Genomic DNA, 72,089 nt, shown 5'->3' with positions numbered 1-72,089 from the left:
GTTACAGGGGGTTGACTAATCAGATGCAGATGTAGTGATGGGTGTGTTATTGGGTTGACACAGGCCTGTTGCTGAAAGTGTTACTTAGATGGATATTCCTCACCTACTTTAGCATAGTGCTGGTGCAAGTTTCAATGGCGGGACCTATGGTGGCATATAAAGATGCACAAAGCATGATTGCAGCTTCTGTACACACTGACAGTGACTGTCTCAGTCCTTGCACATTCAGACACATGGCTGTACACCAGGGAAGGGCTTTGTAGTGGCATTAGCATAAAGTCACAGACACAACTGCAACAAAAGATGCAAGGAAGGCCGCGACTGCATTCAACTCAAAATCACAGAATCAAGCCCTATGAGGATGGAATAACCCGCCTCCCTTCACAGACCCGCCCCCATTAGGGCTGCTACCAGAAATTTCCTGGGCTGGTTTTCCATCCCAATCCGCCCCTGCCGCAGCCCCTAGGTAAAATATGCCACTTATTATGTTTGACTAGTCCAGTCATTCCCAAACTTGGTTCTCAAGACACGCTAATGGTCTTTGTTTAAGGTTATCCACAAATGAGCACAGGTGAATTAATTAGTACCTCAGTCATTTTATTTTAACAATCTGTGGATATTCTTAGAACCTGGGCTGTTAGGGTGCCTTGGGGACTATGTTTGGGAACCACTAGGCTAGTCTATACTGCTGCACATTAATGGGAATATGAAACACCCAGTGATTATGATTACGCAACATTTTTCTCCAACACTGACTGAAACTCTCCAAATCCTGATCCCTAATGAGAGTGATTACCTTGATTGTAATACTGTGCTTGATAGGCTTTTCCTCACAGCACTGCTGTGACAAAATCAAGTGGATTATAAGATTACATTCTTCCCAGAGGTAATCATTGTTTGATTATAATGCAAAATCTTCTAATTATCTCAAAGCTTTCCAAGTCTGAATTCATCCCATCATATAATAACCAAGCTCTATAAAAACATGGAATTGATATAAGCATTGAATTGTGTCTGAGTGTATGCAAATATTTGACCTTTCATCATCCTCCTGTCATTACCATATGCAGTGTTTGTTATAATAGTACAGAGCTCATCTCTAGTCTGATGCTTACTGTGCTAAAGATGCCTGTATAAATACTTTGTGCTGCTATTACATTGCTACCTGTTTCTTCTCCCCTTTTCTTCAGGATGCAAATTCAGAAATAATGTTCAAGACTATAATATGTATTGTGATACAGTAATTTATGTTTTGCAAGTGTTCATTGGAATTCTGACGTCTAATGTAAACAATGTACCATTTGTGTAACATTTATCAAATGATACCATTTGCTTTATTGAAAAAAATAGCTATAATGATCCTGTCACTAAACTGAATGTATACAGTATAAATAATTGCACTGTATTAGTAATGCATAGCAGCTGCAAGAGATAAAAGCCCTTGCTAACGCCTCAAATTAGAAATGACAAAAAAGTAGAACATTTCACTGAGCTAGGCGATTAATGTAATACCTGTCTGCTGTTTCAAGGAAAAGTACCAAATATATATGTTTTTATTACATACATATATTGTATTATAAATGCATCAATAACAACTACTATTAAAAAACATCAAAGCTTCCTTTCAACAAGAACTTGAGAAAGCTGTTTCTGAATTCAAATCCGAGATGGCTGATCTTGAGTCAAAGATAGATGAACTGTGTTGCTCTTAAGCAAGCTTTGTTTGAGAATTGTTCAGGCTCTGCACTGACTTTCTCACCAGTCTATTCCAACATCTTCTTCTGGACCTTCTGCTGAGGACTTGCTGATGGAGAGGGCTCACAGACAAAAACATCAGCGGTCCAGAGACATTATTGTACAGTACATTTTCATTATTACCAAGTAAAGGAAAATATTCTGGTAACCACAAAGTCGACTGGTGATACATTTAGAAATATGCACCTGCAGATCTTCCAGGAATTGTGCCAGTCACTATTCAAATACAAAAGGGCTCACTAGAATCCTCCATACAGAGCCGTAACTAGAATTTTTGGTGCCCTGTGCCAGAAAGAGCATTGGCACCCCCCCTCCCTATTTTTCAAAGAGGGACATAAGAATTGCACCCATAAAAGGGCCATGCCTCATGGGGAAGAGCTAGGGGAGGCCAGGAGATGCTGGGGATAAAAGAAGAGGAAGCTACAAGTGAGAATGACAATAAACAGAAAATGTACAGGCCCGAACAACGCCCCCTGCCCTGCGGTGCCCTGTGATAGGTCGAACCACCCTAGTTACGGCCCTGCCACCATCTGCATGAAATTAAATACTTGCACGGATTCTGTTTTCAATGCCAATTCTTTGCTAAGAATTCCCATATTTTGTTAAATCCTTGGATCTGGATAAAATAGTTTTCTCCAATTTGGGTATCCTGTCCACCTACTGAATCCACTAGATCTGGTCTGAAATATCATTATGGTCCACATATGGGCTTGCAGGAGAGAGTATTGTGTTTCTGCAAGAGATCTATTTCACCGTCTCTCATTGACCCATTCTTTGCAGAGACCTTTAAATGTAAAAATTTGCCATTATTTCAGGACTCCCAAGTTCTCCAAGACAGCCTTAAGCACTTAATAAAACTGGAGTTTTATGCATTAAACTGCTGAAGACTTTATGAACTACTCATCTCTATTAAATTCCCATATAATCTTTTTTACTTGCTTCCCAGTCTCTAGTACATGCAATAGCTGCAGCAGGTATTGTCTCTTTTTTCTGAACTGACCACTCTGGTGTTTACACCTTATTGGACTTAATTGCTTCCAGGCTTCTCTGTAGCCACTGTAGTCTTAATAACTCTCATTTGCTAAATTAAGGATGCAATTAAATAATTTTTTTAATTGAATGATTTTGATAAAGTGCCACCAGAGTTATCTGGGTGACATACAAAGCAATTATAAGGGGTTGATTAGTTAGTAAAATTTTAGCCAGCTTCAACTTAGCATTCATAAAATTGGTACATAAACTCAATAAAAAATGAGCCTTTGGTCTGATCTCTGAGAGTAAAAAGATCAAAATCCACATTTTTGCAGAATCTAAGAGACACAATGAATTGCTTTGGAACTTGCCTAGGTCTCCACCGCACTTGTTGGACTCATTGTTTGATGGAGATGACCGTTACTGTGTGTCATCTGCTTACCAAGTTGTCAGCGTCCCACTCTTTCCATCTAAATGCCAATATTACTATAGAAGAAGTGATCAAATCTTAATCTTTAAAATCCTCCTCAGTCCCTGGACCTGATGGTCCAACTTCTCAATATTATAAAAGTTTTTCAGGGTATTGGATCCAGTTGTAATGGATTTTTTTTTTAAAAGCTTTGGAAGGAGCACAATTTTATGGCGCGATGATTCTGGAGAATATTATTTTAATACCTAAACCTGGCAGAGACCCCACTTTGTGTTCCAACTATATACCAATATCACTACTTAATGTTGATCTCAAAATTTACAAAAAGAAGACTTTCCCCCCCTACTCTCTGATCCGGCCCTGTCCACTCAACCCATTCTTCAAGATATTAATCTTTATAGCCAACATTCAAGATATATATAAACTTAATCCCCATAAAACTGAACTTCTTCATTTTTAGTACTATTAACTCTTCAAAACTATCTTTGGCTCAATACTTCCCTTTTCGAGGATTAGTGAATGTCCGGATAATGTAGTAAGCATCTAGCGAATAGTTAGTAAAGCTACTGAAATAATTATTTAATCACCAGGAATAGAAGCAGTAGCATTTAGGAACCTTTATCTAATGGATGTGAGATCTACTATTGTAAGTACTTTAAAGTTCCAAGTTACATAAAAGTCTGCTGAACTTGTAAGGCTTTAATTCCAGTGTTGTTCACTGCTCTACATGTTTATTGCTTTCTCTCTAGCCAGGCATATGTTGGCACAATCCGCTGTGTTATCCCCTTTGGTCTGGTAAACAAAGTCCTATTACATGTTGGAAGGAGTGTGCTCCTGCGCTGCCTCCTTCCAGAACCCTGACAAGATATGCTGACTCGGCTGTCACTGGGACCTGCCAGAGTCATTTAGAAAGGCCTGACCTCGGACGTGCTTCTGCACATGCGCAATGACTCCACGTGTATTATTTACTCCCTGGAGTTCCATGGAAATGGTCAGAACCAGGATACTCACGCCATACAGAGTTACAAAACCAAGCAGTATGTACACCACTAGTGTATAGGTCACCAGTACCGCAATCACATCCAGCGCACTACAATGCCCAGCAACACCTTATGCTCCAGACTGCCATTACTTATATATTCTGCATGCTGCTGTTACACCTGTGATATCCCTGTGTCATATGCTACTTGTTGTTCTACTTGTTTCAATAAATCTAAGTACTAGTTAAGCTGTACCACGTGTAGACTAGCCACCGTCAGCACCAACACCTGCATTACATACTTATCACAACATGTACCTTGGCCAAAATGCCTTATACACTGATCTCCCCATACACTCCAGCAACCCCCAACTAACCACTTATGTCCCCAGCCTGCTGGGTCTCAGACAGCCCTTCCCCCTGCAGTACATAAGCAGAAGCCTGGGTCTGTGGCATAGTGCAGGGCCAGCCAACACCATGCTGCAACAGAGGCGATTTAGTGTTTTACCTTGAGGATCTACTGGCAGATCATGAGAGCATCTCCTCATACTGCATAACACACACAACTGGCACAATCCCCAGCAACCTAGCTCCGCCACCTAAGCAGTGTGGCCAAATTAATGTCCTCCACAGCCTACCCACACTGGTATCAAAACACAGCATACCCCTCACACACACAGAACTTGGTCACAAACCAGGTCACCCAACCATGCAGCACACAAAGGCCGCCAGCAGCCATGCCCCTCCCCACACCTCCAGCACAGCGCAGCCCCACTTCCAGGCCAACACCCCGGCAGCCTAGCTTGCCTCCTCCACAACACCTGCTCGCCACCACCACCCCTGACCTACCTCCAATTAATGTCACTGATACTTTACCTGTTCATTTTACAAATTCACAGCCTTTAGTTGTCGGGACGGCAATAATAGAGTCTGCAACCACAGGTGAAAGGGCATCGACGAGTCAAAATGTGGGGAATTCACCACACAGTAGGGGACAGAACGGAGTATCAGAAAAGGCCAATACGGAACCTTCAACGTCCAGAGCAGATGAGCATGTTTTTCAATCTTCACAAAGTAGCAGGTCAGATAGCTATTCTAGTAACTCATTTAGCTAAAATGATAGGCCCAGTAAAATTATGAAATAGCTAGTGCAAATATGTAGTGGCAGATGAAGACAACATACAGAGGCTAGTATATTACCAGTGGGGAAGGGAGCGGAGATGCAAGCCAGTGTGCTCCAACACATCCATATTAGGAGGGGTTAGGTCAAAAGTGAAATAGAGAATTCGTAAAGGCTTTTAGGACATGTATTTGCCATGACAGAGGATGCTAAGCATTCACTGGACATGGCTAAGGCTGCAGAACCTGCAGCCGAGGAGGTGTGGTGGAGCTACGCTAATTGGGGTGCAGGTATGTATGTATTAGCAGCTTGCTACCTGGAGCCCAGGCCAACCGAATTTATGAACGCCCTCTGATACATGCACATGATTAATAGCACGTATATAACAGCTAAAGAGTTAGTATGGAGGCAGTATGATGAGAGTTTTCGCAGAAAGCAGGAGGGTATGAAAGTTTTAAACTTTAGAGTAAAAGATGTAGAAATAATGATTAGAAGTTACCAACCAGGTAGGACAAGCACCAGAAATACAATCAGCCCCTGCTGGTTTTTAACTCAGCATATAGGGTAAAATGTTGCGCATTCAACAATGCACAGTATGCTAGGGGATCAGGGTGTCATTACTGGCACAACTGCATGCGCGGTAACGCAACCCACCCAATCAAAGATTGTAATTCAAACACAGGACAAGGAGGCACCAAGGGAAGTGCTAGACAAGGCAATATTCCCAGTCAATAACAAAGCTCTAGCTCACTGACTAGGCCGCTATCCCCACAGACATGAGGTGGCCTTTTTGTTGGAAGGTTGGAAGGTTTCATAAATGGTTTTAGCTTATCCTTGAGTCATCCTCTATCAGTTGTGGCCAAAAGGAATTTGAAAGCATTAGCTCCCAGTACACTAAGGGCCCGATTCAGAGCCGCTCGCAAGTGCTGTGCGCTCGCAAGCGGCCCGATGGTTGCCCACTGCGCACGCGCCGTTTCCAGCGTGCGCAAGCCCCGCTGAGCAACTGAAGCTCAGTCGCTACGGGGCTCGCAACAAGACTGGGCGGCTGTCAATGTTGATTTACAGCTGGCCCCGTTTTGTTGGCGGGTGGGGGGGGTGGCCGGACAATCTCAGGTGTTCCCTTAGGAACGCCTGGCGTTTGTAGGAGAGTTGACTGACATCACTAGTGATGTCAGTAGTGGACTTCCTGCTCTATTAGAGCAGGAAGTGCACTTGGGCTTGCGGCAACTGGACCCTACCTCAGGGTCTCGCCGCAAGCCCGATGGTCGCGATAATCATGACGGTCTCCAGCTCGCTCGCATGAGCTGTGGGTGGTCACCCACAGATTTGCGAGCAGCCGGAGACAAAAAAACCTGCCCACATTCAGAGCGACTGCCCGCCAGCAGCGAGCGGCTCTGAATCAGGGCCAAAGAGTGTATGACGCAGTCTATAATGATTGGCAGGCCATTCCTAGCAGGCGAGTGCAGAGTAGGTAAGAGTTTGCATGATGCGATGTTGGAGTTTGTATGGCAGTGGCATGAGAGAGGGTGTACTAAAGCAGCCATGTCCGCAGCATTATCCGCAATATAATACTTCACTAGACTAGAAGGCCGCACGATCCCCACAAAATCTTTCTTGTTAGCAAAAGGTTTTGGCAAGGGAACAAGCGACACCTGGAGATTTACGCAAGCCCATTGATCTGGCCCTATTAAAATCCCTAGTCACGGTATCGTCACAGATTACATCCAATGCATATGAAGCAGCGCTCTTCCACTTAGTTTTCTCAGTGGTGTTTTTGGCGCCTTCAGCATTGGGGAGCTAGTGGCATGCAATAAGAATTAAAAAATGTCAGGCCTCCTTGTTTGTAATATTGTGGTAAAAGGAGAAACAGTAGGTTGCTTTGTAAGATCCATAGGTCAAAGACCAACCAGCTGGATAGGGGACATCAAATATCGATTGCTTGCAGAGCAATACAGTTATTTGCCCAGTGACACTAGCAGGCGAAATTGTGCAGAGACGCTCACAAGACCACAAATACCAATGGCTAACACATAGTGATGGGTTCCCACTGACAAAATTCCAGTTTTATACAGTAGTATTTTAAAAAATGTATAAGGGCGTTCAAACTGACAGAAGCAGACTACATCACACATTCATCTAGAAAAGGATTAGCATCCTGTGTGGCAGTGGCCGGGTCATCCATAAGCATCATTAAAAGGCTGGGTCGTTGGAAGTCTGCGGCTTATAAAGTTTATCTGCGCCAGGAGAAGTTGAATTGTTAAATGTGTTTCTATGCTCCCCAAGGCCTTATTCTGCCTGCCGCTTTGGGGAATGAAGTGCTTTCCAATTTTGCTTTCAAAAAAGAGGTTTTGTGGTTTTCACCTTAATGGGGGTTGCCTAAAAGGATGCATCCCAAGGAGCAGTAAACTATATCAATGTGGTATGATGCAGGTTTGGTTGCAAGGGCATGTCGGGTGTAGATAGTGGGTCACTCTTATATTTACTGGGCCAGCAGTCATCAAATAGCTGGAGAAGGGGCGCAGCAGGTAGCATGGTTGGGTTTCCGAGCGATGAGGTGGGATAATCTGCAGGGGAGGCTTCTTAGGGTGGAGTAGTTATGATGCACGCCAGACCAGTTGGTGATACACCTAGGGGGTAATGCTTTGGGAAAATGTAAATGTATCAAACTTATTAGGGAAATAAAGGCAGATTTACAGTGGGGATGTAGTTAATCTACAGGCAGCCAGGATGCCGGCCATCTGAATCCCTACGTTATAATCCCAACCCCGGACTAAAGATAGGTGTCGATAAACCGACGCCTATCTTTAGCCTGACGTCGAAATCCCGACAGCTGGCACCCCGAACTAAGGTAAGCGGGGCTTTGTAGCTGTTAGCTGCGGGGGGAGGGTTAGTTTTAGGCTCCCCCAGGGGGACTTAGGGTTAGGCACCCCCCTGGAGGGTTAGGGTTAGGCTAGGGGAAGTGGCATTAGGCTTAGGCATACCTGGGGGGAGGTTAGGGTTAGACACCCCGCAGGAGGTTTAGGTTTAGGGTGCGGTAAGGGGGGGTTAGGGATAGGCTCCCCCGGTGGGTCTTAGGGTTAGGCACTAGGGGGGGAGGTTAGGGTTAGGCACCATTAAGGGAGGGTTAGGGTTGGAGGGTGAGAGTGGTAGGGATAGGGTATTTAGCTGCCCTATCGGGATCTTCTCCCTTCGGGCTTCCGGTGTCAGGATATTCAGCCACCAGGACTTCATACCCATTCCAGGGACACGGTGACCTAGGGTGGTAATCCGGTGGTCGGAAATCAACCTCAGTGCTTAAGGCAGCGCAAGGTTAGAGAGGGTCAGAAGGAGGTGTGCCAAGGTATTCCAGAATGTCACATCAAAATCCATTCTTCTACAATTCAATAACACCCTTTTCATTAAAATACATATTTACTGTATACTGATCAGTTTAGTCTATTTTGTGGTTTTTATTATTCAAAATGAAGGGAACGTCAGGACTGTATTTATTACACTTATGTATTTCATTTATTAACAATTACTTATATAGCGCAGCATATTCTGTTGCGCTTTACAATTGGAAACAACATAAATAGAACAAACTGGGTAGTAACAGACAGACATAAAGGTAAGAGGGAGCTGCTCACCAGTTTACAATCTATAAGGATATAGGTGTTGATACACAAGAACAACTGCTATATATTGCAAATTAGCAGAGGTTCTTGGTGAGCTGTATGATCCAGTCACACAGGTATTTTGTATTAAGGTGCATACACACACAACGATTCTTTGAACGATTATTGTTAAACGATATCGTTTAACGATAATCGTTTGAAAAAATCATTCACTTTCTGAGTCAAACGATGAACGATTATTGTTCATGCGCGTTCACGTTTGTAGTTTGTAGTTTGTAGTTCAGTCAGACTTGTCAACTCAATGATTTTCATTAAGTTAATATGCAAAAATCGTTTGTAGTTCATAAAAATCGTTCATTACATTTAAATGAACATAGTAAATGGACAACTTTAGTAAACGATTTGAGTTCATTTTTTCAAGGTAGAAAATAGTTTACTGAAATCGTTCATTAACTCAATCGTTGTGTGTGTATGCAGCTTTAGGATTAGGAGGATGTGAAAGTGAAGACAGAGAAAATATGTAAGGTTATGTGTGGACTGTAAGTAGGACTGTAAATAATGTCTGAAGAGGTGAGTTTTCAGGGAATGCTTGAATGTTTGTGGAAAGTCTTAGGGGTAAATTTACTAAGAATCGAGTCTGATCGAGTTTTTTTTTTACAACTTGATTTGCATCGCTGAAACTCGGGTGATTTGATGCTTCTGAAACTCACAAATTTACTAAGAAGTAAGTTAGCTGTGAGTTGGCCGATGGTGAAGCAGATCAGGATATCTCCCCCGAGTAGCAAGTTTAGATAGAGATTACTCACCCAAGATTGCAGTGTCTTCTTTCTGCCATACTCTCCCGACCAAGCAGCCTGCACATATCAGTGAGATAAGTGAAGGCTGCTTGTGTGTTGTACCTGTAAAAAACGGTTAATATTTGTTTTAAAAAATGAAGTAGGGTCCCCCCCAAAAAAGCATAACCAGCCCCGGACTGCTTAATACCCCACCTCCCCTGAGATCCCTGGCTTGGGCTGACCAGCTTGGGGTGACAGGCTGGGGTGACCCAGAGATAGTGTCCCCTGGCTGTGGCATTACACCCTGGATGGATTTGAGTCCGGTGCTGGTTTTAAATATAGAGGGACCCCTACACAATTTTTCCCCCCAATTTTTAAAACCAGGACAGGCTCAGCTGCCCAGTGCTGGTTCCTAAAATACGAGGTAACCCTACTCATTTTTGGCCCGTATTTTTAGGAACCAGGACTGGCTGAGCAGTTGAGCAGTCCAGGGCTGGTTATGCTTTTTGGGGGGGACCCTCCGTAATTTTTTAAAAAAAGATTTCACTCTTTTTTGACTATTTACAAGCAGAAACATACATGGGTCACACTGATCTGTGTATGTTTCTGTTGAACTCGCAGCTCACAGGCAGGTAAATTGAGTTCACGAATTTGGATATGAGTTTTGTCCATTCTCTCATCTTGGTAAATTCCCGAATCCTATCTTCATTAATGAAAGGTTACTCGAGTTTGGCCAATGGTGAAGTGAAGAGAGTTTGCTAACTCTCCAGACTTTTCCTGTAGCAAAGGAGATTTCTCTCCCGAGTTGACATTAGTATATTTGCGCAAAAAAATGGCCAAACTCTCCAGAGATTGCTAACTTGACCAAACTCGATTGTTAGTAATTTACCCCTTATTGTGCATTTCGAACTTTTGTGTGTTTTAGGGCTCTATATACTACAATCCGCATATTGAATGCAGAGTGTAGCGTGATATTATCAACTGAATTCGCATTGCGAATTCAGTCAATATCATAGGGACTTACTACAAATCCCTTGCAGGGACAGAGCTTGCGATAAAACTCTGTCCCTGCAAATCCCCCCTGCAAATCCCCGGGCAAAAAATACCATGACAAAGTGCCCGCGCATGCGACGACCGGCCGTCCCTGCTACCCCCCCGGTGCTAAGCAACGCCCACCGCGATCGCGGAAGCCCCCATCGACCCCCCCACGCAACACCCCCCTCCCTTAATAGCACTTACCTGCATGATCCGGGCCTCCGGTGATGTCCTCCATGCTTCCAATCAGGTGATTTCCCATACTGCACTGGGACCCGATCACCTGATGACCGGGCCGCAGTGCACTATGGGAGACCAGCTGACCAGAGGGGAAACATCACCGGAGGCCTGATCACCGGTCCCTGGAGTCAGGTAAGTAAAACATTTTTTTTACTATTTTTTTTTTTTTACAGTAATCAGCTTGCGGTCTGTTTAGACCACACAGCTGATTACTGGGACTGGTTCCCGGCTCTGCTCTCCCCATTAGAGAAGAGCAGGAGGCAGGTAACCGGGGGAGACCCTGGATAACGCCACCTCAAGATGGCGTTATTATTACAGGGCTTTCCCCAATATTTTTTTACAATTTATTTTTAGTAACTTTGGCCAGGTCATATTTCCCATTACAATTATGGGAAATGCGATATGATCACTAAAAATAAGTGATACTTAGGGGTTGGAGTAGAATTTTACGAATTCTACTCCAATTGCCCTGTAATAACTATAGGTGATACTAAAATAATGTGAAAAGGGTGTGAAAAGACACTTTTTCACTTTATTTTAGTAAAAATAATGTTAATAAATAGAGCCCTAAGTCTTAGATTGTTTACGTGGGGCAAAGTGCACCTAGAAGTGCAGTTCTCTGCAGAAGTGCCTCTGGATGGTGAAATGTATGCCATTAAAAGTACAGGGCTGTAAAAAAATGAAGAGGAAAAATAGTATTTTCTCCCAACCACACTTTAAGAAACACCCCTAAAATATGTTCCCTCTTGACTATCTTCTGTAATTGTTTTCTGCAAAATTAAATTCTGTTTTTGCATAAATCTGCAACACTAGCAAGAGCCATTCTCACTCCACCCAGCACCTCCAGTCATTTGGTGCTCACTTCTGCTCCTTTACAAAGCAGCGTCCTTGCTTCAGAAACCCATGCTGTTTGGGGGATATCTAGGTAAACATGTGGAAGTCAAAGTGCACAGCAATACCAAAGGGAATTTAAGCTGTGCTTCATACAGGACATCCAGAGCATCACTAAACCTTTTAGAAGAGGACCCCCCTTCTGTTCTTGACAGGGCCATGTTATTTAGCATTGGTTTGGACCCTCGCAACTAGAGATGCCCTGGACAGGGGCCAAATTATGGTCTGTGGGCAACAAACTTGTGGGGGCCCCTATTAGTGATCCAAGTAATATATATATATATATATTAGGGGTGAGCCTGACTCGGATCTGAAATCGAGGCAAAACGTCATCATCCCGCCTTCCGGGTCTCGCGGGTTTTGGATCCCATATAAGGTACCCGCGTTCTCGCCATTTTCTCACTCGGCTGTGGACAGTGAAGAGGGAGGGTGGGAGTTAGGGCTGGTTGGGCTGTGTAGTGTAGTGTAGTGCAGAGTAGTGTTGTGCTGTGCTGCGCTGTGCTGCTGTTGTCCATAGGGGCTGTCTCCACTACTTCAAAGTCCATAGGGGCTGGCTGTGTTGTGCTGTGCTGCTATTGTCCATAGGGGCTGTGTCCACTACTTCAAAGTCCATAGGGGCTGGCTGAACTGTGTTGTGCAGTCAGTTGTCCATAGGGGCTGTGTCCACTCCAAAGTCCTGTGCAGTGTCCCAGTCCTAAAGGGGTGCTGTAGAGTTGTCCAGGGGGTGCTCTGTCCGTCAGGGGTGCTCCCCCAAGTGCAAAAAAAAATTATATTTGTGAATTGTGTGCGCAGTAGCCGCACGTGCATCAACAAAGTAGTGCCAAGCGTGCGCCTGTGTCATAAGTAAAGGGCCGGCTGGCTTGACCGTTAAAGGGTGCTGTAACCCCCAAAGTACACTCCAAACCAAATAAAAAAATATTTTCTGTGTTTGTGAATTGTGTGCGCAGTAGCCGCACGTGCATCAACAAAGTAGTGCCAAGCGTGCGCCTGTGTCATAAGTAAAGGGTCGGCTGGCTTGACCGTTAAAGGGTACTGTAACCCCCAAAGTACACTCCAAACCAAATAAAAAAATATTTTCTGTGTTTGTGAATTGTGTGCGCAGTAGCTGCACGTGCATCAACAAAGTAATGCCAAGCGTGCGCCTGTGTCATAAGTAAAGGGCCGGCTGGCTTGACCGTTAAAGGGTGCTGTAACCCCCAAAGTACACTCCAAACCAAATAAAAAAATATTTTCTGTGTTTGTGAATTGTGCGCGCAGTAGCCGCTCGTGCATCAACAAAGTAGTGCCAAGCGTGCGCCTGTGTCATAAGTAAAGGGCCGGCTGGCTTGACCATTAAAGTGTGCTGTAACCCCCAAAGTACACTCCAAACCAAATAAAAAAATATTTTCTGTGTTTGAGAAATGTGTGCGCAGTAGCCGCACGTGCATCAACAAAGTAGTGCCAAGCGTGCGCCTGTGTCATAAGTAAAGGGCCGGCTGGCTTGACCGTTAAAGGGTGCTGTAACCCCCAAAGTGCACTCCAAACAAAATAAAAAAATATTTTCTGTGTTTGTGAATTGTGTGCACTGTGGCTGCATGTGAATCAACAAAGGAGCAGCGCCAAGCGTGCGCCTGTGTCCCATAAGTAAAGAGCCGGCTGGCTCATTTCTTAAAGGGTGGTGTAACCCACAAAGTGCACTACTCTCCAGCAAAAATAAAAAAATATTTTCTGTGTTTGTGTGCGCCTTAGCCGCACGTATATATCAATATAACATAAATGGAGGACCAAACTTTCTCCGATAAAAATAAAATAGGGAAAGATCAAGAACCACTTCCTCCTAGTGCTGTTGCTGCTGCTGGGAGTTGTTCATCAACCCAGAGAGGAAGTATGAACACCACTACTTTTACTAAACAATTGACCCTCCAACAGTCCCTAGCGATGAGGATGAAGTACGACAGCAGTCATCCTGAAGCAAAACGTATAACTGAGGCCTTGACTGCTATGTTGGTGTTAGACGTGCATCCGGTATCCGCCATTAGTGCAGTGGGATTTAGACAATTGATGGAGGTAGTGTGTCCCCGGTTCCAAATCCCGTCTAGATTCCACCTACATCCTCAAAGCAGCAGCGACAAGCGTGCGTCTGTCTGTTAAAGGGTGGTGTAACCCTCAAAGTGCGCTCCACAAACAATAAAAAAATTCTTCTTTTTTTTTCTCTTTGTGAAATGTGTGGGCTGTAGCCACACCTGCATCCATAAAGCAGCAGCGACAAGCGTGCGTCTGTCTGTTAAAGGGTGGTGTAACCCTCAAAGTACGCTCCACAAACAATAAAAAAATTCTTCTTTTTTTTTCTGACTTTGTGAATTGTGTGGGCTGTAGCCGCACTTGCATCCTCAAAGCAGCAGCGACAAGTGTGCGTCTGTCTGTTAAAGGGTGGTGTAAACCTCAAAGTGCGCCCCACAAACAATAAAAATATTCTTCTTTTTTTTCTGTCTTTGTGAAATGTGTGGGCTGTAGCCGCTCCTGCATCCTTAAAGCAGCAGCAACAAGAGTGCGTCTGTCTGTTAAAGGGTGGTGACACCCTCAAAGTGTGCTCCACAAACAATAAAAATATTCTTCTTTTTTTTTCTGTCTTTGTGAATGGTGTGGGCTGTAGCCGCACTTGCATCCTCAAAGCAGCAGCGACAAGCATACGTCTGTCTGTTAAAGGGTGGTGTAACCCTCAAAGTGCGCTCCACAAACAATAAAAAAATTCTTCTTTTTTTTTCTGTCTTTGTGAAATGTGTGGGCTGTAGCCGCACCTGCATCCTTAAAGCAGCAGCGACAAGCGTGCGTCTGTCTGTTAAAGGATTACATCGGTGACAGCATCCAAGTAGGCATGTCAGACAGTCCGTACCTGTACTGGCAGGAAAAAGAAGCAATTTGGAGGTCCCTGTACAAACTGGCTCTATTTTACCTGAGTTGACCCCCTCCAGTGTGTACTCCGAAAGAGTGTTTAGTGCAGCCGGGAACCTTGTCAGCGAAAGGCGTAGGAGGTTGCTTCCACAAAATGTGGAGAAGATGATGTTCATAAAATGAATTATCAATTCTTCCAGGGAGACCAGCCTCCAGAACGTACAGAGGGACCTGTGGTTGTGGATTCCAGCGGGGATGAAATAATACTCTGTGAAGATGAGGATGTACACAACACTGAAGAGGGTGAGGAATCGGTGGATGAGGAGGATGAGGACGACATCTTGCCTCCGCAGAGCCAGTTTGTGCAGGGACAGATTAATTGCCAGCTTGTTTTGTGGGGGCCCAAACGAACCAATCATTTCAGCCACAGTCGTGTGGCAGACCCTGGCGCTGAAATGTTTGGTTTGTTAAAGTGTGCATGTCCTGTTTATACAACATAAGGGTGGGTGGGAGGGCCCAAGGACAATTCCATCTTGCAACTCTTTTTTTTCTTTGAATTATGTACTGTTTGGGGCCTAGTTTTTCAAACTGCCATCCTGTCTGCCACTGCAGTGTCACTCCTAGATGGACCACATGTTTGTGCCGCCCACTCGTATCTCTTAGCATAGTCATCCAGCTACCTCGGTGCAATCTTTTAGATATAAAAACACTATTGTGAGGTGTTCAGAATAGACTGGAAATGAGTGGAAATTAAGGTTATTGAGGTTAATAATAGCATAGGGGCAGAAAAACCCACAAATTCTGTGATTTTAGCTGTTTTTATGCTTTTTTAAAAAAAAATACAGATCCAAAACACAAAACCCAGAACCCAAAACACGGAAGGGTGGTTTTGGCAAAACCAATCCAGATCCAAAACACGAACAAAGATCCAGATCCAAAACCAAAACACAAAACACGAAAAGTGGCCGGTGCACACCCCTAATATATATATATATAGAGAGAGAGAGAGAGAGAGAGAGAGCATCCTGCCCGATTTCAAAAGGACTGAATGCGCACTGCCCTTTTGGCGGCACCACGCTGAAACCTTGCGTGTACCATCCCAACCCGTGTGTGAAGAATAGTGGTGTAGCGATCACCGCTGGTGGATAGATGCACACGGGATCTATTCAGAGACAGGAGAGCTTTGGGGCAGCCCTGCATGTCTGTAAGTACCAGGCATGCCCCCAAGCACCCCACCCACCACCCATTTCTAGTCCTTTTAGTCTCCTTGCTAAGGCCGTGATCGCATTTTGAGCAGGGAATTATAAATATATAAAAAAAAAATTATGTACCTGCATTGTTTGTGTGTTTTTCTGTTTTATCTAACCTTAACACCATGTAAAAATGGTGTCAGCTTTTGGAGAACAGTTTGGAGAAGAGAGTTTCTCTTCTCCATAAGTAGCATAGAAACATAGAATTTGACGACAGATAAGAGCCACTTGGCCCATCTAGTCTTCCCCATTTTTAAACATTGTTACCTCAACGCTTATTGATCCCTACTTCTTCTGAAGGATATCCTTATGTTTATCCCATGCAGGTTTAAATTGCTCTATTGTCTTAGCCTCTACCACCTCTGATGGGAGGCTATCCCACTTGTAGACTACCCTTTCTGTGAAGTAATTTTTCCTAAAGTTTCCCCTGAACTTACCACCCTCCAGTTTCAGAACATGTCCTCTTGGTCTAATACTTCTCTTTCTTTGAAGAATGTCTCCTTCCTTTACCTTGTTAAAATCCTTTATATATGTTAACGTTTCTATCATAGCATAACTGATCGCTCCCCAATGAAACCTTTTGGGGCTATATCACTAAGAGAAGGTTTTTATGTGTACTAAATAGAGCCTTTAAGCTTGCAAACCATATCATGGGTCTTCTGGTTTATGCAAGTTGTACACCAACATATTTTGTACCACTGTAATGAAATGCAGTTTAAATTAATTACACTCCCCTCATTCTTGGAGGCTGGCATACAGAATGGCTGGCTTATAACCCACACCCTAAAGACCTTATATGAATATATCGTATATACACTACCATTCAAAAGTTTGGGGTAGCTTAGAAATATTCCTTATTTTTTAAAGAAAAGCACCATTTTTTTCAATGAAGATAACATTAATCAGAAATACACTCTATACATTGTTAACGTGGTAAATGACTTTACCAGCTACAAACGTCTGGTTTTTAAAGGAATATCTACATAGGTATATATAGGCCCATTTCCAGCAACCATCACTCCAGTGTTCTAATGATGCATTGTGTTTGCCAAGCGCGTTAGAATACTAATGGATGATTAGAAAACCCTTGTGCAAATATGTTAGGACAACTGAGAACAGGGTTGCTTGTTAGAGAAGCTATAAAACTGGCCTTCCTTTGAGCTAGTTGAGTATCTGGAGCATCACCATTGTGAGTTCGATTATACTCTCCAAATGGCCAGAAAAAGAGAACTTTCATATGAAACTCGACAGTCTATTATTGTTCTAGAAGGCTATTCCATGCAAGAAATTGCCAAGCAACTGAACATTTCCTACAACTGTGTGTACTACTCCCTTCAGAGAACAGCACAAACAGGCTCTAACGAGAGTAGAAAAAGAAGTGGGACAACTGTGCAAGAAGATGAGTACATTAGAGTCTCTAGTTTGAGGAAAAAGATGCCTTACAAGTCCTCAACTGGCAGCTTCATTAAATGGTAGCCGCAAAACGCCAGTGTCAACGTCTACAGTGACGAGACGACTCCGGGATGCTGGCCTTCTAGGCAGATTGGCAAAGAAAAAGCCATTATCTGAGACTGGCCAATAAAAGGAAAATATTAATATGGGCAAAAGAACAAAGACATTGGACAGAAGAATATTGGAAAAACAAGAGATATGGTAAGAACTTACCTTTGTCATCTCGGTTGCTACAAAGTCCACAGGGTTGACCTTGGGGGTATAGCTGGATCTGGATCCACGGGCACCACGCAGTTAAAGCTTTTGCTGCTAACAGGATGCACTTGGGTCCATCCTCCTCTATATCTTGCCCCCGAGCCACAGGCACCTCAGTTTTGGTTGGTGCCCGGCCAAAGTCGGGTCACCCTTGCGCAGTGGGGCTGCAGGAGCAGCCCCTAAGCTGATTCTTTAAAGAAGAAGAGTTTTATTTTTTTTTTTCTTCACTCTTCAAAGCGGCAGCATCAGACTGTCCTTTAGGACGTCCACACTGCCGCTCCTACACCCAATACTGATCTGGGGATCATGGTGGGACCCCAGAGTCTGTACTAGCTGGGCTCTGGGGACTCCCTACGACTGCTCCCAGAAGCGCCGGTGAACAAGTAAGCTGTGGGCCACCAAGCGTCAACTGCCTCCGGTCTCTGGGGACAGACCGGAGGTGCTAGCAGCGGGCTCCGCCTCACAGAGGTATACCCCGTGTGACCGCTAGACCACCCGGGTGACAGGCTTGCAGCGAGAACGGCAACCCTGCGGTTAATTGCTAGCCAGGAGAGGCAGCCTTCCCTGTCTAGCAGCTCCTCCCCTCAGCTCATATTAATAGTCACACAACGCATATAAGTGAAGGGAAAATTCTGATTAAGATAAGTGACGCTCATTGCTGAAAATGCGGAGATATAGACAGTGGTCTAAACTGGAATTTAGAAGTGAAGGTATGGAAAACTGAATGGCTGGAAGCTACCTAACCCCTGAAGCTTCAGGAAGCTTGATAGGCTAATGTCTTATTTTAATAAATAATGCTAAAATAAATTTAAGGAGTGTTCTCTAGTCTGTGTCCCCCACCTCTCTCATGTCACACACTAAACAGAAATGGAGAATACACTGCATGTAAAAGATAGACAATTAGATCCAGTATCACTGCAGTAGTTCTCTGCAATTCAGAACAATTTGTGGATTATGCGATTATCCAGGCAACTTTCCACATATGAGAATCTGTATTCATCACTAAAACCTGCACGTGTCCCGAGTTTGATGCAGAGACTGAGGTTGAGTAAACTAGAACAAAACAATTCCTGCTTTGTTCATTCTGCTAAATAAAGGTTTTATGAGAATATCACTTTTAGCGGAATTAGATTCTATCCTAAGCAGTGTCTATTACTGAGATTTGTTGCAGCCATTTTCTGTAGAAAAACAGAAACCTCACCTACTGTGGCTTCTGCATTGCAGTCTTAACTGGGGGCACTATTTAAGCCTGAGGGCACTACATAAGGGACCAGTCTGGGGGCTTTACTTCAGCCAGGGGGCAATGCATAAGGGCAAAGTTAAACTACAAGGGCCACTGCATAATGGGCACTATTGACTGAGAGCCAGTGAGGGAGCAGCCTGAGAGCTGTCAAGCTGGATTGGTAATGGAGATACCCCTTTTCCCGGCACGCATAATTGCGAAGGCACCCACCCGGCTACTTTTGGATGCCACCCGGCTGGAAAAAATTTCTGGGGAGAACACTGGGGGTTTAGGTTAGGGATTATGATTAGGCACTAAGGTGGGAGGGATAGATCCGGGGGAAGGGGTAAGGGTTAGCGGTAGGAAACTTGCCTTTTAGTGTCGGTATTCTGACAGCCGGGATCCCATACCCAACATATATATATATATATATATATATATAATATACACGCACACACACACTGTTATTTATTTATTTTTTATTTAGCTTTTTCCAATCCTGGAAGAACATTTTCTAATGGACACATGTACGGTTGTATTATTCCTTATTCATTGTTTTAACTACATAGCGTAGGTCGACAGGTGCATATAAAAAGAACTAAAGAAAGCCCGTCACTGTATATATTGATGATAAAGCAGGAGAAATAAGTATGGACTGTATGCAGTGGCAAGGTAACACAGGATTTCATGGTCATTTACAAATATGACAAATACACAGTAGGATTCTAATGCGCAAATTCTGATCATTTTTCTCCCATATTTAACCTGAATCCCCCATCAAGACATTTTTGCTGACCTTTGAATATTTTCCTGTGCAATATATATTCACTTATAAAGACATGAAAATAAGAATAGTGATTACAGACAGTTTGTAGCTATACAACCATATTAATGGGGATGTTCTACAAGACAAGATAGAATAAAATAAACATAACACTAATTGAAATTATCTTCAAATAAGATGTAAGGTATCTGATTGTCATACATCACATATAACAGTCTGCTGGTAACCACATGACAAGTGACAAACCAGTCCTGTGACCTCACAATGGCCTATTGTTGCACACATGCTCTCCTACTTAAGACGATACATAGTCTACAGAGACTCATAATCTAATGGTAGGCATAACCTAAAGGTATTTATAACCGAAGGAGATGCATACTTAAGGCTATTCTTCATTTTAAAGCGTGACAATTTCTACGATTGTTGGCGGACAGGAAGACACAACGCTGCTGCTGGAAACCATGGGAGTACAGAAGCGTTGCCTGCTTCTTTGTGTCTTATATCTTTTCTGTGGAGCAGATGTATATGATTGTTGCTATAACTGTCTTGTGACACCTGAGGATAAGGCAAGAATTGCCAATATGCCCATACCTTGGATAAGATGGATGCAGTCGAATGCCTGAATACAGTAAGAAAAGGATTTCAACCTATGGATGAGCTTCTTCTACCGTATTTACAGATGATCAGAGTTAGAGAGTATCTGTTAAGCTTTAATAAAACTGTCCAGGAGATCCAGCCATCACTTTCTTCAAAAGATTGGACAGCGGCTTTTGAACACAAGATAAGATCTTTGATAGACGGTGTGAAACAAATTGTCTCGCAGAATCCAGCTGAAAACTGTATATCCACCTGCGGTCTTCAAAAAGCGGCACGTGTCTTTAAGTGTGATGAATGCACAGTGGAGGACTGTCAGGTACCTGTGGAGTGTCCACTTGAAGACATCGACGTATTAGAGCTGACAGAGGCAAACATTTATTGCAGCGTGCCCTTTCCCCTTCCGGAGTACATAACGGTAACATGGAAGTTTGCTAGAAACATCAGGGTGACTGATATGAGCTACTTCACCAGTATTTATACAGGACCAGACCTGCATATTCTAATTGAGCCTACGCGATCATTCCACCAGGGGACATATGCTTGTGAAATAAAGGATGAGGATAACGATGTAATAGCAGAGTCCTTTTATTACCTGAAAGTGACCCGGAGACTAGGAAAGGAAATTGCAGAGCTAGAGAATATCTTCGATGACGTCCTGCACTCAGACATCACTGTTGAGCCAGAGAAGCCAACACGGGAACACATCAGTATAGTAGATCTGATTAAAAATAAAATATCAACGAGTATCCCAACCTGCATCGCCATCACTGCAGTGATCGCACTGATCTCCTTTTTACTGACTATAATGGTAATATTTGTATTTCGCTATGCAACTAATGTTGAAAAAGAACCTGGCGAAGACTTTGTTTGACCGACACGCTCAAGTTCAGTCATCAACACCTGTTATTACAAGGTTTATCCCACAAAGACTGTTTGCTTTTAACATCCTGGCATAGACTCTCACTAAAAGATCCCCGGGACCTGACTCTGTTCAGGCCACGTTATCTCGCTAGACTGCACCACCAGAAATTCCATCAATCCCGGAAGACACTGCGACCACCTGGCAAGGTGCCACATTCTCTACTAGTGGCTCATATAGCATGGGCTGCCCATCTAGTCTCCTCTGCAATTGGCAGAGTCGAGCCCGCAAGAGACACGCTCCCTCATTCTGCACTGGAGGCAGTATTCACCCTGGAGAGCACTGCGGAAGTTAAGTAAGCGGCTGTATAGTCAGCACCATCGACTGCAGCCTGAAGAAGGAATCAACAAGGGAGCAAGAAGATTGAAGATTTATCACAGGTGGGGCCTCACCAGGACTTTATAATCCACATTTACTGGAGGTGAGGGATGCCCACCTCTAAGCCTGGTATATCCTCCGTATGGTACCCCTTTCCAGGCTACTCCACATCATCCTTGAAGCACTGTGATCTAATAAAAGGGATTTTCTTTATACCATTTTCTGTTATTGTTTATTTTGTTACATTGTCTTTAATAGCATATATTTATTGGTCAAATATTCACACAGTACCTTGGAATTGAATATTAAGGGGCACATATTAATTGCAGCATTTACAACTAAATTGACAGGCGCAGGTCATCAGGTTTTTTATTATTGTTTTTACCAAAGGGAGCACATGGGCCTCCCAATCTAGATCTGTTGCCACCATTTACAGTGACCGCTGGTGGAACCCCCTGCGTTATTGTTGAATTAAGTACAAATACAGGCCTACTCCTCCTCGGTCAGCAAGTCTGTGCCCAGGGCTTTCGAGTGAGCCTAATATCCCTGCTCCGATCTGCTGCCATCCTGGGGGAGGAGTACCCACCCGACAGCTGCTGTACACCTGGGCCATGCCTGGATCATGGTAGATGCTAGGTATCCATATTTATGTGGAGCATCTATAAAGGTAAGCTTAATGTGGTTATAATTGTTCCTGACAGAAGTTTGTTTCATAAACTGAAACATTGAACTTGAGTTTCTTGTGGACCCATTATTGAAATTTCAGCGTGAGTGCAGTCTGCCTGAAGTGTTTGGGCACCCAGAATGCTGGTGTTGTATTGAGTGTCTATATATATATATATATATATATATATATATATATATATATAAATATATATATAGCATCCTGCCCGATTTCAAAAGGACTGAATGCGCACTGCCCTTTTGGCGGCACCACGCTGAAACCTGGCGTGTACCATCCCAACCCGTGTGTGAAGAATAGTGGTGTAGCGATCACCGCTGGTGGATAGATGCGCACGGGATCTATTCAGAGACAGGAGAGCTTTGGGGCAGCCCTGCATGTCTGTAAGTACCAGGCATGCCCCCAAGCACCCCACCCACCCCCCATTTCTAGTCCTTTTAGTCTCCTTGCTAAGGCCGTGATCGCATTTTGAGCAGGGAATTATAAATATATAAAAAAAAAATTATGTACCTGCATTGTTTGTGTGTTTTTCGGTTTTATCTAACCTTAACACCATGTAAAAATGGTGTCAGCTTTTGGAGAACAGTTTGGAGAAGAGAGTTTCTCTTCTCCATAAGTAGCATAGAAACATAGAATTTGATGACAGATAAGAGCCACTTGGCCCATCTAGTCTGCCCCATTTTTAAACATTGTTACCTCAACGCTTATTGATCCCTACTTCTTCTGAAGGATATCCTTATGTTTATCCCATGCAGGTTTAAATTACTCTATTGTCTTAGCCTCTACCACCTCTGATGGGAGGCTATCCCACTTGTAGTCTACCCTTTCTGTGAAGTAATTTTTCCACAAATTTCCTCCTGAACTTACCACCCTCCAGTTTGAGAACATGTCCTCTTGTTTTAATACTTCTCTTTCTTTGAAGATTGTCTCCTTCCTTTACCTTGTTAAAATCCTTTATATATTTTAATGTTTCTATCATAGCATAACTGATCGCTCCCCAATGAAACCTTTTGGGGCTATATCACTAAGAGAAGGTTTTTATGTGTACTAAATAGAGCCTATAAGCTTGCAAACCACATCATGGGTCTTCTGGTTTATGCAAGTTGTACACCAACATAATTTGTACCACTGTAATGAAATGCAGTTTAAATTAATTACACTCCCCTCATTCTTGGAGGCTGGCATACAGAATGGCTGGCTTATAACCCACACCCTAAAGACCTTATATGAATATATCAAATATACACTACCATTGAAAAATTTGGGGTAGCTTAGAAATATTCCTTATTTTTTTAAAGAAAAGCACCATTTTTTTCAATGAAGATAACATTAATCAGAAATACACTCTATACATTGTTAACGTGGTAAATGACTATACCAGCTACAAACATCTGCTTTTTAAAGGAATATCTACATAGGTAGATATAGGCCCATTTCCAGCAACCATCACTCCAGTGTTCTAATGATGCATTGTGTTTGCCAAGCGCGTTAGAATACTAATGGATGATTAGAAAACCCTTGTGCAATTATGTTAGGACAACTGAGAACAGGGTTGCTTGTTAGAGAAGCTATAAAACTGGCCTTCCTTTGAGCTAGTTGAGTATCTGGAGCATCACCTTTGTGGGTTCGATTATACTCTCCAAATGGCCAGAAAAAAAGAACTTTCATGTGAAACTCGACAGTCTATTCTTGTTCTAGAAGACTATTCCATGTGAGAAATTGCCAAGCAACTGAACATTTCCTACAACTGTGTGTACTACTCCCTTCAGAGAACAGCACAAACAGGCTCTAACCAGAGTAGAAAAAGAAGTGGGACAACTGTGAAAGAAGATGAGTACATTAGAGTCTCTAGTTTGAGGAAAAAGATGCCTTACATGTCCTCAACTGGCAGCTTCATTAAATGGTAGCCGCAAAATGCCAGTGTCAACGTCTACAGTGACGAGGCGACTCCGGGATGCTGGCCTTCTAGGCAGATCGGCAAAGAAAAAGCCATTATCTGAGACTGGCCAATAAAAGGAAAATATTAATATGGGCAAAAGAACACAGACATTGGACAGAGGAATATTGGAAAAACAAGAGATATGGTAAGAACTTACCTTTGTCATCTCGGTTGCTACAAAGTCCACAGGGTTGACCTTGGGGGTATAGCTGGATCTGGATCCATGGGCACCACGCAGTTAAAGCTTTTGCTGCTAACAGGATGCACTTGGGACCATCCTCCTCTATATCTTGCCCCTGAGCCACAGGCACCTCAGTTTTAGTTGGTGCCCGGCCAAAGTCGTGTCACCCTTGCACAGTGGGGCTGCAGGAGCAGCCCCTAAGCTGATTCTTTAAAGAGTTTTATTTATTTTTTTTCTTCACTCTTCAGAGCGGCAGCATCAGACTGTCCTTTAGGACATCCACGCTGCCGCTCCTACACCCAGTACAGATCTGGGGATCACGGCGGGACCCCAGAGTCTGTACTAGCTGGGCTCTGGGGACTCCCTACGACTGCTCCTGGAAGCGCCGGTGAACAAGTAAGCTGCGGGCTGCCACGCGTCGGCTGCCTCCGGTCTCTGGGGTCAGACCGGAGGTGCTAGCAGCAGGCTCCCCCTCACAGAGGCATACCCCGCGTGACCGCTAGACCACCAGGGTGACAGGCTGGCAGCGGGAACGGCAACCCTGGGGTTAATTGCTAGCCAGGGGAGGCAGCCTTCCCTGTCTAGCAGCTCCTCCCCTCAGCTCATATTAATAGTCACACAATGCATATAAGTGAAGGGAAGATTCTGATTAAGATAAGTGACGCTCATTGCTGAAAATGCGGAGATATAGACAGTGGTCTAAACTGGAATTTAGAAGTGAAGGTATGGAAAACTGAATGGCCAGAAGCTACCTAACCCCTGAAGCTTCAGGAAGCTTGATAGGCTTATGTCTTATTTTAATAATAATGCTAAAATAAATTTAAGGAGTGTTCTCTAGTCTGTGTCCCCCACCTCTCTCATGTCACACACTAAACAGAAATGGAGAATACACTGCATGTAAAAGATAGACTATTAGATCCAGTATCACTGCAGTAGTTCTCTGCAATTCAGAACAATTTGTGGATTTTGCGATTATCCAGGCAACTTTCCACATATGAGAATCTGTATTCATCACTAAAACCTGCACGTGTCCCGAGATTGATGCAGAGACTGAGGATGAGTAAACTAGATCAAAACAATTCCTGCTTTGTTCATTCTGCTAAATAAAGGTTTTATCAGAATATCACTTTTAGCGGAATTAGATTCTATCCTAAGCAGTGTCTATTACTGAGATTTGTTGCAGCCATTTTCTGTAGAAAGACAGAAACCTCACCTACTGTGGCTTCTGCATTGCAGTCTTATTTGTTTGTGGTAACTGATTACCAAGAGGTAAGTTAGATTATCTATTCTATGAGGAAAGTGCCAGTAAGGCAAATCACCCCACTTTGTCCACTGGAAGATATCATACAAAAAACCATAATAATGACTCCAGTTCATGACCAACTGGGACAAAATTTGCTGTTAAAAATAAATAGCTTGATGTATATCATCTTTACAGTGGAATCCACAAAGTTTGAGCAACCACCATCATAGTAATGACAAATGCATTCTCCCACTCTAATGCATGGGATTAGATGCGTTATGCGGCTTCTCCTGTGCTATGTTCCAGGCAGACTGCAGTTAAGGTGCGCCCGGCACTTGCGACCAACCTCAAAGCCCTACTTTACATGGATTTCTGCTTACACCTCAGTTGGATACAAACAGAAATTCATAATAGCTCCCAGTCACTTTAGACATGAGCTATAAACAAATGAATCACCCCAATGTCATGTTTGTATAACCAGCTTTGCTGCTTCAGTGTTCTCCCCAGGCTGTTTTCTGCGGGTGCATCGCCCGGCAGAAACAGCCTGCCGCCCGGCTCTTTTCCCCGCCAACCTCTGCTGTGGAACGCTGACCTCTGAAGTGACCGGAGACTAAAGAAGCCTCAGAGGCAAGCGTTCCCAGTGATGCACTGCGCGGGTGACGTTATGACGTCACCTGCAACGTGAGGGGACTGCTCCGCGCACCTGCTGGGTCTACTTAAATCCAGTCAGTGCGAGGCAGCAGCCAGCAAATGAAAGTAAGTGCTGGGCTGGGGCCAGGACCAGACTGGGGGCACTGCATAAGGGACACTATTAAACCTGTGGGCACTGCATAAGGGGCCAGACTGGGGGCACTATTTAAGCCTGAGGGCACTACATAAGGGACCAGTCTGGGGGCTCTATTCAGCCAGGGGGCAATGCATCAGGGCAAAGTTAAACTACAAGGGCCAATGCATAGGGGAAAACTACAGGGGGGCACTGCATAATGGGCACTATTGACTGAGAGCCAGTGAGGGAGCAGCCTGAGATCTGTCAAGCTGGATTGGTAAGGGAGATACCCATTTTCCCGGCACGCATAATTGCGAAGGCCCCCACCCGGCTACTTTTGGATGCCACCCGGCTGGAAAAAATTTCTGGGGAGAACACTGGGGGTTTAGGTTAGGGATTATGATTAGGCACTAAGGCGGGAGGGATAGATCCGGGGGAAGGGGTAAGGGTTAGCGGTAGGGAACTTGCCTTTTAGCATCGGTATTCTGACAGCCGGGATCCCATACCCAACATACATATATATATATATATATATATATATATTAGGGGTGTGCACCGGCCACTTTTCGTGTTTTGTGTTTTGGTTTTGGATCTGGATCTTTCTTCGTGTTTTGGATCTGGATTGGTTTTGCCAAAACCACCCTTCCGTGTTTTGGGTTCTGGGTTTTGTGTTTTGGATCTGTATTTTTTTTTAAAAAAGCATAAAAACAGCTAAAATCACAGAATTTGTCGGTTTTTCTGCTCCTATGCTATTATTAACCTCAATAACCTAAATTTCCACTCATTTCCAGTCTATTCTGAACACCTCACACCTCACAATAGTGTTTTTATGTCCAAAACGTTGCACCGAGGTAGCTGGATTACTATGCTAAGCGACACGAGTGGGCGGCACAAACACGTGACCCATCTAGGCGTGAAACTGCAGTGGCAGACAGGATGGCAGTTTGAAAAACTAGGCCCCAAACTGTACATAATGCAAAGAAAAAAAAGAGGTGCAAGATGGAATTGTCCTTGGGCCCTCCCACCCACCCTTATGTTGTATAAACAGGACATGCACACTTTAACAAACCAATCATTTCAGCGCCAGGGTCTGCCACACAACTGTGGCTGAAATGATTGGTTCGTTTGGGCCCCCACAAAACAAGCTGGCAATTAATGTGTCCCTGCACAAACTGGCTCTATGGAGGCAAGATGTCATCCTCATCCTCCTCATCCACCGATTCCTCACCCTCTTCAGTGTGTACATCCTCATCCTCACAAAGTATTAACTCGTCCCCACTTGAATCCACCACCACAGGTCCCTCTGTACCTTCTGGAGGCTGGTCTCCCTGGAAGAGCTGATAATTCATTTTGATGAACATCATCTTCTCCACATTCTGTGGAAGCAACCTCCTACGCCTTTCGCTGACAAGGTTCCCGGCTGCACTAAACACTCTTTCGGAGTACACACTGGAGGGGGGGCAACTCAGGTAAAATAGAGCCAGTTTGTACAGGGGCCTCCAAATTGCCTCTTTTTCCTGCCAGTACAGGTATGGACTGTCTGCCATGCCTACTTGGATGCTGTCACCGATGTAATCCTCCACCATTCTGTCAATGGTGACAGTATCATATGCAGTGACAGTAGACATGTCAGAAATTGTTGCCAGGTCCTTCAGTCCGGACCAGATGTCCAAACTTGGTCCTGCCTGCCCTGCATCACCGCCAGCGGGTTGCTTAGGATACCTAAGTTTTTTCCTGGCAGCCCCAGTTGCAGGAGAAAATGAAGAAGGAGCCGTTGACGTGTCACGTTCCGCTTCAGCTGACAGTGTGTTCACCAGCAGGTCTTTGCACCTCTGCAGGCTTGTGTCGGCCGGAAAGAGAGACACCACATAGGCTTTAAACCTAGGATCGAGCACGGTGGCCAAAACGTAGTGGTCTGATTTCAACAGATTGACCACCCTGGAATCCTGGCAAAGCGAATGAAGGGCTTCATCCACAAGTCCCACATGCCGAGCGGAATCGCTCCGTCTTAGCTCCTCCTTCACTTTCTCCAGCTGCTTCTGCAAAAGCCTGATGAGGGGAATGACCTGACTCAAGCTGGCAGTGTCTGAACTGACTTCACGTGTGGCAAGTTCGAAGGGCTGGAGAACCTTGCACAACACGGAAATCATTCTCCACTGCGCTTGAGTCAGGTGCATACCCCCTCCTTTGCCTATGTCATAGGTGGATGTATAGGCTTGTATGGCCTTTTGCTGCTCCTCCATCCTCTGAAGCATATAGAGGGTTGAGTTCCACCGCGTCACAACCTCTTGCTTCAGGTGATGGCGGGGCAGGTTCAAGAGTGTTTGCTGGCGCTCCAGTCTTCGGCACGCAGTCGCTGAATGGCGAAAGTGGCCAGAAATTTTTCGGGCCACCCAAAGCGTCTCCTGCACGCCCCTGTCGCTTTTCAGAAAAATCTGCACCACCAAGTTTATTGTGTGAGCAAAACATGGGACGTGCTGGAATTTGCCCAGATATAATGCCCGCACAATATTGGTGGCGTTGTCAGATATCACAAATCCCCAGGAGAGTCTAAGTAGGGTAAGCCACTGGGCGATGATTTCCCTCAGTTTCTCTAAGAGGTTGTCGGCGGTGTGCCTCTTACTGAAACCGGTGATACACAGCGTAGCCTGCCTTGTAACGAGCTGGCATTTCTGAGATGCTGCTACTGGTGACGCTGCTGCTGTTGCTGCGTAAGGTGATACATCTACCCAGTGGGCTGTCACAGTCATATAGTCCTTAGTCTGCCCTGTTCCACTTGTCCACATGTCCGTGGTTAAGTGGACATTGTGTACAACGGCATTTTTCAGGACACTGAGGACACTTTTTCTGACGTTTCTGTACAGTCTCGGTATCGCCTGCCTAGTGAAGTGGAATCTAGACGGGATTTGGAACCGGGGACACACTACCTCCATCAATTGTCTAAATCCCACTGCAATAATGGCGGATACCGGACGCACGTCTAACACCAACATAGCAGTCAAGGCCTCAGTTATACGTTTTGCTTCAGGATGACTGCTGTCGTACTTCATCCTCCTCGCTAAGGACTGTTGGAGGGTCAATTGTTTAGTAAAAGTAGTGGTGTTCCTACTTCCTCTCTGGGATGATGAACGACTCCCAGCAGCAGCAACAGCAGCAGCGGCAGCAGTAGGCGTAGCAATGCAGGATCCTCCAGAGGAATCCCGGATAGGAGAGTCAGTCATGCCAGTGACATGGCCTGCAGGACTACTTCCGATCCTGACTAAGGAGGAAATTGACGAGGAGGGAGTTGACGGTGTGGTTTGCAGGCGCTTGGATACAACAGGACAACGGGATTTAGGTGTCCCTGGACTGCTTACGGTCTTAGCCAAAGTTTCTGAACTTGACAGTAACTTTTTATGAACGCGCTGCAGGTGCCGTATAAGGGAGGATGTTCCTAGGTGGTTGACGTCCCTACCCCTACTTATTTCACCTTTACATATGGTACATATGGCAAGACAGTTGTTGTCCGGATTTGGATAGAAATATTGCCAGACCAAAGAGGTGGAATGTTTGGTCTTCTGCCCAAGCATGACCGTGATGGGCTTTTTCATCCCACGGACAACAACTGTCTCCCCCGGAGCCTGATTTAAACAAACCACATCACCATCAGAATCCTCCTCGCCAACTTCCTCCTCAGCGCCAGCTACACCAGTATCCTCATCCTGTTGTACTTCAACAGTGACATCTTCAATTTGCATATCAGCAAGTGGACTGTGGGTGCTCCTTTCAGCACTTGCAGGGGGCGTGCAAATGGTGGAAAGAGCCACCTCTTCCCGTCCAGTGCTGGGAAGGTCAGGCATCGCAACCACCACCACACTTGGACTCTCCTTGGGGATTTGTGATATCTTCTTAGAAAGCACAGTTCTTCGCTGTGCTTTTGCCAGCTTAACTCTTTTGATTTTTTTAGTGGGAGGAGGGCTTCCATCGTCATGTGAAGCTGAACCACTAGTCATGAACATACTAGGGATCGACCTTAGCCGTTCCTTGCCACTCCGTGTCGTAAATGGCATATTGGCAAGTTTACGTTTCTCTTCAGCTGATTTAAATGTCTTTTTCAAGGTCATTTTCCTGAACTTTGCCATTTGGGATTGTATGTGCCCTCTACTATGACATTGGGCATCGGCCTTGGCAGACGACGTTGATGGCATGTTATCGTCTATGTCATGACTAGTGGCAGCAGCTTCAGCACTAGGAGGAAGTGGTTCTTGATCTTTCTCTATTTTATTTTTATCGGAGAAAGTTTGGTCCTCCATTTATGTTATATCGATTTGATATATACGTGCGGCTAAACACAGAAAATAATTTTTTTTTTGGTTTGGACTGGAGTGTACTTTGTGGGTTACAGCACCCTTTAACGGTCAAGCCAGCCGGCCCTTTACTTATGACACAGGCGCACGCTTGGCACTACTTTGTTGATGCACGTGCGGCTACTGCGCACACAATTCACAAACACAGAAAATAATTTTTTTTTGGTTTGGACTGGAGTGTACTTTCGGGGGTTACAGCACCCTTTAACGGTCAAGCCAGCCAGCCCTTTACTTATGACACAGGCGCACGCTTGGCACTACTTTGTTGATGCACGTGCGGCTACTGCGCACACAATTCACAAACACAGAAAATAATTTTTTTTTGGTTTGGACTGGAGTGTACTTTCGGGGGTTACAGCACCCTTTAACGGTCAAGCCAGCCGGCCCTTTACTTATGACACAGGCGCACGCTTGGCACTACTTTGTTGATGCACGTGCGGCTACTGCGCACACAATTCACAAACACAGAAAATAATTTTTTTTTTGGTTTGGACTGGAGTGTACTTTCGGGGGTTACAGCACCCTTAACGGTCAAGCCAGCCGGCCCTTTACTTATGACACAGGTGCACGCTTGGCACTCCTTTGTTGATGCACGTGCGGCTACTGCGCACACAATTCACAAACACAGAAAATAAGTTTTTTTGGTTTGGACTGGAGTGTACTTTCGGGGGTTACAGCACCCTTTAACGGTCAAGCCAGCCGGCCCTTTACTTATGACACAGGCGCACGCTTGGCACTACTTTGTTGATGCACGTGCGGCTACTGCGCACACAATTCACAAACACAGAAAATAATTTTTTTTTTGGTTTGGACTGGAGTGTACTTTGGGGGTTACAGCACCCTTTAACGGTCAAGCCAGCCGGCCCTTTACTTATGACACAGGCGCACGCTTGGCACTACTTTGTTGATGCACGTGCGGCTACTGCGCACACAATTCACAAACACAGAAAATAATTTTTTTTTTGGTTTGGACTGGAGTGTACTTTCGGGGGTTACAGCACCCTTAACGGTCAAGCCAGCCGGCCCTTTACTTATGACACAGGTGCACGCTTGGCACTACTTTGTTGATACACGTGCGGCTACTGCGCACACAATTCACAAACACAGAAAATAATTTTTTTTTTGGTTTGGACTGGAGTGTACTTTCGGGGGTTACAGCACCCTTTAACGGTCAAGCCAGCCGGCCCTTTACTTATGACACAGGCGCACGCTTGGCACTACTTTGTTGATGCACGTGCGGCTACTGCGCACACAATTCACAAACACAGAAAATATTTTTTTTTTTGGTTTGGACTGGAGTGTACTTTGGGGGTTACAGCACCCTTTAACGGTCAAGCCAGCCGGCCCTTTACTTATGACACAGGCGCACGCTTGGCACTACTTTGTTGATGCACGTGCGGCTACTGCGCACACAATTCACAAACACAGAAAATAATTTTTTTTTTGGTTTGGACTGGAGTGTACTTTCGGGGGTTACAGCACCCTTAACGGTCAAGCCAGCCGGCCCTTTACTTATGACACAGGCGCACGCTTGGCACTACTTTGTTGATGCACGTGCGGCTACTGCGCACACAATTCACAAACACAGAAAATAATTTTTTTTTGGTTTGGACTGGAGTGTACTTTCGGGGGTTACAGCACCCTTTAACGGTCAAGCCAGCCGGCCCTTTACTTATGACACAGGCGCACGCTTGGCACTACTTTGTTGATGCACGTGCGGCTACTGCGCACACAATTCACAAACACAGAAAATAATTTTTTTTTTGGTTTGGACTGGAGTGTACTTTGGGGGTTACAGCACCCTTTAACGGTCAAGCCAGCCGGCCCTTTACTTATGACACAGGCGCACGCTTGGCACTACTTTGTTGATGCACGTGCGGCTACTGCGCACACAATTCACAAACACAGAAAATAATTTTTTTTTTGGTTTGGACTGGAGTGTACTTTCGGGGGTTACAGCACCCTTAACGGTCAAGCCAGCCGGCCCTTTACTTATGACACAGGTGCACGCTTGGCACTACTTTGTTGATGCACGTGCGGCTACTGCGCACACAATTCACAAACATAGAAAATAATTTTTTTTTTGGTTTGGACTGGAGTGTACTTTCGGGGGTTACAGCACCCTTAACGGTCAAGCCAGCCGGCCCTTTACTTATGACACAGGCGCACGCTTGGCACTACTTTGTTGATGCACGTGCGGCTACTGCGCACACAATTCACAAACACAGAAAATAATTTTTTTTGGGTTTGGACTGGAGTGTACTTTCGGGGGTTACAGCACCCTTTAACGGTCAAGCCAGCCGGCCCTTTACTTATGACACAGGCGCACGCTTGGCACTACTTTGTTGATGCACGTGCGGCTACTGCGCACACAATTCACAAACACAGAAAATATATTATTTTTTTAGCACTTGGGGGGAGCACCCCTGATGGACAGAGCACCCCCTGGACAACACTACAGCACTCCTTTAGGACTGGGACACTGCACAGGACTTTGGAGTGGACACAGCCCCTATGGAGAACTGACTGCACAACACAGTCCAGCCAGCCCCTATGGACTTTGAAGTAGTGGACACAGCCCCTATTAACAACAGCAGCACAGCACAACACAGCCAGCCCCTATGGACTTTGAAGTAGTGGACAACAGCAGCACTACACTACACTACACTACACTACACTACACAGCCCTAACTCCCACCCTCCCTCTTCACTGTCCACAGCCGAGTGAGAAAATGGCGCCGACGCGGGTACCTTATATAGGATCCAAAACCCGCGAGACTCGGAAGGCGGGATGATGACGTTTTGCCTCGATTTCAGATCCGAGTCAGGCGGGAAAAGTCGAGCCTGACTCGGATCGGACTCGGATCGGGGGGGCTCGGGGGGGTTCGGATTTCAGAAATCCGAACCCGCTCACCCCTAATATATATATATATATATATATATATTATACACGCACACACACACTGTTATTTATTTATTTATTATTTAGCTTTTTCCAATCCTGGAAGAACATTTTCTAATGGACACATGTACAGTTGTATTATTCCTTATTCATTGTTTTAACTACATAGCGTAGGTCGACAGGTGCATATAAAAAGAACAAAAGAAAGCCTGTCACTGTATATATTGATGATAAAGCAGGAGAAATAAGTATGGACTGTCTGCAGTGGCAAGGTAACACAGGATTTCATGGTCATTTACATATATGACAAATACACAGTAGGATTCTAATGCGCAAATTCTGACCATTTTTCTCCCATATTTAACCTGAATCCCCCATCAAGACATTTTGCTGACCTTTGAATATTTTCCTGTGCAATATATATTCACTTATAAAGACATGAAAATAAGAATAGTGATTACAGACAGTTTGTAGCTATACAACCATATTAATTGGGATGTTCTACAAGACAAGATAGAATAAAATAAACATAACACTAATTGAAATTATCTTCAAATAAGATGTAAGGTATCTGATTGTCATACATCACATATAACAGTCTGCTGGCAACCACATGACATGTGACAAACCAGTCCTGTGACCTCACAATGGCCTATTGTTGCACACATGCTCTCCTACTTAAGATGATACATAGTCTACAGAGACTCATAACCTAATGATAGGCATAACCTAAAGGTATTTATAACCGAAGGAGATGCATACTTAAGGCTATTCTTCATTTTAAAGCGTGACAATTTCTACGATTGTTGGCGGACAGGAAGACACAACGCTGCTGCTGGAAACCATGGGAGTACAGAAGCGTTGCCTGCTTCTTTGTGTCTTATATCTTTTCTGTGGAGCAGATGTATATGATTGTTGCTATAACTGTCTTGTGACACCTGAGGATAAGGCAAGAATTTGCCAATATGCCCATACCTTGGATAAGATGGATGCAGTCGAATGCCTGAATACAGTAAGAAAAGGATTTCAACCTATGGATGAGCTTCTTCTACCGTATTTACAGATGATCAGAGTTAGAGAGTATCTGTTAAGCTTTAATAAAACTGTCCAGGAGATCCAGCCATCACTTTCTTCAAAAGATTGGACAGCGGCTTTTGAACACAAGATAAGATCTTTGATAGACGGTGTGAAACAAATTGTCTCGCAGAATCCAGCTGAAAACTGTATATCCACCTGCGGTCTTCAAAAAGCGGCACGTGTCTTTAAGTGTGATGAATGCACAGTGGAGGACTGTCAGGTACCTGTGGAGTGTCCACTTGAAGACATCGACGTATTAGAGCTGACAGAGGCAAACATTTATTGCAGCGTGCCCTTTCCCCTTCCGGAGTACATAACGGTAACATGGAAGTTTGCTAGAAACATCAGGGTGACTGATATGAGCTCCTTCACCAGTATTTATACAGGACCAGACCTGCATATTCTAATTGAGCCTACGCGATCATTCCACCAGGGGACATATGCTTGTGAAATAAAGGATGAGGATAACGATGTAATAGCAGAGTCCTTTTATTACCTGAAAGTGACCCGGAGACTAGGAAAGGAAATTGCAGAGCTAGAGAATATCTTCGATGACGTCCTGCACTCAGACATCACTGTTGAGCCAGAGAAGCCAACACGGGAACACATCAGTATAGTAGATCTGATTAAAAATAAAATATCAACGAGTATCCCAACCTGCATCGCCATCACTGCAGTGATCGCACTGATCTCCTTTTTGCTGACTATAATGGTAATATTTGTATTTCGCTATGCAACTAATGTTGAAAAAGAACCTGGCGAAGACTTTGTTTGACCAACACGCTCAAGTTCAGTCATCAACACCTGTTATTACAAGGTTTATCCCACAAAGACTGTTTGCTTTTAACATCCTGGCATAGACTCTCACTAAAAGATCCCCGGGACCTGACTCTGTTCAGGCCACGTTATCTCGCTAGACTGCACCACCAGAAATTCCATCAATCCCGGAAGACACTGCGACCACCTGGCAAGGTGCCACATTCTCTACTAGTGGCTCATATAGCATGGGCTGCCCATCTAGTCTCCTCTGCAATTGGCAAAGTCGAGCCCGTAAGAGACCCGCTCCCTCATTCTGCACTGGAGGCAGTATTCACCCTGGAGAGCACTGCGGAAGTTAAGTAAGCGGCTGTATAGTCAGCACCATCGACTGCAGCCTGAAGAAGGAATCAACAAGGGAGCAAGAAGATTGAAGATTTATCACAGGTGGGGCCTCACCAGGACTTTATAATCCACATTTACTGGAGGTGAGGGATGCCCACCTCTAAGCCTGGTATATCCTCCGTATGGTACCCCTTTCCAGGCTACTCCACATCATCCTTGAAGCACTGTGATCTAATAAAAGGGATTTTCTTTATACCATTTTCTGTTATTGTTTATTTTGTTACATTGTCCTTAATATCATATATTTATTGGTCAAATATTCACACAGTACCTTGGAATTGAATATTAAGGGGCACATATTAATTGCAGCATTTACAACTAAATTGACAGGCGCAGGTCATCAGGTTTTTTATTATTGTTTTTACCAAAGGGAGCACATGGGACCTCCCCATCTAGATCTGCAGCCACCATTTACAGTGACCGCTGGTGGAACCCCCTGTGTTATTGTTGAATTAAGTACAAATACAGGCCTACTCCTCCTCGGTCAGCAAGTCTGTGCCCAGGGCTTTAGAGTGAGCCTAATATCCCTGCTCCGATCTGCTGCCATCCTGGGGGAGGAGTACCCACCCGACAGCTGCTGTACACCTGGGCCATGCCTGGATCATGGTAGATGCTAGGTATCCATATTTATGTGGAGCATCTATAAAGGTAAGCTTAATGTGGTTATAATTGTTCCTGACAGAAGTTTGTTTCATAAACTGAAACATTGAACTTGAGGTTCTTGTGGACCCATTATTGAAATTTCAGCGTGAGTGCAGTCTGCCTGAAGTGTTTGGGCACCCAGAACGCTGGTGTTGTATTGAATGTCTCTCTCTATATATATATATATATATAGAGCATCCTGCCCAATTTCAAAAGAACTGAATGCGCACTGCCCTTTTGGCGGCACCACGCTGAAACCTGGCGTGTACCATCCCAACCCGTGTGTGAAGAATAGTGGTGTAGCGATCACCGCTGGTGGATAGATGCGCACGGGATCTATTCAGAGACAGGAGAGCTTTGGGGCAGCCCTGCATGTCTGTAAGTACCAGGCATGCCCCCAAGCACCCCACCCACCCCCCATTTCTAGTCCTTTTAGTCTCCTTGCTAAGGCCGTGATCGCATTTTGAGCAGGGAATTATAAATATATAAAAAAAAAATATGTACCTGCATTGTTTGTGTGTTTTTCTGTTTAATCTAACCTTAACACCATGTAAAAATGGTGTCAGCTTTTGGAGAACAGTTTGGAGAAGAGAGTTTCTCTTCTCCATAAGTAGCATAGAAACATAGAATTTGATGACAGATAAGAGCCACTTGGCCCATCTAGTCTGCCCCATTTTTAAACATTGTTACCTCAACGCTTATTGATCCCTACTTCTTCTGAAGGATATCCTTATGTTTATCCCATGCAGGTTTAAATTGCTCTATTGTCTTAGCCTCTACCACCTCTGATGGGAGGCTATCCCACTTGTAGACTACCCTTTCTGTGAAGTAATTTTTCCACAAATTTCCCCTGAACTTACCACCCTCCAGTTTCAGAACATGTCCTCTTGTTCTAATACTTCTCTTTCTTTGAAGAATGTCTCCTTCCTTTACCTTGTTAAAATCCTTTATATATTTTAACGTTTCTATCATAGCATAACTGATCGCTCCCCAATGAAACCTTTTGGGGCTATATCACTAAGAGAAGGTATTTATGTGTTCTAAATAGAGCCTATAAGCTTGCAAACCACATCATGGGTCTTCTGGTTTATGCAAGTTGTACACCAACATATTTTGTACCACTGTAATTAAATGCAGTTTAAATTAATTACACTCCCCTCATTCTTGGAGGCTGGCATACAGAATGGCTGGCTTATAACCCGCACCCTAAAGACCTTATACAAATATATCGTATATACACTACCATTCAAAAGTTTGGGGTAGCTTAGAAATATTCCTTATTTTTTTAAAGAAAAGCACCATTTTTTTCAATGAAGATAACATTAATCAGAAATACACTCTATACATTGTTAACGTGGTAAATGACTATACCAGCTACAAACGTCTGGTTTTTAAAGGAATATCTACATAGGTATATATAGGCCCATTTCCAGCAACCATCACTCCAGTGTTCTAATGATGCATTGTGTTTGCCAAGCACGTTAGAATACTAATGGATGATTAGAAAACCCTTGTGCAAATATGTTAGGACAACTGAGAACAGGGTTGCTTGTTAGAGAAGCTATAAAACTGGCCTTCCTTTGAGCTAGTTGAGTATCTGGAGCATCACCTTTGTGGGTTCGATTATACTCTTCAAATGGCCAGAAAAAAAGAACTTTCATGTGAAACTCGACAGTCTATTCTTGTTCTAGAAGACTATTCCATGCGAGAAATTGCCAAGCAACTGAACATTTCCTACAACTGTGTGTACTACTCCCTTCAGAGAACAGCACAAACAGGCTCTAACCAGAGTAGAAAAAGAAGTGGGACAACTGTGCAAGAAGATGAGTACATTAGAGTCTCTAGTTTGAGGAAAAAGATGCCTTACAAGTCCTCAACTGGCAGCTTCATTAAATGGTAGCCGCAAAATGCCAGTGTCAACATCTACAGTGACGAGGCGACTCCGGGATGCTGGCCTTCTAGGCAGATTGGCAAAGAAAAAGCCATTATCTGAGACTGGCCAATAAAATGAAAATATTAATATGGGCAAAAGAACACAGACATTGGACAGAGGAATATTGGAAAAACAAGAGATATGGTAAGAACTTACCTTTGTCATCTCGGTGGCTACAAAGTCCACAGGGTTGACCTTGGGGGTATAGCTGGATCTGGATCCACGGGCACCACACAGTTAAAGCTTTTGCTGCTAACAGGATGCACTTGGGACCATCCTCCTCTATATCTTGCCCCCGAGCCACAGGCACCTCAGTTTTAGTTGGTGCCCGGCCAAAGTCGGGTCACCCTTGCGCAGTGGGGCTGCAGGAGCAGCCCCTAAGCTGATTCTTTAAAGAAGAAGAGTTTAATTTTTTTTTTCTTCACTCTTCAGAGCGGCAGCATCAGACTGTCCTTTAGGACATCCACGCTGCCGCTCCTACACCCTGTACAGATCTGGGGATCATGGTGGGACCCCAGAGTCTGTACTAGCTGGGCTCTGGGGACTCCCTACGACTGCTCCTGGAAGCGCCGGTGAACAAGTAAGCCACGGGCCGCCGCGCGTTGGCTGCCTCCGGTCTCTGGGGACAGACCGGAGGCACTAGCATCGGGCTCCCCCTCACAGAGGCATACCCCGCGTGACTGCTGGACCACCAGGGTGACAGGCTGGCAGTGGGAACGGCAACCCTGGGGTTAATTGCTAGCCAGGGGAGGCAGCCTTCCCTGTCTAGCAGCTCCTCCCCTCAGCTCATATTAATAGTCACACAACGCATATAAGTGAAGGGAAGATTCTGATTAAGATAAGTGACGCTCATTGCTGAAAATGCGGAGATATAGACAGTGGTCTAAACTGGAATTTAGAAGTGAAGATATGGAAAACTGAATGGCCGGAAGCTACCTAACCCCTGAAGCTTCAGGAAGTTTGATAGGCTTATGTCTTATTTTAATAAATAATGTTAAAATAAATTTAAGGAGTGTTCTCTAGTCTGTGTCCCCCCCCTCTCTCATGTCACACACTAAACAGAAATGGAGAATACACTGCATGTAAAAGAGAGACAATTAGATCCAGTATCACTGCAGTAGTTCTCTGCAATTCAGAACAATTTGTGGATTATGCGATTATCCAGGCAACTTTCCACATATGAGAATCTGTATTCATCACTAAAACCTGCACGTGTCCCGAGATTGATGCAGAGACTGAGGATGAGTAAACTAGAACAAAACAATTCCTGCTTTGTTCATTCTGCTAAATAAAGGTTTTATCAGAATATCACTTTTAGCGGAATTAGATTCTATCCTAAGCAGTGTCTATTACTGAGATTTGTTGCAGCCATTTTCTGTAGAAAGACAGAAACCTCACCTACTGTGGCTTCTGCATTGCAGTCTTATTTGTTTGTGGTAACTGATTACCAAGAGGTAAGTTAGATTATCTATTCTATGAGGAAAGTGCCAGTAAGGCAAATCACCCCACTTTGTCCACTGGAAGATATCATACAAAAAACCATAATAATGACTCCAGTTCATGACCAACTGGGACAAAATTTGCTGTTAAAAATAAATAGCTTGATGTATATCATCTTTACAGTGGCATCCACAAAGTTTGAGCAACCACCATCATAGTAATGACAAATGCATTCTCCCACTCTAATGCATGGGATTAGATGCGTTATGTGGCTTCTCCTGTGCTATGTTCCAGGCAGACTGCAGTTAAGGTGCGCCCGGCACTTGCGACCAACCTCAAAGCCCTACTTTACATGGATTTCTGCTTACACCTCAGGAGGATACAAACAGAAATTCATAATAGCTCCCAGTCACTTTAGACATGAGCTATAAACAAATGAATCACCCCAATGTCATGTTTGTATAACCAGCTTTGCTGCTTCAGTGTTCTCCCCAGGCTGTTTTCTGCGGGTGCATCGGCCGGCAGAAACAGCCTGCCGCCCGGCACTTTTCCCCGCCAACCTCTGCTGTGGAACGCTGGCCTCTGAAGTGACCGGAGGCTAAAGAAGCCTCCGATCGCTTCAGAGGCAAGCGTTCCCAGTGATGCACTGCGTCATAACGTCACCCGCAACGTGAGGGGACTGCCCCACACGCCTCCTTGGTCTAATTAAATCCAGTCAGTGCGAGGCAGCAGCCAGCAAATGAAAGTAAGTGCTGGGCTGGGGCCAGGACCAGTCTGGGGGCACTGTATAGGACACTATTAAACCTGTGGGCACTGCATAAGGGGCCAGTCTGGGGGCACTATTTAAGCCTGAGGGCACTACATAAGGGACCAGTCTGGGGGCTCTACTTCAGCCAGGGGGCAATGCATAAGGGCAAAGTTAAACTACAAGGGCCAATGCATAGGGGAAAACTACAGGGGGCACTGCATAATGAGCACTATTGACTGAGAGCCAGTGAGGGAGCAGCCTGAGACCTGTCAAGCTGGATTGGTAAGGGAGATACCCATTTTCCCGGCACGCATAATTGCAAAGGCCCCCACCCGGCTACTTTTGGATGCCACCCGGCTGGAAAAAATTTCTTGGGAGAACACTGGGGGTTTAGGTTAGGGATTATGATTAGGCACTAAGGCGGGAGGGATAGATCCGGGGGAAGGGGTAAGGGTTAGCGGTAGGGAACTTGCCTTTTAGTGTCGTTATTCTGACAGCCGGGATCCCATACCCAACATACATATATATATATATATATATATATATATATATATATATATGTCCAAAGAAAGGCGTCACTTGGAGACTTGAAATGCAGGTGAAAATTCAGTTTGAATGGTCGACGTTTCGGAGGGCAAGCCCCCTTTCTCAAGACACTGACATACAAACATACAATGAAAACAGAGACAAATAAATACCTTACAGACATCATAGATACACCACCCCGTGAACGAGGACGCCGCGCGCACTTCCGGCTAAACGGACGGACACACACGTGAACAAGTCACGTGTATCTGCATACGTCACCAGAAGGCGCCCCAAGCGTCCCCAACAACAGCCTATGCCACTTTCCGCTGCAACCATGGCAACCGGTAACCAAGGATACCAGGGCACGCAGACAGCAACTGCAGCCAATTAAAAAACATAGAAATATAAAAACATAGCGCGAGCAACATGAACACCATATAGATAATACTGTGCACTACTATCACAAATTATATCACAAAAAGAAAGAAAAATACTGATACAGCCATTGATCTTGTGATCTTGTGCAATATAAAAAGCAAAAACGAGAGAAGGTCCGACAGGATTATGATCAACATAAGCTGTACGGGTGGCTGAATAGTGGATTTAAATCTAACCCTGCTGTTTTTTCTAAACAACGGAGATTACCATCTAGTTACTATGGTAACTCAAGTACCTCAGCAAGTGACAATGAAAGCTGGGCTGCTCCGGTTAGTACTAAGGGTAACACACAGATCCCTTTAGGGGTCGATACACGTGCTTGGCGAGCAGGTACAAGACCCAACCCACGAGAAGGGGTGGGCAGACAAAAAGGCAGAATAAACACCAAACCGCCGAGAGGAAGGAAGATGTAATTTTTAATCTGTCATCGACCCCTCTTAATGATTCTGAAATCTCTGTGTTAAGCAAAGGATTGTCTTTTGTTCCAACTAACCAGCATGATGAGTTTCAGTGGAAAATTGACACCTTTAAATTGCAACGTACTTTGAAATTGAAGGAATATTTTGGTAAAAGAAATACTAGTTCCAGTGTGAATTCAGAGCCAGTTGTTCCATCACAATTACGTAAGATCGCTCCTCGTTCACAGTTTGAACCTCAATGCTTCAATGCGTCCATAAAAACTCTTACGAGACTTTTGGAACAGAGTACTTCAGATTCAGCTCCATTTGTGTATTCTAATTTAACAAAGGATGAATATAATTCCTTGATCTCTCTCAGTAAAAGGAGGGATATCATCATCCGTGGAGCGGATAAGGGAGGGTCGATTGTGGTGATGGACTTACAGATGTATAAAGATATATCAAAGAAATAGAATTTGCAAGAGGGCAAAGACTGAGAAACGACAAATAAGTCTTTATGGGGCACTCTTGAAACAAATATCAATATTGGAAATGTTTAAAATATACTTTAATTAATTGCCTTAGCTAAAATAAAGTCTAATTCACAAACAAACTTGATTAAAGACAAACATATATAGTAAATGTGTGACACGCAAATGCACACAATAAACAGATCATAATCAGGATCGTATGGTCTGTGGTAGCATGAACATGAGGTTGGTATATCATGAAAATAGGTAAGTCGTAATTACGATCATAGGCTCTGTAATAGTATATATGCAAGATTTATATATCCTATTAAATCAACATAACTCATGGTACTATGTCTACCTCTAGGTAAATAAGAGTATCAGTGACACAAATTGTATTAATATATACTGATTGATAATTAGATCAATAAAAATAGGCGAAAATATAATGATTCATGGGGTCCTAATAAGTTACCCACGAGATAAATTTCTGTAAGGTACAAGTAAAATATGTCACACACAATAGATAGAAGGATGATCAATAGATCAATAAATTGTACAATAGAAATCAAAAAAATTACTTGTTTACCATGATCACATCTATTTAGCAAAACAGAAAAGCTGTTAGTCATATCCTAAGATCTAAAATTCACTAATCAATAAGTACATCTGATTTATTTTGGTCCAATGAAAATTCCAATGGTAAGGGAAAGTAACCAGTTTACAAGTAGGTATAAAATCTCATACAATAGTCAGATCATAATTAGTGCAGTAAGTATCCACGATCTCAAAATAATAAAGGCATAACATTACACTTAATAATGTACATAATCCTGAACCCAATGAGATCACAGATTATATCCTGGCATTGTCAATAATTTGTAGAGACACCAACCCCATTTAATACCAATATTGGTTAAACAATCAATTTTATAACCTGCACGAGGAAAAATAATCCCTTAATGGGGCAGTGCAAAAGAATTTAATTATACTGTAATAACGTTGTATGTATGGTCTACAGGTTATTATTAATGCACTGTTATAGTGAGATTCAGAGTGATCACATTATATGAAGGTCCAGTATCACATGGAGATTGTACTGATGTATGTGCCAAGGGATATGACTGATGTATAGGGTCAGGGATGAAAAAAGTAAGATCTGTGGTACTGGGAACGCATACCCACTTCTGCTTTCCCTGGTCTGGTTCTGACAAGAGATGAGAGAGTGGGACAGCGTGACACAGTCCCCCAGGCAGACCCATTATCTCTGCCCATGGGTCTCTGTGCCAACCCATTTCCATTTTTCTCTACCTTCGTTACAATGACGATATACTCATTTTCTGGACTGGGACGGAACAAATGCTTAATGATTTGATCCAGACACACAATTCGTCTGATGTAGCTGCAAAATTGACGTATAATATTAATCTTTATGAGATTACTTTCCTTGATGTCAGGATTAAATCTGTTTCTGGTCAATTACAGACATCATTATACGTCAAACCCACAGATCGCAATACTATTCTGCGACATAATAGTTTCCATCCTATTTCAACCTTAAATAGTTTGCCATACTCACAGATGCTCTGAGTATGTAGGATCACCAGTGAGAGTGGTGAGCTACATCGACAACTCGATGTTATGGTAAAGAAATTCATTCATAGAGGGTACCAACTCAATGAGTTACTTCAGGCCAAAAACAAGGCTTTAAAAATCAGTCGCAATGAATTGTTGCACTCTAGCTCTAAAAAATCTGATAAGAATGTGATCACATGGGTCAATAGATACAGCACGAGCAGTAGGTTCAGTAATAAAAAAGTCAAACAATTGTGGCCTCTGGTCCAATCGGATCCTGAGTTGCCTTTTTTGACCAATGCTAGAATTCGCCCGTGTTATAGCAGGGGCCGTAATTTGAAGGATTTTCTAGTAAAAACTGACATTACTGGTTTCTCTAGGGATACCTCGGTACATTTTTTGCAACAAAAACATGGTTGCTATAAATGCACGGGATGCCTAACTTGTAGGTATATGGTTGCGGGCAATAGTTTTCTGCACCCATATTCTGGCAAGAGATTTAAGATTTACCATACGTTAACTTGCAGTTCCAGATTTGTCGTGTACCTCCTGTCTTGCCCATGTGGGTTACATTACGTGGGCAAGACAGAGAGGCAGTTTAAGGAGCGCATGGCTCAACATCGATCCGCCATTAGGGCGGCTATTTCAATCGGCTCTAGTGAGCAACCTGTGGCTCCTCATTTCGCCCAGGCGAAGCATGGGGTGGCCACGATTCGATACTGTATTATTGACCACGTCCCGTTGTTATTACGAGGAGGCAACAGATCTAAGCGTCTGTTGCAACTTGAATCCAAATGGATTTTTTTGCTTGACACGGTTGTCCCTAGGGGACTAAATGAATCATTGGGACTGAGTTGCTTTCTTTAATTATATAGTAAGTTACTATGGATCTTGCCTGTGACCATCCTGGGGCGATACTTGTTATAGGATATAAGATATATCTTGTTTAAGAGGGGTGAGAATTTCCTGCATTTTAACATCATTTATTATGTACATTTTACTAACAGCTTTAACTAATGTAACAAAAATTGGCTGATATGCTAGCAGGGATTACAACATTACTTTGTTGTCTGAATGGCTGTATCAGTATTTTTATTTCTTTTTTTGATATAATTTGTGATAGTAGTGCACAGTATTATCTATATGGTGTTCATGTTGTTCGCGCTATGTTTTTATATTTCTATGTTTTTTAATTGGCTGGTGTTGCTGTCTGCGTGCCCTGGTATCCTTGGTTACCGGTTGCCATGGTTGCAGCGCAAAGCGGCATAGGCTGTTGTTGGGGACGCTTGGGGCGCCTTCTGGTGACGTATGCAGATACACGTGACTTGTTCACGTGTGTGTCCGTCCGTTTAGCCGGAAGTGCGCGCGGCGTCCTCGTTCACGGGGAGGTGTGTCTATGATGTCTGTAAGGTATTTATTTGTCTCTGTTTTCATTGTATGTTTGTATGTCAGTGTCTTGAGAAAGGGGGCTTGCCCTCCGAAACGTCGACCATTAAAACTGAATTTTCACCTGCATTTCAAGTCTCCGAGTGACGCCTTTTTTTGGACTTGTATCTGGGACACTTTGTTGGCACCCTATAGGAAGGCACCGGAGCAATTTAAATGCTATGCATCGTTTGTTGAGTGCCGGTCTGTGGATCTTTATATATATATATATATATATATAATATACACGCACACACACACTGTTATTTATTTATTTTTTATTTAGCTTTTTCCAATCCTGGAAGAACAATTTCTAATGGACACATGTACAGTTGTATTATTCCATATTCATTGTTTTAACTACATAGCGTAGGTCAATAGGTGCATATAAAAAGAACTAAAGAAAGCCCGTCACTGTATATATTGATGATAAAGCAGGAGAAATAAGTATGGACTGTCTGCAGTGGCAAGGTAACACAGTGGAGGACTGTCAGGTACCTGTGGAGTGTCCACTTGAAGACATCGACGTATTAGAGCTGACAGAGGCAAACATTTATTGCAGCGTGCCCTTTCCCTTCCTGAGTACATAACGGTAACAGGGAAGTTTGCTAGAAACATCAGGGTGACTGATATGAGCTACTTCACCAGTATTTATACAGGACCAGACCTGCATATTCTAATTGAGCCTACGCGATCATTCCACCAGGGGACATATGCTTGTGAAATAAAGGATGAGGATAACGATGTAATAGCAGAGTCCTTTTATTACCTGAAAGTGACCCGGAGACTAGGAAAGGAAATTGCAGAGCTAGAGAATATCTTCGATGACGTTCTGCATTCAGACATCACTGTTGAGCCAGAGAAGCCAACACGGGAACACATCAGTATAGTAGATCTGATTAAAAATAAATTATCAACGAGTATCCCAACCTGCATCGCCATCACTGCAGTGATCGCACTGATCTCCTTTTTGCTGACTATAAAGGTAATATTTGTATTTCGCTATGCAACTAATGTTGAAAAAGAACCTGGCGAAGACTTTGTTTGACCGACACGCTCAAGTTCAGTCATCAACACCTGTTATTACAAGGTTTATTCCACAAAGACTGTTTGCTTTTAACATCCTGGCATAGACTCTCACTAAAAGATCCCCGGGACCTGACTCAGTTCAGGCCACGTTATCTCGCTAGACTGCACCACCAGAAATTCCATCAATCCCGGAAGACACTGCGACCACCTGGCAAGGTGCCACATTCTCTACTAGTGGCTCATATAGCATGGGCTGCCCATCTAGTCTCCTCTGCAATTGGCAGAGTCGAGCCCGCAAGAGACACGTTCCCTCATTCTGCACTGGAGGCAGTATTCACCCTGGAGAGCACTGCGGAAGTTAAGTAAGCGGCTGTATAGTCAGCACCATCGACTGTAGCCTGAAGAAGGAATCAACAAGGGAGCAAGAAGATTGAAGATTTATCACAGGTGGGGCCTCACCGGGACTTTATAATCCACATTTACTGGAGGTGAGGGATGCCGACCTCTAAGCCTGGTATATCCTCCGTATGGTACCCCTTTACAGGCTACTCCACATCATCCTTGAAGCACTGCGATCTAATAAAAGGGATTTTCTTTATACCATTTTCTGTTATTGTTTATTTTGTTACATTGTCTTTAATAGCATATATTTATTGGTCAAATATTCACACAGTACCTTGGAATTGAATATTAAGGGGCACATATTAATTGCAGCATTTACAACTAAATTGACAGGCGCAGGTCATCAGGTTTTTTATTATTGTTTTTACCAAAGGGAGCACATGGGACCTCCCCATCTAGATCTGCAGCCACCATTTACAGTGACCACTGGTGGAACCCCCTGCGTTATTGTTGAATTAAGTACAAATACAGGCCTACTCCTCCTCGGTCAGCAAGTCTGTGCCCAGGGCTTTTGAGTGAGCCTAATATCCCTGCTCCAATCTGCTGCTATCCTGTGGGAGGAGTACCCACCCGACAGCTGCTGTACACCTGGGCCATGCCTGGATCATGGTAGATGCTAGGTATCCATATTTCTGTGGAGCATCTATAAAGGTAAGCTTAATGTGGTTATAACTGTTCCTGACAGAAGTTTGTTTCATAAACTGAAACATTGAACTTGAGGTTCTTGTGGACCCATTATTGAAATTTCAGCGTGAGTGCAGTCTGCCTGAAGTGTTTGGGCACCCAGAACGCTGGTGTTGTATTGAGTGTCTATATATGTCTATATATATATATATATATATATATATATTTATAGCATCCTGCCCGATTTCAAAAGGACTGAATGCGCACTACCCTTTTGGCGGCACCACGCTGAAACCTGGCGTGTACCATCCCAACCCGTGTGTGAAGAATAGTGGTGTAGCGATCACCGCTGGTGGATAGATGCGCACGGGATCTTTTCAGAGACAGGAGAGCTTTGGGGTAGCCCTGCATGTCTGTAAGTACCAGGCATGCCCCCAAGCACCCCACCCACCCCCCATTTCTAGTCCTTTTAGTCTCCTTGCTAAGGCCGTGATCGCATTTTGAGTAGAGAATTATAAATATATAAAAAAAAAATTATGTACCTGCATTGTTTGTGTGTTTTTCTGTTTTATCTAACCTTAACACCATGTAAAAATGGTGTCAGCTTTTGGAGAACAGTTTGGAGAAGAGAGTTTCTCTTCTCCATAAGTAGCATAGAAACATAGAATTTGACGACAGATAAGAGCCACTTGGCCCATTTAGTCTGCCCCATTTTTAAACATTGTTACCTCAACGCTTATTGATCCCTACTTCTTCTGAAGGATATCCTTATATTTATCCCATGCAGGTTTAAATTGCTCTTTTGTCTTAGCTTCTACCACCTCTGATGGGAGGCTATCCCACTTGTCCACTACCCTTTCCATGAAGTAATTTTTCCTCAAATTTCCCCTGAACTTACCACCCTCCAGTTTCAGAACATGTCCTCTTGTTCTAATACTTCTCTTTCTTTGAAGAATGTCTCCTTCCTTTACCTTGTTAAAATCCTTTATATATTTTAACGTTTCTATCATAGCATAACTGATCGCTCCCCAATGAAACCTTTTGGGGCTATATCACTAAGAGAAGGTTTTTATGTGTACTAAATAGAGCCTTTAAGCTTGCAAACCACATCATGGGTCTTCTGGTTTATGCAAGTTGAACACCAACATAATTTGTACCACTGTAATGAAATGCAGTTTAAATTAATTACACTCCCCTCATTCTTGGAGGCTGGCATACAGAATGGCTGGCTTATAACCCGCACCCTAAAGACCTTATACGAATATATCGTATATACACTACCGTTCAAAAGTTTGGGGTAGCTTAGAAATATTCCTTATTTTTTTAAAGAAAAGCACCATTTTTTTCAATGAAGATAACATTAATCAGAAATACACTCTATACATTGTTAACGTGGTAAATGACTTTACCAGCTACAAACGTCTGGTTTTTAAAGGAATATCTACATAGGTATATATAGGCCAGGCCCATTTCCAGAAACCATCACTCCAGTGTTCTAATGATGCATTGTGTATGCCAAGCGCGTTAGAATACTAATCGATGATTAGAAAACCCTTGTGCAAATATGTTAGGACAACTGAGAACAGGGTTGCTTGTTAGAGAAGCTATAAAACTGGCCTTTCTTTGAGCTAGTTGAGTATCTAGAGCATCATCTTTGTGGGTTCGATTATACTCTCCAAATGGCCAGAAAAAAAGAACTTTCATGTGAAACTCGACAGTCTTTTCTTGTTCTAGAAGACTATTCCATGTGAGAAATTGCCAAGCAACTGAACATTTCCTACAACTGTGTGTACTACTCCCTTCAGAGAACAGCACAAACAGGCTCTAACCAGAGTAGAAAAAGAAGTGGGACAACTGTGCAAGAAGATGAGTACATTAGAGTCTCTAGTTTGAGGAAAAAGATGCCTTACAAGTCCTCAACTGGCAGCTTCATTAAATGGTAGCCGCAAAACGCCAGTGTCAACGTCTACAGTGACGAGGCGACTCCGGGATGCTGGCCTTCTAGGCAGATTGGCAAAGAAAAAGCCATTATCTGAGACTGGCCAATAAAAGGAAAATATTAATATGGGCAAAAGAACACAGACATTGGACAGAGGAATATTGGAAAAACAAGAGATATGGTAAGAACTTACCTTTGTCATCTCAGTTGCTACAAAGTCAACAGGGTTGACCTTGGGGGTATAGCTGGATCTGGATCCACGGGCACCACGCAGTTAAAGCTTTTGCTGCTAACAGGATGCACTTGGGACCATCCTCCTCTATATCTTGCCCCCGAGCCACAGGCACCTCAGTTTTAGTTGGTGCCCGGCCAAAGTCGGGTCACCCTTGCGCAGTGGGGCTGCAGGAGCAGCCCCTAAGCTGATTCTTTAAAGAAGAAGAGTTTTATTTATTTTTTGTTCTTCACTCTTCAGAGCGGCAGCATCAGACTGTCCTTTAGGACATCCACGCTGCTGCTCCTACACCCAGTACAGATCTGGGGATCATGGTGGGACCCCAGAGTCTGTACTAGCTGGGCTTTATGGACTCCCTACGACTGCTCCTGGAAACGCCGGTGAACAAGTAAGCCGCAGACCGCCGCGGCTCGGCTGCCTCCGGTCTCTGGGGACAGACCGGAGGCGCTAGCAGCAGGCTCCCCCTCACAGAGGCATACCCTGCGTGACCGCTAGACCACCAGGGTGACAGGCTGGCAGCGGGAACGGCAACCCTGGGGTTAATTGCTAGCCATTGTAGGCAGCCTTCCCTGTCTAGCAGCTCCTCCCCTCAGCTCATATTAATAGTCACACAATGCATATAAGTGAAGGGAAGATTCTGATTAAGATAAGTGACGCTCATTGCTGAAAATGCGGAGATATAGACAGTGGTCTAAACTGGAATTTAGAAGTGAAGGTATGGAAAACTGAATGGCCAGAAGCTACCTAACCCCTGAAGCTTCAGGAAGCTTGATAGGCTTATGTCTTATTTTAATAAATAATGCTAAAATAAATTTAAGGAGTGTTCTCTAGTCTGTGTCCCCCACCTCTCTCATGTCACACACTAAACAGAAATGGAGAATACACTGCATGTAAAAGATAGACAATTAGATCCAGTATCACTGCAGTAGTTCTCTGCAATTCAGAACAATTTGTGGATTTTGCGATTATCCAGGCAACTTTCCACATATGAGAATCTGTATTCATCACTAAAACCTGCATGTGTCCCGAGATTGATGCAGAGACTGAGGATGAGTAAACTAGAACAAAACAATTCCTGCTTTGTTCATTCTGCTAAATAAAGGTTTTATCAGAATATCACTTTTAGCGGAATTAGATTCTATCCTAAGCAGTGTCTATTACTGAGATTTGTTGCAGCCATTTTCTGTAGAAAGACAGAAACCTCACCTACTGTGGCTTCTGCATTGCAGTCTTATTTGTTTGTGGTAACTGATTACCAAGAGGTAAGTTAGATTATCTATTCTATGAGGAAAGTGCCAGTAAGGCAAATCACCCCACTTTGTCCACTGGAAGATATCATACAAAAAACCATAATAATGACTCCAGTTCATGACCAACTGGGACAAAATTTGCTGTTAAAAATAAATAGCTTGATGTATATCATCTTTACAGTGGAATCCACAAAGTTTGAGCAACCACCATCATAGTAATGACAAATGCATTCTCCCACTCTAATGCATGGGATTAGATGCGTTATGCGGCTTCTCCTGTGCTATGTTCCAGGCGGACTGCAGTTAAGGTGTGCCCGGCACTTGCGACCAGCCTCAAAGCCCTACTTTACATGGATTTCTGCTTACACCTCAGGAGGATACAAACAGAAATTCATAATAGCTCCCAGTCACTTTAGACATGAGCTATAAACAAATGAATCACCCCAATGTCATGTTTGTATAACCAGCTTTACTGCTTCAGTGTTCTCCCCAGGCTGTTTTCTGCGGGTGCATCGCCCGGCAGAAACAGCCTGCCGCCCGGCACTTTTCCCCGCCACCCTCTGCTGTGGAACGCTGGCCTCTGAAGTGACCGGAGACTAAAGAAGCCTCCAAACGCTTCAGAGGCAAGCGTTCCCAGTGATGCACTGCGCGGGTGACGTTATGACGTCACCCGCAACGTGAGGGGACTGCCCCGCGCGCCTGCTGGGTCTAATTAAATCCAGTCACTGCGAGGCAGCAGCCAGCAAATGAAAATAAGTGCTGGGCTGGGGCCAGGACCAGTCTGGGGGCACTGCATAAGTGACACTATTAAACCTGTGGGAACGGCATAAGGGGCCTGTCTGGGGGCACTATTTAAGCCTCAGGGCACTACATAAGGGACCAGTCTGGGGGCTCTACTTCAGCCAGGGGGCAATGCATAAGGGCAAAGTTAAACTACAAGGGCCAATGCATAGGGGAAAACTACAGGGGGCAGTGCATAATGGGCACTATTGACTGAGAGCCAGTGAGGGAGCAGCCTGAGACCTGTCAAGCTGGATTGGTAAGGGAGATACCCCTTTTCCCGGCACGCATAATTGCGAAGGCCCCCACCCGGCTACTTTTGGATGCCACCCGGCTGGAAAAAATTTCTGGGGAGAACACTGGGGGTTTAGGTTAGGGATTATGATTAGGCACTAAGGCGGGAGGGATAGATCCGGGGGAAGGGGGAAGGGTTAGCGGTAGGGAACTTGCCTTTTAGTGTCGTTATTCTGACAGCCGGGATCCCATACCCAACATACATATATATATATATATATATATATATTAGGGATGAGCGTGTTTGGTTCCCTGAGAACCGAACCCACCCGAACTTCGGGGATCCGGGGCGATCCGAGCCCAAGCTCGGATCTCCCTGTCTGCCCCGGATCCCTCTCCCGAGGCAAAACCTCGAGATCTGCTGTCGGATCTCGAGGTTTTGCCTCGAGCGGCCATTTTAAAAAAAATGCCTTTGCCTTTAATGGGCAAAGTGCTGATTGGCTGACAGAGCCGTCTGTCACGGCTCTCAGCCAATCAGCATTATGGTGCTCATTTGCATGTAGCACGGACTCGTGAGATCCGTGCTACATGCATCTGTGTGATTGACAGTGACACAGAGCACAGATGGGTCAGTGAGACCCGTCTGTGCTGCTGTGTATTTCAATGACACAGATGCACGCACGGACCAGGAGATCCGTGCTACTTGCATCTGTGTCATTGACACAGAGCACTAACGGGTCCGTGAGACCCGTCTGTGCTGCTGTGGTAAAAAAAAAAAAAAAAACCTGTGTAAAAAGAGAAAAAAATGGCGTGCCCCCCCCCCAAAAAAGAGCAACCAGCCCCGGGCATTAGTGACCCAGTGCTGGGTGTGCTTAAATACAGGGGACAAACGACATAGGGGTCCCCTGTACTTAAACACAACCAGCACCGGGCTAGTCAGAACCAGAGCTGGTTGCCAAAATACGGGGGACAAACGACGTAGGGGTCCCCCGTATTCTGCGCAACCAGCTCTGGGCTCTGATCCGGTCCTGGTTCTGGAAATACAGGGAAAAAAATGAGTAGGGTTCCCCTGTATGTTCCAGAACCAGCACTGGACTTTTTCTAGCGGGGGGCTGATGCCACAGCCAGGGGAGCCCTTTCACCGGGCCCCCCAGCCGCAGCATCAACCCTGACCGCTAGTCAGCCCAGGCCGGGGATCCCTGGAGAGCTGGGGACCCCCCCAATAAAGGGGTCACCCTCTCCAGGGCACCCCAGGCCCAGGCTGATAGCCCGGGGCTATCCCCGCCACCCCTGGTGGCGGTGGGTGGCGGGTTGATTGTGTGGTGTGGTGTAAATAAAGAATATCAAACATTGTCTTTACAAGTAGAACTGCAAGTCCCAGCAAGCCTGCCCCGCATGCTGGTACTTGGAGAACCACAAGTACCAGCATGCAGGGCATTAAGGGCCCACTAGTACCTGTAGTTCACCTGTAAAAAAATGTTTAAAAAAAACACAGGACACACACACCGTGACAGTATAAGTTTATTAAACATACATACACACACACACACACACACACATGTACACATACTCACCTATGTAACCCTGTAGCATCGGTCCACTTGTCCGGTAAAGTATCCATAGGGGACCTGTGAAAAAAAACATACTCACCATCTCCTATGCGAGGTTCTGTCCTCTTCGTTCCAAAGTAGGCATCCCCGGACTTGGCAAAAAAAAAAAAACGAAAACGCGATCCACGAACTTAGTACCGTTCTATAGAACGGTACTTCCCGAATGAGAGCTTAGCGGCGGGGTATCACCATGGAAACCCCGCTGCTATGCGTTCATTGGCTGAGAGAGGCCATCTCCCGTCTCTCTCAGCCAATGAACGGCTCCCTCCATTGTAGTCAATGCTGGGAGCCGCAAGGTTATTAAAGTTTACCCTGCGGTTCCCACCATTGACTACAATGGAGGGAGCCGTTCATTGGCTGAGAGACGGGAGATGACCTCTCTCAGCCAATGAACGCTTAGCAGCGGGGTTTCCATGGTGATACCCCGCCACTAAGCTCTCATTCGGTTCGTGGATCGCGTTTTCGTTTTTTTTTTTTGCCAAGTCCGGGGATGCCTACTTTGGAACGAAGAGGACAGAACCTCGCATAGGAGATGGTGAGTATGTTTTTTTTCACAGGTCCCCTAGGGATACTTTACCGGACAAGTGGACCGATGCTACAGGTTACATAGGTGAGTATGTGTACATGTGTGTGTGTGTATGTATGTTTAATAAACTTATACTGTCACGGTGTGTGTGTCCTGTGTTTTTTTAAACATTTTTTTTACAGGTGAACTACAGGTACTAGTGGGCCCTTAATGCCCTGCATGCTGGTACTTGTGGTTCTCCAAGTACCAGCATGCGGGGCAGGCTAGCTGGGACTTGCAGTTCTACTTGTAAAGACAATGTTTGATATTCTTTATTTACACCACACCACACAATCAACCCGCCACCCACCGCCACCAGGGGTGGCGGGGATAGCCCCGGGCTATCAGCCTGGGCCTGGGGTGCCCTGGAGAGGGTGACCCCTTTATTGGGGGGGTCCCCAGCTCTCCAGGGATCCCCGGCCTGGGCTGACTAGCGGTCAGGGTTGATGCTGCGGCTGGGGGGCCCGGTGAAAGGGCTCCCCTGGCTGTGGCATCAGCCCCCCGCTAGAAAAAGTCCAGTGCTGGTTCTGGAACATACAGGGGAACCCTACTCATTTTTTGTCCCCTATATTTCCAGAACCAGGACCGGATCAGAGCCCAGAGCTGGTTGCGCAGAATACAGGGGACCCCTACGTCGTTTGTCCCCCGTATTTTGGCAACCAGCGCTGGTTCTGACTAGCCCGGTGCTGGTTGTGCTTAAGTACAGGGGACCCCTACATCGTTTGTCCCCTGTATTTAAGCACACCCAGCACTGGGTTACTAATGCCCGGGGCTGGTTGCTCTTTTTTGGGGGGGTGCACGCCATTTTTTTCTTTTTTTACACAGGTTTTTTTTTTTTTTTTTTACCACAGCAGCACAGACGGGTCTCACGGACCTGTCATTGCTCTGTGCCAATCACACAGATGCATGTAGCACGGATCTCCCGGGTTCGTGCTACATGCAAATGGGCACCATAACGCTGATTGGCTTCCTGTCTGCCACTGCAGTGCCACTCCTGGATGGGCCACGTGTTTGTGCCGCCCCCTTGTGTCGCTTAGCATAGTCATCCAGCTTCCTCGGTACAACCTTTTGGCCTAAAAACAATATTGTGAGGTGTGAGGTGTTCAGAATAGAGTGGAAATGAGTGGAAATTAATGTTATTGGGGTTATTAATAGCGTAGGAACAAAAAAAGGCCCATTTATGTGATTTTAGCGGTTTTTTTTTATTTTTTAAGAAAAAATCCAGATCCAAAACACAAAACCCAGAACCCAAAACACGGAAGGGTGGTTTTGGCAAAACCAATCCAGATCCAAAACACGAAGAAAGATCCAGATCCAAAACCAAAACACAAAACACGAAAAGTGTCCGGTGCACACCCCTAATATATATATATAATATACACGCACACACACACTGTTATTTATTTATTTTTTATTTAGCTTTTTCCAATCCTGGAAGAACATTTTCTAAAGGACACATGTACGGTTATATTATTCCTTATTCATTGTTTTAACTACATAGCGTAGGTCGACAGGTGCATATAAAAAGAACTAAAGATAGCCCGTCACTGTATATATTGATGATAAAGCAGGAGAAATAAGTATGGACTGTCTGCAGTGGCAAGGTAACACAGGATTTCATGGTCATTTACATATATGACAAATACACAGTAGGATTCTAATGCGCAAATTCTGACCATTTTTCTCCCATATTTAACCTGAATCCCCCATCAAGACATTTTTGCTGACCTTTGAATATTTTCCTGTGCAATATATATTCACTTATATAGACATGAAAATAAGAATAGTGATTACAGACAGTTTGTAGCTATACAACCATATTAATGGGGATGTTCTACAAGACAAGATAGAATAAAATAAACATAACACTAATTGAAATGATCTTCAAATAAGATGTAAGGTATCTGATTGTCATACATCACATATAACAGTCTGCTGGTAACCACATGACATGTGACAAACCAGTACTGTGACCTCACAATGGCCTATTGTTGCACACATGCTCTCCTACTTAAGATGATACATAGTCTACAGAGACTCATAACCTAATGGTAGGCATAACCTAAAGGTATTTATAACCGAAGGAGATGCATACTTAAGGCTATTCTTCATTTTAAAGCGTGACAATTTCTACGATTGTTGGCGGACAGGTAGACACAACGTTGCTGCTGGAAACCATGGGAGTACAGAAGCGTTGCCTGTTTCTTTGTGTCTTATATCTTTTCTGTGGAGCAGATGTATATGATTGTTGCTATAACTGTCTTGTGACACCTGAGGATAAGGCAAGAATTTGCCAATATGCCCATAACTTGGATAAGATGGATGCAGTTGAATGCCTGAATACAGTAAGAAAAGGATTTCAACCTATGGATGAGCTTCTTCTACCGTATTTACAGATGATCAGAGTTAGAGAGTATCTGTTAAGCTTTAATAAAACTGTCCAGGAGATCCAGCCATCACTTTCTTCAAAAGATTGGACAGCGGCTTTTGAACACAAGATAAGATCTTTGATAGACGGTGTGAAACAAATTGTCTCGCAGAATCCAGCTGAAAACTGTATATCCACCTGCGGTCTTCAAAAAGCGGCACGTGTCTTTAAGTGTGATGAATGCACAGTGGAGGACTGTCAGGTACCTGTGGAGTGTCCACTTGAAGACATCGACGTATTAGAGCTGACAGAGGCAAACATTTATTGCAGCGTGCCCTTTCCCCTTCCAGAGTACATAACGGTAACATGGAAGTTTGCTAGAAACATCAGGGTGACTGATATGAGCTACTTCACCAGTATTTATACAGGACCAGACCTGCATATTCTAATTGAGCCTACGCGATCATTCCACCAGGGGACATATGCTTGTGAAATAAAGGATGATGATAAAGATTTAATAGCAGAGTCCTTTTATTACCTGAAAGTGTCCCGGAGACTAGGAAAGGAAATTGCAGAGCTAGAGAATATCTTCGATGACGTCCTGCACTCAGACATCACTGTTGAGCCAGAGAAGCCAACACGGGAACACATCAGTATAGTAGATCTGATTAAAAATAAAATATCAACGAGTATCCCAACCTGCATCGCCATCACTGCAGTGATCGCACTGATCTCCTTTTTGCTGACTATAATGGTAATATTTGTATTTCGCTATGCAACTAATGTTGAAAAAGAACCTGGCGAAGACTTTGTTTGACCGACACGCTCAAGTTCATTCATCAACACCTGTTATTACAAGGTTTATCCCACAAAGACTGTTTGCTTTTAACATCCTGGCATAGACTCTCACTAAAAGATCCCCGGGACCTGACTCAGTTCAGGCCACGTTATCTCGCTAGACTGCACCACCAGAAATTCCATCAATCCCGGAAGACACTGCGACCACCTGGCAAGGTGCCACATTCTCTACTAGTGGCTCATATAGCATGGGCTGCCCATCTAGTCTCCTCTGCAACTGGCAGAGTCGAGCCCGCAAGAGACACGCTCCCTCATTCTGCATTGGAGGCAGTATTCACCCTGGAGAGCACTGCGGAAGTTAAGTAAGCGGCTGTATAGTCAGCACCATCGACTGAAGCCTGAAGAAGGAATCAACAAGGGAGCAAGAAGATTGAAGATTTATCACAGGTGGGGCCTCACCAGGACTTTATAATCCACATTTACTGGAGGTGAGGGATGCCCACCTCTAAGCCTGGTATATCCTCCGCATGGTACCCCTTTACAGGCTACTCCACATCATCCTTGAAGCACTGTGATCTAATAAAAGGGATTTTCTTTATACCATTTTCGGTTATTGTTTATTTTGTTACATTGTCTTTAATAGCATATATTTATTGGTCAAATATTCACACAGTACCTTGGAATTGAATATTAAGGGGCACATACTAATTGCAGCATTTACAACTAAATTGACAGGCGCAGGTCATCAGGTTTTTTATTATTGTTTTTACCAAAGGGAGCACATGGGACCTCCCCATCTAGATCTGCAGCCACCATTTACAGTGACCGCTGGTGGAACCCCCTGCGTTATTGTTGAATTAAGTACAAATACAGGCCTACTCCTCCTCGGTCAGCAAGTCTGTGCCCAGGGCTTTTGAGTGACCCTAATATCCCTGCTCCGATCTGCTGCCATCCTGGGGGAGGAGTACCCACCCGACAGCTGCTGTACACCTGGGCCATGCCTGGATCATGGTAGATGCTAGGTATCCATATTTCTGTGGAGCATCTATAAAGGTAAGCTTAATGTGGTTATAATTGTTCCTGACAGAAGTCTGTTTCATAAACTGAAACATTGAACTTGAGGTTCTTGTGGACCCATTATTGAAATTTCAGCGTGAGTTCAGTCTGCCTGAAGTGTTTGGGCACCCAGAACGCTGGTGTTGTATTGAGTGTCTATATATCTATATATATATATAGAGCATCCTGCCCGATTTCAAAAGGACTGAATGCGCACTGCCCTTTTGGCGGCACCACGCTGAAACCTGGCGTGTACCATCCAAACCCGTGTGTGAAGAATAGTGGTGTAGCGATCACCGCTGGTGGATAGATGCAACACAACACTGAAGAGGGTGAGGAATCAGTGGATGAGGAGGTTGAGGACGACATCTTGCCTCAGTAGAGCCAGTTTGTGCAGGGACAGATTAATTGCCAGCTTGTTTTGTGAGGGGTCAAACGAACCAATCATTTCAGCCACAGTCGTGTGGCAGACCCTGGCGCTGAAATGTTTGGTTTGTTAAAGAGTGCATGTCCTGTTTATACAACATAAGGGTGGGTGGGAGGGCCCAAGGACAATTCCATCTTGCACCTCTTTTTTTTTTCTTTGAATTATGTACTGTTTGGGGCCTAGTTTTTCAAACTGCCATCCTGTCTGCCACTGCAGTGTCACTCCTAGATGGACCACGGGTTTGTGCCGCTCACTCGTATCTCTTAGTATAGTCATCCAGCTACCTCGGTGCAACCTTTTGGATATAAAAACACTATTGTGAGGTGTTCAGAATAGACTGGAAATTAGTGGAAATTAAGGTTATTGAGGTTAATAATAGCATAGGAGCAGAAAATCCCACAAATTCTGTGATTTTAGCTGTTTTTATGCTTTTTTTAAAAAAAATACAGATCCAAAACACAAAACCCAGAACCCAAAACATAGAAGGGTGGTTTTGGCAAAACCAATCCAGATCCAAAACACGAACAAAGATCCAGATCCAAAACCAAAACACAAAACACGAAAAGTGGCCGGTGCACACCCCTAATATATATATATATATGTATATATATATATATATAATTTTATATTGTGCCCCCCAACCCCACAACCAGTCCACCAGCATCACCGCACTTAAAACAAAAAAAACATTAATTGACTCTCTCCAGGCCAAGGCAATCACACAGCAGCAGTGACCCAAGGCAGCAGCTGTAGCTCCTGTCTTCTATTCACCTCCATGGGCTTCAGATGCGGCTGTTGAGGGGGTGCACTGGCGTGGGGCTGCAGAGCGTGACCACTGACGTCATGCCTGCATTGCCATACAGCCCCACTGCACAGCCTGACCACCGGAGTAGCGCCGCGCTCTGAGCCCAAGTGCTCAGCGAGTGCTGCCCGGCTGCAGTCACCATAGGAACTATGGTGACTGCCGGATAGGACCGCAGTGGAGACAGCTAAATGCTGTACTCTGCCGGTCTTAGTAGTAGTGGCAGGGGACAAGATGTGGGGGCCCCCTATGTGTGGGGGCCCCGGGACGACCGCCCCTGTCGCCCTGCCAATAATTCGGTCCTGCCCGGGACAATGCTAAATAGAATTGGGCCCTTTGCCAGCGATATGCACTAACAACCATACTGCCAGATATTATACCAGGCTGTTTTCATGTTGAAACTGACAGTGATTTACAGTACCATGATTTGCGGCAGATTTGAAATCACAGCCAAAATTGATTTTCTCTACAGTTCCCAAAGAAGCTCATACATCCTTCATTTGGCTTTTGGAATACACACATACTGCTGGGGACAATATTTTACTCTTCAATATTTATAACCATACTTGCCGATATTCAGCTCCCTCCTTCCGGGAGGGAGCTGAATGCAAGCATAGAGGGGGAGGCGTGGCCAGCTATGACGACGTTTTGGGGGCGGGGCCAGGGGCGTGTCCGCACGAACGCGTCATCGTGGCCCCGCCTCCTCTTCACGATGCCAAAAATAAAGGCATTGTGAAGCGGGGGGCGGAGCCACGATGACGCGATTCAGCACAAATCGCGTCATCGGGCATCCCCGCTGCGGGGGTTTCAAGTAGTTGTGCGGGGGGCAGGCGGCAGCCGGGAGGCTTGCCTGCCTTTCCGGGGGGTCGGGAGCGGCACCCGATATTCGGGAGGCTCCCGACCAAATCGGGAGGGTAGGCAAGCCTGTTTATAACACTATTACAGATAAAACTATTTTTTGCTAACTACTCATTAGTGATTTCATTTGAATTGAATACTTCAACTATACTTTTGCTATATTGTGCTTTGATAATCACTACTTCTAGCCAAAAAGGATGTTTGAGCTGTCTATCTACACTTTACATAGAAAGGGGAATCAGATAGAGATAAACATAACAAAGAATACAGTTAGGCCCTGCTGCAGAGTTGAACGCAAGTTGCCCATAGAAGCTTTCACATTATGTGCAAGGAAATAAATGTGTATATTGGTTGACATGCAGAGTGAGTTACATGCAGAGTTACATGCAGAGTTATATACAGAATTACAGTACATGCAGAGTGAGTTACATGCAGAGTTACATGCAGAGTTATATACAGAGTTATATACAGAGTTACAGTACATGCAGAGTTATATGCAGAGTTACAGTACATGCAGAGTGAGTTACATGCAGGGTTACATGCAGAGTTACATGCAGAGTTATATACAGAATTACAGTACATGCAGAGTGAGTTACATGCAGAGTTACATGAAGTTATATGCAGTTATATACAGAGTTACAGTACATGCAGAGTTATATGCAGAGTTACAGTACATGCAGAGTGAGTTACATGCAGAGTTATATACAGAGTTACAGTACATGCAGAGTGAGTTACATGCAGAGTTATATACAGAGTTACAGTACATGCAGAGTGAGTTACATGCAGAGTTATATACAGAGTTACAGTACATGCAGAGTGAGTTACATGCAGAGTTACATACAGAGTTATATGCAGAGTTATATACAGAGTTACAGTACATGCAGAGTGAGTTACATGTAGAGTTACATGCAGTTATATGCAGAGTTATATACAGAGTTACAGTACATGCAGAGTGAGTTACATGCAGATTTACATGCAGAGTTATATGCAGAGTTACAGTACATGCAGAGTGAGTTACATGCAGAGTTATATACAGAGTTATAAGCAAAGTTACATGCATAGTTACATGCAGAGTTACAGTACATGCAGAGTTACATGCAGAGTTACATGCAGAGTTATATGCAGATTTACATACAGAGTTGCATGCAGCATAACATGCAGAGTTACATGCAGCGTAACATGCAGAGTTACATGCAGTTACATACAGAGTTACATGCATCTTTGAGGTCAGTCTGACCATCCCATCTGTTTGTGATTCATCATGTTCATCAGTGCATATTTTACTAGTCTATATTTTGTACAAATGGTATGTCTGAAAACATGCATATTTACATCTACATCAACTATGCATATGCCGCAGCTGCATAAATGACAACGTTCCATTACATTCCAGTAATCCCTCTTCTGAAGATACAATAAAAATGCCTATGACTCTGCATCACCTGCACTTGTGTTCACAGAGCTCCGGCGCATGCACACTGTATTAAACAGCCAAGATGCACTCCTCAACCGGATGCAAATTCACCTCAGCAATAGGCCCAAAATCTTGAAAAATAATTAATATTATTAAGTAAATTAAACAAAGCTAGTAGGAAATGTCCTGAGGTGATTCCAAGGTTAATCCCAGCATTTGTAGTGTTTTTGTATGGCTTTAATTATACTGAAGCAATATTAAATCTTATTTTGTTTTCCCTGCTGATAGCAGCTTTAGCTGGACACTGTAGGTTGAATTTATCCTATGGCATTCAGGACTGTTAAATGGCGCTTCCTGTGGTTTTGTATTGACTATCTGATAAATCACATTCAAAGCAAGCACAAGATTATTTCACAAGAGTTTCCTTTTCCCTTGCCATAATGTAGACAAGCAAATATATCAGTTACAGTTATTGTAAAGTACAATATGAAGGAGCAAAGGGGCATATTTAATTATTTTGGTGTGTACATACTAGGGGTGAGCGGGTTCGGATTTCTGAAATCCGAACCCCCCCGATCCGAGTCCGATCCGAGTCAGGCTCGACTTTTCCCGCCTGACTCGGATCTGAAATCGAGGCAAAACGTCATCATCCCGCCTTCCGAGTCTCGCGGGTTTTGGATCCTATATAAGGTACCCGCGTCGGCGCCATTTTCTCACTCGGCTGTGGACAGTGAAGAGGGAGGGTGGGAGTTAGGGCTGTGTAGTGTAGTGTAGTGTAGTGCTGCTGTTGTCCACTACTTCAAAGTCCATAGGGGCTGGCTGTGTTGTGCTGTGCTGCTGTTGTTAATAGGGGCTGTGTCCACTACTTCAAAGTCCATAGGGGCTGGCTGGACTGTGTTGTGCAGTCAGTTCTCCATAGGGGCTGTGTCCACTCCAAAGTCATGTGCAGTGTCCCAGTCCTAAAGGGGTGCTGTAGTGTTGTCCAGGGGGTGCTCTGTCCATCAGGGGTGCTCCCCCCAAGTGCTAAAAAAATATATTTTCTGTGTTTGTGAATTGTGTGCGCAGTAGCCGCACGTGCATCAACAAAGTAGTGCCAAGCGTGCGCCTGTGTCATAAGTAAAGGGCCGGCTGGCTTGACCGTTAAAGGGTGCTGTAACCCCCGAAAGTACACTCCAGTCCAAACCAAAAAAAAATTATTTTCTGTGTTTGTGAATTGTGTGCGCAGTAGCCGCACGTGCATAAACAAAGTAGTGCCAAGCGTGCGCCTGTGTCATAAGTAAAGGGCTGGCTGGCTTGACCGTTAAGGGTGCTGTAACCCCCGAAAGTACACTCCAGTCCAAACCAAAAAAAAAATTATTTTCTGTGTTTGTGAATTGTGTGCGCAGTAGCCGCACGTGCATCAACAAAGTAGTGCCAAGCGTGCGCCTGTGTCCCATAAGTAAAAGGCCGGCTGGCTTGTCCGTTAAAGGGTGCTGTAACCCCCAAAGTACACTCCAGTCCAAACCAAAAAAAAAATTATTTTCTGTGTTTGTGAATTGTGTGCGCAGTAGCCGCACGTGCATCAACAAAGTAGTGCCAAGCGTGCGCCTGTGTCATAAGTAAAGGGCCGGCTGGCTTGACCGTTAAAGGGTGCTGTAACCCCCGAAAGTACACTCCAGTCCAAACCAAAAAAAAATTATTTTCTGTGTTTGTGAATTGTGTGCGCAGTAGCCGCACGTGCATCAACAAAGTAGTGCCAAGCGTGCGCCTGTGTCATAAGTAAAGGGCCGGCTGGCTTGACCGTTAAAGGGTGCTGTAACCCCCGAAAGTACACTCCAGTCCAAACCAAAAAAAAATTATTTTCTGTGTTTGTGAATTGTGTGCGCAGTAGCCGCACGTGCATCAACAAAGTAGTGCCAAGCGTGCGCCTGTGTCATAAGTAAAGGGCCGGCTGGCTTGACCGTTAAAGGGTGCTGTAACCCCCAAAGTACACTCCAGTCCAAACCAAAAAAAAAATTATTTTCTGTGTTTGTGAATTGTGTGCGCAGTAGCCGCACGTGCATCAACAAAGTAGTGCCAAGCGTGCGCCTGTGTCATAAGTAAAGGGCCGGCTGGCTTGACCGTTAAAGGGTGCTGTAACCCCCGAAAGTACACTCCAATCCAAACCAAAAAAAATTATTTTCTGTGTTTGTGAATTGTGTGTGCAGTAGCCGCACGTGCATCAACAAAGTAGTGCCAAGCGTGCGCCTGTGTCATAAGTAAAGGGCCGGCTGGCTTGACCGTTAAGGGTGCTGTAACCCCCGAAAGTACACTCCAGTCCAAACCAAAAAAAAAATTATTTTCTGTGTTTAGCAGCACGTATATATCAAATCGATATAACATAAATGGAGGACCAAACTTTCTCCGATAAAAATAAAATAGAGAAAGATCAAGAACCACTTCCTCCTAGTGCTGAAGCTGCTGCCACTAGTCATGACATAGACGATAACATGCCATCAACGTCGTCTGCCAAGGCCGATGCCCAATGTCATAGTAGAGGGCACATACAATCCCAAATGGCAAAGTTCAGGAAAATGACCTTGAAAAAGACATTTAAATCAGCTGAAGAGAATCGTAAACTTGCCAATATGCCATTTACGACACGGAGTGGCAAGGAACAGCTAAGGTCGATCCCTAGTATGTTCATGACTGGTGGTTCAGCTTCACATGACGATGGAAGCCCTCCTCCCACTAAAAAAATCAAAAGAGTTAAGCTGGCAAAAGCACAGCGAAGAACTGTGCTTTCTAAGAAGATATCACAAATCCCCAAGGAGAGTCCAAGTGTGGTGGTGGTTGCGATGCCTGACCTTCCCAGCACTGGACGGGAAGAGGTGGCTCTTTCCACCATTTGCACGCCCCCTGCAAGTGCTGAAAGGAGCACCCACAGTCCACTTGCTGATATGCAAATTGAAGATGTCACTGTTGAAGTACAACAGGATGAGGATACTGGTGTAGCTGGCGCTGAGGAGGAAGTTGGCGAGGAGGATTCTGATGGTGATGTGGTTTGTTTAAATCAGGCTCCGGGGGAGACAGTTGTTGTCCGTGGGATGAAAAAGCCCGTCACGGTCATGCCTGGGCAGAAGACCAAACATTCCACCTCTTTGGTCTGGCAATATTTCTATCCAAATCCGGACAACAACTGTCTTGCCATATGTACCATATGTAAAGGTGAAATAAGTAGGGGTAGGGACGTCAACCACCTAGTAACATCCTCCCTTATACGGCACCTGCAGCGCGTTCATAAAAAGTTACTGTCAAGTTCAGAAACTTTGGCTAAGACCGTAAGCAGTCCAGGGACACCTAAATCCCGTTGTCCTGTTGTATCCAAGCGCCTGCAAACCACACCGTCAACTCCCTCCTCGTCAATTTCCTCCTTAGTCAGGATCGGAAGTAGTCCTGCAGGCCATGTCACTGGCATGACTGACTCTCCTATCCGGGATTCCTCTGGAGGATCCTGCATTGCTACGCCTACTGCTGCTGCTGTTGCTGCTGCTGGGAGTCGTTCATCATCCCAGAGAGGAAGTAGGAACACCACTACTTTTACTAAACAATTGACCCTCCAACAGTCCTTAGCGAGGAGGATGAAGTACGACAGCAGTCATCCTGAAGCAAAACGTATAACTGAGGCCTTGACTGCTATGTTGGTGTTAGACGTGCGTCCGGTATCCGCCATTAGTGCAGTGGGATTTAGACAATTGATGGAGGTAGTGTGTCCCCGGTACCAAATCCCGTCTAGATTCCACTTCACTAGGCAGGCGATACCGAGACTGTACAGAAACGTCAGAAAAAGTGTCCTCAGTGTCCTGAAAAATGCCGTTGTACACAATGTCCACTTAACCACGGACATGTGGACAAGTGGAACAGGGCAGACTAAGGACTATATGACTGTGACAGCCCACTGGGTAGATGTATCACCTTACGCAGCAACAGCAGCAGCGTCACCAGTAGCAGCATCTCAGAAACGCCAGCTCGTTACAAGGCAGGCTACGCTGTGTATCACCGGTTTCAGTAAGAGGCACACCGCCGACAACCTCTTAGAGAAACTGAGGGAAATCATCGCCCAGTGGCTTACCCCACTTAGATTCTCCTGGGGATTTGTAATATCTGACAACGCCACCAATATTGTGCGGGCATTACATCTGGGCAAATTCCAGCACGTCCCATGTTTTGCTCACACAATAAACTTGGTGGTGCAGAATTTTCTGAAAAGCGACAGGGGCGTGCAGGAGACGCTTTGGGTGGCCCGAAAAATTTCTGGCCACTTTCGCCATTCAGCGACTGCGTGCCGAAGACTGGAGCGCCAACAAACACTCTTGAACCTGCCCCGCCATCACCTGAAGCAAGAGGTTGTGACGCGGTGGAACTCAACCCTCTATATGCTTCAGAGGATGGAGGAGCAGCAAAAGGCCATACAAGCCTATACATCCACCTATGACATAGGCAATGGAGGGGGTATGCACCTGACTCAAGCGCAGTGGAGAATGATTTCCGTGTTGTGCAAGGTTCTCCAGCCCTTCGAACTTGCCACACGTGAAGTCAGTTCAGACACAGCCAGCTTGAGTCAGGTCATTCCCCTCATCAGGCTTTTGCAGAAGCAGCTGGAGAAAGTGAAGGAGGAGCTAAGACGGAGCGATTCCGCTCAGCATGTGGGTCTTGTGGATGAAGCCCTTCATTCGCTTTGCCAGGATTCCAGGGTGGTCAATCTGTTGAAATCAGACCACTACATTTTGGCCACCGTGCTTGATCCTAGGTTTAAAGCCTATGTGGTGTCTCTCTTTCCGGCCGACACAAGCCTGCAGAGGTGCAAAGATCTGCTGGTGAACACACTGTCAGCTGAAGCGGAACGTGACACGTCAACGGCTCCTTCTTCATTTTCTCCCGCAACTGGGGCTGCCAGGAAAAAACTTAGGTATCCTAAGCAACCCGCTGGCGGTGATGCAGGGCAGGCAGGACCAAGTTTGGACATCTGGTCCGGACTGAAGGACCTGGCAACAATTTCTGACATGTCTACTGTCACTGCATATGATACTGTCACCATTGACAGAATGGTGGAGGATTACATCAGTGACAGCATCCAAGTAGGCATATCAGACAGTCCATACCTGTACTGGCAGGAAAAAGAGGCAATTTGGAGGCCCCTGTACAAGCTGGCTCTATTTTACCTGAGTTGCCCCCCCTCCAGTGTGTACTCCGAAAGAGTGTTTAGTGCAGCCGGGAACCTTGTCAGCGAATGGCATAGGAGGTTGCTTCCACAGAATGTGGAGAAGATGATGTTCATCAAAATGAATTATCAGCTCTTCCAGGGAGACCAGCCTCCAGAAGGTACAGAGGGACCTGTGGTGGTGGATTCAAGTGGGGACGAGTTAATACTTTGTGAGGATGAGGATGTACACACTGAAGAGGGTGAGGAATCGGTGGATGAGGAGGATGAGGATGACATCTTGCCTCCGTAGAGCCAGTTTGTGCAGGGACACATTAATTGCCAGCTTGTTTTGTGGGGGTCCAAACGAACCAATCATTTCAGCCACAGTTGTGTGGCAGACCCTGGTGCTGAAATGATTGATTTGTTAAAGTGTGCATGTCCTGTTTATACAACATAAGGGTGGGTGGGAGGGCCCAAGGACAATTCCATCTTGCACTTCTTTTTTTTCTTTGCATTATGTACAGTTTGGGGCCTAGTTTTTCTAACTGCCATCCTGTCTGCCACTGCAGTGTCACTCCTAGATGGGTCACGTGTTTGTGCCGCCCACTCGTGTCGCTTAGCATAGTCATCCAGCTACCTCGGTGCAACCTTTTGGACATAAAAACACTATTGTGAGGTGTGAGGTGTTCAGAATAGACTGGAAATGAGTGGAAATTAAGGTTATTGAGGTTAATAATAGCATAGGAGCAGAGAAACCAACAAATTCTGTGATTTTAGCTGTTTTTATGCTTTTTTTAAAAAAATACAGATCCAAAACACAAAACCCAGAACCCAAAACACGGAAGGGTGGTTTTGGCAAAACCAATCCAGATCCAAAACACGAAGAAAGATCCAGATCCAAAACCAAAACACAAAAAGTGGCCGGTGCACACCCCTAGTACATACACACTAGATGATACTGGATTGTGGCCAACAGCACGACCAATGGAACGATATGTTGGTCGGCCGTACGCACTAAACAATATATTGTGCGACCGCACAATATATTGTTCAGTGGCCACATCCAGGAGCATGGTGTCGTCCGTACACAGTAAACGATGTGCCTGATATGTCAGCCTGATCGGACGACGTATCGTCTAGTGCAGGGGTCTTCAAACTTGGCCCTCCAGATGCTGTGGAACTACACATCCCAGCATGCACTGCACATAGTTTTAGCATGCTGTTATATCAAAAAGGTGGCAGTGCATGCTGGGATGTGTAGTTCCACAGCAGCTGGAGGGCCAAGTTTGAAGACCCCTGGTCTAGTGTATACACAGCTTTAGAGCAATTATGCCAGAAATTCCATGAAAACAGTTGCCAATATGAAGCACCACCAGGTTGCATGAATGGGATACCGCAGCAGATATCCCTTCATCTTCAGATGGCGTTAGCCCATAGTAGACGATGAGCTACTATTTTATTTACCAGAGAGGGATCCTTAGGGTCCCTTCCCGCTGGTCCTTACTAGCACATGTGCGTTATGCTCACCATGTCCGTACACAGAAGCACAGTAATAACCGAAGCTCTCATTTCGCTTCCAACTTTTCCATTGTAGTCAATGGTGGGAACCGCAGGGTAAACTTTAATAACCCTGCGGCTCCCACCACTGACTACAATGGAGGGAGCCGTTTATTGGCTGAGAGACGGGGGATGACCTCTCTCAGCCAATGAACGCTTAGCAGCGGGGTTTCCATGGTGATACCCCACCGCTAAGCTCTCATTCGAGAAGTACCGTTCTATAGAACGGTACTAAGTTCGTGGATCGGGTTTTCGTCATTTTTTTTTTTGCCAAGTCCGGGGATGCCTACTTTGGAACGAAGAGGACAGAACCTCGCATAGGAGATGGTGAGTATGTTTTTTTCACAGGTCCCCTATGGATACTTTACCGGACAAGTGGACCGATGCTACACGGTTACATAGGTGAGTATGTGTACGTGTGTGTGTATGTATGTTTAATAAACTTATGCTGTCACGGTGTGTGTGTCCTGTGTTTTTTTTTAAACATTTTTTTACAGGTGAACTACAGGTACTAGTGGGCCCTTAATGCCCTGCATGCTGGTACTTGTGGTTCTCCAAGTACCAGCATGCGGGGCAGGCTTGCTGGGACTTGCAGTTCTACTTGCAAAGACAGTGTTTCATATTCTTTATTTACACCACACCACACTATCAACCCGCCACCCACCGCCACCAGGGGTGGCGAGGATAGCCCCGGGCTATCATCATGGGCCTGGGGTGCCCTGGAGAGGGTGACCCCTTTATTGGGGGGGTCCCCAGCTCTCCAGGGATCCCCGGCCTGTGATGACTAGCGGTCAGGGCTGATGCTGCGGCTGGGGGGCCCGGTGAAAGGGCTCCACTGGCTGTGGCATCAGCCCACCGCTAGAAAAAGTCCAGTGCTGGTTCTGGAACATACAGGGGAACCCTACTCCATTTTTTTCCCCTGTATTTCCAGAACCAAGACTGGATCAGAGCCTAGAGCTGGTTGCGCAGAATACGGGGGACCCCTACTTCATTTTCCCCTCGTATTTTGGCAACAAGCACTGGTTCTGACTAGCCCGGTGCTGGTTGTGCTTAAGTACAGGGGACCCCTACGTCATTTGTCCCCTGTATTTAAGCACACCCAGCACTGGGTCACTAATGCCCGGGGCTGGTAGCTCTTTTTTTTTGGGGGGGGGGGCACGCCATTTTTTTCTTTTTTTTTTTACACAGGTTATTTTTTTTTTTTACCACAGCAGCACAGACGGGTCTCATGGACCCGTCAGCGCTCTGTGTCAATGACACAGATGCAAGTAGCACGGATCTCCTGGTCCATGCGTGCATCTGTGTCATTGAAATACACAGCAGCACAGACGGGTCTCACTGACCCATCTGTGCTCTGTGTCAATCACACAGATGCATGTAGCACGGATCTCCTGGGTCCGTGCTACATGCAAATGAGCACCATAATGCTGATTGGCTGAGAGTCGTGACAGACGGCTCTGTCAGCCAATCAGCACTTTGCCCATTACAGGCAAAGGCATTTTTTTTAAATGGCCACTCGAGGCAAAACCTTGAGATCCGACAGCAGATCTCGAGGTCTTGCCTCGGGAGAGGGAACCGGGGCAGACAGGGAGATCCGAGCTTGGGCTCAGATCGCTCCGGAACCCCGTAGTTCGGGTGGTTTAGGTTCTCAGGGAACCGAACCCGCTCATCCCTAATATATATATATATATATATATATATATATACACATATACTATAGGACCTGATTTAGAGTTGGACGCTATTACACAGCCGCTGAGACTTTATACACAGTGGCTGTGCAATAATATACTAATGCTGCAGGAGGAGTCTTTTGTAAATATAAGGCTGCCAGCTTCTGTGATCCGCTGTTGCGTCCGAGAACACAGCCATCAGATCACTTGCGTGATCATCTGCCATCAGAATAAATTCCTGCTTCTGGGGCCAGCGAAGCTGCGTGGGAAGGCACAACACTGGCCTCAGCATGCCCAGAAAAGGCTGGCCATCACCTCTCCTTCTCCACCCCCAGACAGCCGCAAAATGTCAATCATGCAGCAGCTTAAGGGGCACTGCAACCATCTTCACAGACGCAGATGGGCACATGCGCAGTACAGATCCCATATGCCGATCAGCAACATATTGTACATAAACCATCGGATTTTCGTATAAGTCTGAATCAGCCCCATAGTGCTGCAGCCCCCCTTCCCCCTCCAGTATTATCTGCACCCACAGTGAGCCAGTTACCTGCCAGTCACACTCAGGACAGGTGTTTTCTTCCCATGGGACTGCCAGTCCAGGCTGCAATTAGCAGAGAGTGTGCTTCCAGTGGGAAACTGCTCCTCTGCCTTTCAGGCAGCCCTTCCCCGCTTATAGGGGCTACGGCTGATGAAGTCCTTAGAAGCCGATGTTTTGCGAATGTGCAGCGCCACCGCCGTTTGTGCATATGCACCTCTCCCAGCCAGATCCATTGCAGAGACACCGGCACATCTCCATTCCTCATCCAAGAGGGTAGGAGCCGCTGCTGAACAAGACACTTGCACATATCTGTAAATACTGTCCTGATAAAAATTCAGGTTACCTCTTATATTTTCAGGTCAGTATTCTCAGGCAGCTAAATATTACTTAGCTGCCTCGGCAATATTTTTGATTTAAGTTTTGCGTAACTGTGCATAACTGTGATGCGCAACATGCAGCAATAAAATAAAACATTAGACATAAAGCCACAGATGGGGTTATAATGATAAATACTGTACACCACTAAGTAGAAGAGCTGTTAAGTCTTAAGGGCTCCAGAGTGAAAAAGCTGAGTGCTGCTGCTGAGCAAAACAGAATATGAAAACAGAAATGCGCTAGTGATCCTGTGGGTAATGGAATGAAAACTGAAAGACTTTGCTGTCTAAAGGTGACAAAAGTCAGAACTGAGCATGTATTAAAAACAATTCAGTGTTGATTAAGCTTGAAGGCACATAAGTGACTTGGTTTGGAGGTGTATAGACAGCAAAGCTATATAGCTGATGTTGTTTATGATTGACAGGTCCTTAGGTTACCACTGGTCACATACAAGATCTTATGGTTGGCAGTGCAGCCCGGCCAATCAGACAATACTGCGGGGCTGTGCAATTTAATGAAGGATGTTATCGTTCTGTCGGTCATTAAATCGTGTAGTGTGTACGACCAATCTGTGATGGTCCAAAATCGAAGGGAGATCTGTACAATTGGCCATTGTTTTGGTGTGTACCTGGCCTAAAATGCAATACAAAATAAGTAAGATCCGTTTTTTAAATCCGAGTTCCGAAACTTGCAAGGAGACCCAAGTCAGGACTCAATTCTACCCAGAACCCCAACGTGATCCGAGCCGTAACTCTGTTTGACTCGAAACCCCAAAGTTCGAGTGTTTTCGGTTTTCAGCAAAACCGAACCGCTCATCTCTAAATTTTACCATGAACAACAAAGCATCATTAAGTAAATTGACAATAAGTAAGTGTAAAAGATAGCTGTCAATAGAAAAAAATTGATCATCAGAATAAAAGTACGACCCCCTACTACATAAAACTTGATGAAACACAACAGACACTTTGGGCCAAATGTAATAGGGTGAGAGTTTAGAAAAGTGAGAGTCTCTGACACTTT

The 72,089-nt window shown here is 44.8% G+C and overlaps 2 protein-coding genes and 1 pseudogene across 2 annotated transcripts; all 3 read left to right on the top strand.

Moving 5' to 3' along the window:
* The first annotated feature begins 20,107 nt into the window (after positions 1 to 20,107).
* Positions 20,108 to 21,114, top strand: LOC148505835 (sperm acrosome membrane-associated protein 6-like; annotated as a pseudogene).
* Positions 21,115 to 34,383: 13,269 nt separating this feature from the next.
* LOC148505834 (sperm acrosome membrane-associated protein 6-like) lies at positions 34,384 to 35,391 on the top strand. Its single transcript, XM_088447664.1, has one exon. It carries the CDS (start codon positions 34,384 to 34,386, stop codon positions 35,389 to 35,391), a length of 1,008 nt encoding a protein of 335 aa, XP_088303790.1.
* A 20,825-nt stretch (positions 35,392 to 56,216) lies between these two features.
* LOC148505833 (sperm acrosome membrane-associated protein 6-like) lies at positions 56,217 to 57,224 on the top strand. The gene has a single exon (XM_088447663.1). The coding sequence runs from the start codon at positions 56,217 to 56,219 to the stop codon at positions 57,222 to 57,224; it is 1,008 nt and encodes a 335-aa protein (XP_088303789.1).
* The last annotated feature ends 14,865 nt before the right edge of the window (positions 57,225 to 72,089 follow it).

This window comes from Taudactylus pleione, unplaced genomic scaffold (assembly GCF_031769625.1).
Source record: "Taudactylus pleione unplaced genomic scaffold, aTauple2 ptg000436l, whole genome shotgun sequence".
Lineage (NCBI taxonomy): Eukaryota > Metazoa > Chordata > Amphibia > Anura > Myobatrachidae > Taudactylus > Taudactylus pleione.
Note: the sequence above shows the minus strand (reverse complement) of the source record. Positions and strands in the feature narration are given on the sequence as shown.

Excerpts from the sequence above, each read along its gene's own strand:
- LOC148505834 (XM_088447664.1), top strand. The coding sequence starts at position 34,384 with ATGGGAGTACAGAAGCGTTGCCTGCTTCTTTGTGTCTTATATCTTTTC.
- LOC148505833 (XM_088447663.1), top strand. The coding sequence starts at position 56,217 with ATGGGAGTACAGAAGCGTTGCCTGTTTCTTTGTGTCTTATATCTTTTC.